This window comes from Muntiacus reevesi, chromosome 2 (genome assembly GCF_963930625.1).
Source record: "Muntiacus reevesi chromosome 2, mMunRee1.1, whole genome shotgun sequence".
Lineage (NCBI taxonomy): Eukaryota > Metazoa > Chordata > Mammalia > Artiodactyla > Cervidae > Muntiacus > Muntiacus reevesi.
In genome coordinates this window covers 105,621,582-105,674,524 of record NC_089250.1, presented here as the reverse complement: position 1 = coordinate 105,674,524, position 52,943 = coordinate 105,621,582, and the positions used below count along the sequence as shown (strand labels likewise).

The following is a 52,943-nucleotide window of genomic DNA, read 5'->3' as shown; positions in this document are numbered from 1 at the left end:
GGGTTGAGGGTAAGTGTATAGTTTTACTATGCAAGAAACTGCCAAAGTGTTTTTCAAAGTTGCTGTGCCATTTTGCATTCCCATCAGCAATGTACAAGCTTTCTAGTTGTTCTTGCCAACACTGAGTAGTATCAGTGTTTAGAAAATTTTCCTGAATACTAGGGATGCTGGGCATCTTTCTGTATACTTATTAGTCATTCTTACATCTCTTATTTACAGTGTTTTCAAATCTATCTTTAAAAATATGATTATGTTGAAATGTAATTATACAATATGATTATATCATAGAGACTTTAGTACAAAAACTTGCCCTGAATCTAAGAGGAATTTACTACTAATAAAAGATTTTAAAATCTATCAAGAATGGGTCTAAAGCAAGATTTGTTGTTGTTCAGTCGCTAAGTTGTGTCCAACTCTTTGTGACCCCATGGACAGCAGCACACCAGGTTTCCCTGTCCCTCACCACCTCCTGGAGTTTGCTCAAATTCATGTCCATTGTGTCAGTGACGCTATCTAACCATCTCATCCTCTAAAACAAGACAGACCCTTTGAAGGGATCCTCTGGATAGAAAGTGTTTAGGGGTGGAGGGCTATTTTAATAGGTTATTGGGAATGGCCTCTCTAAGGATTGAGATTTGAATATAGACATGAACCAAGTGAGAGACAGAGCCATGGGAATGGCTGAGGAAAGAACGACCCAACCAGAGAATATCATCTGCAAAGGCCCTGAGGTAGAAGAGGAGCCAGTAGGGAAGGAGCTAATGCATATCAAAATGGTACTGAAGTTTCAAGAATTACATTTCTGGTCAACTCAACCGTTTACTGAGGTCCTGTTAAAAACCAGGCGCTGTACTGAATGCTTTGTGACTGTTATTTATCTAGAACAACAGTGCATAAGCTCCATGGAGACAGGAGGTATTGTCTATTTCACTCATTTTTGTGGACTCAGATCTAGGATACTGCCTGGGACATAGGAGCACTCAGTAAATGTCTGTTGAATTATTGAAATAATTACATAAACAGGTATTTTTTAAATTAGCCCCATAATATAGATGGAAAAAGCAAGTCTCAAAGAAGTTGAGTAACTTAATGAAGGTCACATAACTAGATGGTGGTGAAGCTGAGACTCAAATCTTGGTGCATCTGACCAGGAAGCCCAGATTTTTGCCACTCTCTCAAGCCGCTGTGAATTCTCCTTCCTATATTTGGGAAACAGGTTCAAAATGAAAGAAAGAGGCTTGATGGAAGTCCCCTTTAATCCTAAAAAATAAAACCAGCCAGGTTCCAGACTGCTGTTTTGGCCAGAACACCATATTTTCATCACATTCAGTGGCTTCCACAGATTTGAGATGGAAGAAATACCAGCAGTTTAAGCAAATGATGTACATTTAGTCTGATTCAGTGCCGTGTCAAGCCTTCATGGCAGCCATGGGCTGAAAGAAATTATCCTCTCGACCCCTCTGCCCTGGGGTCATTGATCAGATGAAAGCTGCTGGACTGGCTGTCAGTCCCATCTTGAGTTATTTGTGTTCTCTTGCTAGATGCAATCCCCAGGCCTTTGAATCCCAACACCAACAAATGCTGCTATTGTCATGTGTAAGCAACCAAATAAATGTGGGTGGAAAAACCCAAGCTTGGTGATTTGAGCAAATTAGTTTATCTGTCACATAGCCAGTGGTGGTGTTAAATCATTCTCTGTTTGAGGAGTAATTAATCCCCACTGCCCCCTGTCTTGCTCTATTCAGGGAAGGTAGAACATGTTGTAACATGAGTTAGGATTTCATTCCTTTTTCAGGCTATTTGTCTATTTTAGCCAAGATGTTTTGACTTCAAGCAACAGAAATCCCCAATTTAGCAGGTTTAAACTCTAAGAAGTTTATCATCTAATGCAGTAAGAGATTCAGAGGCAATCTAACTCCAGACTTAGTTAAGTCAGTAACTCAACGACATCTTAAGAACTCAAGTTCTTTCCATCATTTGATTTGCTAATCTCTGCATGTCAGCTTGGTTCTCAGGCAAACTCTGTTGATGTTTGATGCCTCATAAGAGGGCTACAGCAGTTTGAGTTATCTGTATTGGTCAGTTTTGGCTAGGTTGTGATGCTATGCGTGTAGGCATGGTATTCAGTTGCTCAGTCATGTGCGACTCTTTGCCACCCAATGGACTCTAGCCCATCAGGTTCATCTGTCCAAGGAATTTTCCAGGCAAGAATACTGGAGTGGATTGCCATTTCTTCCTCCAGGGGATCTTCCCAGTCCAGGGATCAGACCTTTGTCTCCTGCATTGGCAGGTTGATTCTTTATCACTGAGCCACAGGAAGCCCAGATTATGATGTTACAACAACTTTTAAAATTTCTGTGACTTCAAACAACAAGTATTCAGAAGTATACTCTTCTTTTAAGATAAAACCTTTCCTGGAAAAACTCTGGGAAGCCTTCCCTATATCCCATTGGGAAGAATTGTATCACACTTACATGCCTAAAACAAATACTGACACCCTTGATTGTCTTAGCTTATTTAAAATGCATTTCTTTATCGTTTCTCGGCCTTTTGGCTAAGATCAAGTGTAAAATGCATTTCTTTGTGGGCATAGGGAAAGAAGGATAAATTAGGAGTTTGGGATTAACATATACACATTACTATGTATAAAAAATAGATAAGCAACTAGATTTACTGTATAGCCAGGGAATTATACTCAATATTTTGCAATAATCTATAAGGAGAAAGTTCTTTCCTGGTGGCTCAGTGGTAAAGAAACTGCCTGCAATGCAGGAGACTCAGATTTGATCCCTGGGTCAGGAAGATCCCCTGGAGGAGGGCATGGCAACCCGCTCTGGTATTCTTGCCTGGAGAATCCATGGACAGAGGAGCCTGGTGGGCGACAGTCCATAGGGTCACAAAGACTCGGTCATGACTGAAGTAACTGACCACGCAGGCACGCGTAAGGGGAAAGAATCTGAAAAAGAATGGATAGATATATGTGTATGACTGAATCACTTCGCTGTACACCTGAAACTAATACTACGCGTAAATCAACCATACTTCAAAAAAAAAGATAATAAAATGCGTTCCTTGAAGACAGTGGAGGGGCTGCCTGCCCTGAAGCAAAGGTATGCATAAAGGAATAGATTCCTGAACAAACTTAGGATTCTTTTAGAAAGGAGAAGGTGATATCAACTAGCAGTGTTTCCTATAATATTTGAAAAAGAGAGCTGACTCATTTGAAAAGACCCTGATGCTGGTCTTTTCAAGATTGATGGCAGGAGGAGAAGGGGATGACAGAGGATGAGATGGTTGGATGGCATCACCGACACAATGGACATGGGTTTGGGTGGACTCCGGGAGTTGGTGATGGACAGGGAGGCCTGGTATGCTGTAGTTCATGGGGTCGCAAGGAGTAGGACATGACTGAGTGACTGAACTGAACTGAACTGAAAGTCATCATTTTTCTTACCCTCCATCCTAACCAAACTATCTCAGTAAATGACACACCGTTTAACCAGTTGTTGTAGCCAGAAACCTAGAAATCACTCTCAAATCCATCTTGCTCATCTTCCACTCTGTTCAGCCAGTGATCAATTACATTGAATCTACGTTGAACACAGTTCTGTAATCACTCTTTTGCCACCCAAGTCCAGGTCACCACCATCTTTTACCTGGGTCACTGCAACAGACTTCTCATGGTTCTCTCTGCCTGTTCTTGCTAAACTTGGATCCAGGTTTCAAGTTGCTAACAGAGCCACTTAAAAATATATATATATATATATTTTTGTGTTTTATTTATTTATTTGGCTGTGTTGGGTCTTAGTTGTGGCATGTGGGATCTTTGCTGTGTCATATAGATCTTTCACTGAGGCGCACAGACTCTGTAGTTGTGGTGCTTGGGCTTAGTTGCTCCACAGTATGTAGTTCCCCAACCAGGGATGGAACCAGAATCCCCTGCATTGCAAGGAGGATTCTTAACCACTGGACCACTAGGGAAGTCCCCAGAGCCACTTTTAAAAGCAATTCTGATCATGTCACTTTCCTGCTAAAAACACGTACAAGTTTTTCATTGCTCCTTCAGAAAAAGTTCAATCCTTGTATCATGCCTTCCAAGGACCTGCATCACTTAACTTTGACCTCTTCTCTGGTTTCATCTCTTAATACACTCTTTCTGGAGACACATGTACCCCAAAGTTCATTGCAGCACTGTTTATAATAGCCAGGACATGGAAGCAACCTAGATGTCCACCAGCAGATGAATGGATAAGAAAGCTATGGTACATATATGCAGTGGAATATTACTCAGCCATTAAAAGAATATGTTTGAATCAGTTCTAATGAGGTGGATGAAACTGGAGCTTATTATACAGAGTGAAGTAAACCAGAAAGAAAAACACCAATACAGTATACTAACGTGTATATATGAAATTTAGAAAGATGGTAGCAATAACCCTGTATGCAAGACAGCAAAAAAGACACAGATGTATTGAACAGTCTTTTGGACTCTGTGGGAGAGGGTGAGGGTGGGATGATATGGGAGAATGGCATTGAAACATGTAAATTATCATATGTGAAACGAATCGCCAGTCCAGGTTCAATGCATGAGACAGGATGCTCAGGGCTGGTGCACTGGGATGACCCAGAAGGATGGGATGGGGCTGGAGGTGGGATGAGGGGTTCAGGATGGGGAACACATGTACACCCGTGGTGGATTCAAGTCAATGTATGGCAAAACCAATACAATACTTTTTTAGGTTTATTTTTTTCATTTATTTTTATTAGTTGGAGGCTAATTACTTTACAGTATTGTAGTGGTTTTTGTCGTACATTGACATGAATCAGCAATGGATTTACATGTATTCCCCATCCCGATCCCCCCTCCCACCTCCCTCTCCACCAGATTCCTCTGGGTCCTCCCAGTGCACCAGGCCCGAGCACTTGTCTCATGTATCCAACCTGGACTGGTGATCTGTTTCACCATAGATAATATACATGTTTTGATGCTGTTCCCTCGAAACATCCCACCCTCGCCTTCTCCCACAGAGTCCAAAAGTCTGTTCTGTACATCTCTGTCTCTTTTTCTGTCTTGCATATAGGGTTATCATTACCATCTTTCTAAATTCCATATATATATGTTAATATACTGTAATGGACTTTATCTTTCTGGCTTACTTCACTCTGTATAATGGGCTCCAGTTTCATCCATCTCATTAGAACTGATTCAAATGAATTCTTTTTAATGGCTGAGTAATATTCCATGGTGTATATGTGCCACAGCTTCCTTATCCATTCATCTGCTGATGGGCATCTAGGTTGCTTCCATGTCCTGGCTATTATAAACAGTGCTGTGATGAACATTGGGGTGTACGTGTCTCTTTCAGATCTGGTTTCCTCGGTGTGTATGCCCAGAAGTGGGATTGCTGGGTCATATGGCGGCTCTACAACCATGTCTTTCAAAGTACTACATCCCTACCACCTAGCAGCAATAATAGTCATGAGTGTTAAATAAAGCGTAGTTATAAATTTGAAAGTTTTCCTGTTATAGGACCTATAGGTGGTAGTTGACACCAAACATATTCATGAGATAACCTAGGAAGAGGGTATCTCTAGAGAAAAAGAACATGAGAGGTTAGAAAAATAGTGATGATCCAGAGGAAGAGATGTCTAAAGGGGAGAATGAGAAAAGAGTGGTTGGAGAAGTAGGAGGGGTGTTAGAAGAAAATGCAGTCATAAAGCCAAGGAATTCCGAGAGAGGGTATCAGGAAGTTGGAAGTGCCTAACAGGGCTAACAGGATATGGACTAAAAAGTACCATTGAATTCAGTTACAGAGCAAGAGAGACAACATTTGAGAACAGCTGGGTTCATCCTTTGTCAAACTATTATACTTAAAGAAGGTATTTTTGCTCTCCGTTTCATCAGTTCCTCTACCTATTGGTCTGGAAAAGAGTCATTAAACACCTACTCTAGGCCAGTACTGTACTTGGCTCCAGAGAGATACGAGAAAGAGAACAAGGTCCAGAGTGTCCATGGGGCTCACCGCACCTGCCTGCAGGGGAAAGTTACACAGCACTGACTTTGCTCCAGCAAAGGCAGGATTTGGCTTTTTACTGGGGTTGGTACTGATTGGCTCTCCCAGGACATTCAATAAAACAAGAGCTAGTGTGCAAGTCCAGAGGTCAGCAAGACTTTATTTTCTCACTCTTAGTAGCAGGAAGCAAAAGGGAAAGTGCATGTGGCACACTATTGCATCATTTCTAGCTGTTCACAAGTCAGTTACATGAGATTCTGGGGTTTTTCTAAGAAAACTAGCTCCATCTGCTCAAAGGTGGAAAACTGACAGCGCAGTTCAATTTCTGCACCATTTTAAGAAACTCTCGGGAGGTGAGCCTCCTTAGTGTTCACTTCGCAGAGATACCTTTAGCTTTCAGTAATGTGTTGCATTACCTACTGCTCTACTATTTTCTTTTTCCTGCCCTTGTGTTCCAAGTACGGTCAAGCTGTGTGGTGTAGTGTTTAAAAGGTCAGTGAGTCACGGCCTTCTGAAGATTAATGAGAGTTTGGATGGAGACAAGGGAAGGATACTCCCACTAACTGGAAAATTATCTTACTAGGTTTTCATTTAATACAGGGAACATCTCATTTTACATATTAGACATTGTTTTTTGGGAAAAAAGAGTTTAAATCAAAGTATCTTTGAGGCACATTATATTTAATGTCCTAGAAAATCAAGATTATTTAAAGAGGCCCAACTCATCAAAATTTTAAATAAAACTAGGCATTCTCTGAAATAATTTCGTAATCAAATTAGTAAATAATTATTGCTTAGTTTAAGGATTTTGAAACTTACATTAAAAACCCAACATACAGAACTGGGGATGTAAGTGATGTAAATTATCTGCCCATAACCTCAATCAGACTTTAGTTTTGGGGGGCTGGTCTAACACCATGAAACACTGGTATAAAAACAAGCTTCAAAGAGCTTGTGCCTGGGAGAAATGTTCTCAAGGGACTCTTGAGTTCAGGCCTGGACTTTTCCAATGTTTCCATTTGAAGTCCTAAGGGCATGGGGAGTGTTACACAAGCAGAGGGTGCAGACTGAATCCTCTGCAGATAAGGATGGGAATAACAAGTTACACTTCCCGAGTGCTTACAAGCCAGCTCTTCCTTTCTTTTCCTCATTTGCAATATTTTTGGCCACACCACGTGGCACGTGGGATTGAATCCGCGCCCCCTTCAGTAGAAGGGCAGAGCCTTAACCACTGGACATCTAGGGATGTTCCTCCTCCGGATCTTCACGTCCATCAACTTGGTTTATCATCCCTACAACCTTTGAAATCTTTACTCTGACCAGCTCCATTTCCCATGTGAGAAACTGAGTGAGAGGTTAACAGCAATTTGCTTGATGTCACACGCTAGAAAGTGATGGAACTGCTACCTAGCTGGGAGCCATTACAGCTTGGTGTCAGTAATATGCCTTGAAAGAAACTGAAAGTGAAGTCGCTCAGTCGTGTCCGACTCTCTGCGACCCCGTGGACTGTAGCCTACCAGGCTCCTCCGTCCATGGGATTCTTCAGGCAAGAATACAGGAGTGGGTTGCCATTTCCTTCTCCAGGGGATCTTCCCGACCCAGGGATCGAACCCAGCTCTCCCGCATTGCAGGCAGACGCTTTAACCTCCGAGATGCCTTAACTTTGCTTAAACGGATCAGAAAACTGCTCCCGCCTGGCACAGATCGTCAGGTAAAGCAGCTGACTCCTATTAAACTTCTTTTGAGATAAGGAATTACAGTGCGGAGAAGGGTGTGTGAGTCAAAGGTGAGCTCCCAGTGTGCGCGAGATGTCGACAGTCAATTCTTAGGTGGTCCAAGCTGAGAACCGGTCACCCTCCTGGGTCAAAGGCATAAAGCCCGCCAGGTCAGAAGGATCACTGCCAAAGCCGGCCGCCAGCCACGTGGCCCAGCCTGCTAGCTGAGCGGCGGTCTGCGGAGGCGCGGCCCGAGGGGGTGGAGCTAGGGCGCCGGGACTCGCCAGCTCTACGAAGTGCGCCTGCGCACGGGGTGGGCCCGAGCGCGCCAGCGGCGTTAAAGGCGGCTCCCCGCCCTGCTAGCCGCGCCAGTCTCCGCAGTGCGCAGGCCCGGAGCTCACTTCTTGTCATTCGGCGCCGCGTGCGGGCTTGTGGCTCCGTAGCAGTAGCGGCGGCGGCGGCGGCGGCTGGTCTCCGGCAAGATGAGCGGTTTCAGCAGCGAGGAGCGCGCGGCGCCCTTCACCCTCGAGTACCGAGTCTTTCTCAGTGAGTGTCGGAGGCCCACGGCCCTTCCCTGCCAACCTGCCCATTCATTCCCGGGCCTCGCTTCGGCTCCCGCTCCAGCAGCTGCGGCCCGCGCTCGGCTCGTTGTCCCGGGCGCCGACCGGCCTCCTCCTCCGGTCCCGGGGACTTGGGCGGCGGATCTGGGAAGGCCTGGCCCTCATTTCACACGTCCCGCTCGCGCGTCGGACGGCGTGAATAGGCGTTCCCGTTTCACACGCCCAATTGGACCTGAACCTGCGCCAGGCTAATTTTGCAGGTGTCCGGCTTAGGCAGTGTCTGATGGAAAAAGGAAACCACTGAGCCACCCTAAATAAGGTGTCTTGGGGTAAGCTAATCCCCGTAAGAGGATTATTCAATTCGGAGGAACGGCGTGGGGGAGAGGAGGTGATGGTGGTGACATCCTAAGACCTTAATTCCTCCTCTGTAGCTCAGGTTGTGGGGACCTGGAGGGGTCAAGTCCAGGCTCACGTCCTACAGACGGGGAAACTGAGGCCCGGATCAGGAGCGGTCAGTAGAGGACTGGACCGGTCCCTCTGAGGTCCCAGTGCCGCTTCTGTCTCCCTGACGCTTGGTTTCCCGTAGCCCTGATGCTTGAAAGATGCCTTATGAAACAGAAAGCTGTTCTCCTCCCGTCAAACAGGTGACGTCAGTCGGGCAAGCATGAGTAAGAAAGTGCCAGATTTTGGCCCCTGGGCCGGGGGATCGCGTCTGAGGGGTACCCACCCAAAGTCTGCATTTAAAGGCTGCAGGCTCCGCTTTCCTTTAGCCTTCTAGGTGGGGGAAAGCTATCTCTTGTTTATCTTTATCTTCTTACCATCCGCCCCCCCACCCTTCCAAGATTATTAGAGAGAGCGGAGGCGTTTCTGTTTGAACTGCTTCACTATTTTGTTCCAAAGGAAATGGGCAGGTGCCTTGAGTTCTATGAGTTCCTGGTGTGAAGAGCAGTGAAGAGACGGGAAGAGGGGATACATGGCTAATAATGAAAGAACAGAGCTCCTAGCCTAAAGTAGCCTGGTGTTAGGGGAAAAGGAAAGTGAGCTGTTCAGTTACACAACTAGTCGAAGTTTAGACTGCCATTTAAAATCCAAAAAAGTGTGGGACCTCCCACACCCATTTTATGAATTTTGGGAATCAGAAACCTTTGACAAGTAATTCACTGAGCAGTTTTTCTGCAGTTAGTGTTGGCTCCAGAATTTCTCTGCAGGAGGGACTTAAAGAAGTGACTCTAGTTTGAAGGTTCGGGGATGATTAGGGTAATTGTTTTCAAGTTACAGTTTACAGAAGAAAAACAATTTTTATTCAGATTATGCATAGTGAGTACTATATAATTTTAATTTTAAAAAATTATAGACTTCTTAGCATCCTTCTTTAATAGGAGAAGTTTTTACCTCTATAATGTTAATTTGCCAATCTTTTTAAAACTGATAGTGGGTTGGATCACAAGTCACTGTTGACTCTGAAGGGTCATTGGGGGTGGTCACTGCTCAATTTTTCCTATTCCACCTTGATTTTTAATCATGAAGGAATGCAATGTGGACTAAGCCTTAGGTTTCCTAAAGAATAGTGAGGAAGTTTTAGAAGTACTTTTTTGATATGGTAGCTAGCTCTCTAGAATACAAAAATTGCCTGTTAAAGTGTTGTTACAACTAGATTATCCTTAAGAAAAATTATAATCTCAGATGGCTCTGTCTCCCTGGAAGCACCAGTTAAAGCAACATGGTTTATAATTTGACAAATTGGTCCCCTCCCTTCTCCCTGAACCCACGTGTGTCATTAGCTGTGTTAACTGATGAAAGATCAAACAATTTGGTTGCCTTTTGTATACCAGACACTGCAGACAGGCTCTGGGGTACCCAGGTTTGTAAAGCTGTCCCCACCCTCAAGTAGAATGAAAACCTAACCTGGTCTTGGAGCAGTCAAGTATAAAACCAGTTTCTCTGGGGTGGGAATAAAATCTGGTGAGTGGTGTTGATTATGGGGAGGAGAGGGTATGTGGGATATCTCTGTACCTTTTTTTCAATTTTATTGTAAATCTAAACATTCTCTTAAAGTCTTGAAAAATGTGTACTTCATGCATCTGGAAATGTAGTTAACCAATAAAAGTAATAATATTTTCTAATTGATTTTGCAGAAAATGAAAAAGGACAATATATCTCTCCATTTCATGATATTCCAATTTATGCAGATAAGGTAAGACCTCATTCTCTGACCATAGTCTCTTTGCTCAGCTCAGTTAGTTTGACATGGGGATTTTCTTGTATGTCTTAACAAGTGCTTAAAATGCCTCATTGTGCTATGAGTTAAAGGTGCATTGACTAAAAAGGAGACTGTCTTTGATCCCGATTTTTTTGGTTAGAAGAAGCAGCTATAATTTGGAGAAGGAGTAGAGGAACAGAAACAAATGTATTAAACCTGCCTGGGTTTTTAAAAAAAAAAAACCACCAGAATTGCTGGTAACTCTTTTAGTTTTTATTTTCATTTTTGCCTTTTTCTATTTCCTAATCTTTTTGCAAAGAGCGTGTATTATTTGTGCAAATTTAAATAGTTTTTTTTTTTTTTAAAGCCATTGCTTGTTTTATGCTCCCTCCCAATAGGAAAGGTTTATCCTATACATATTTAGGAACTGACACAAGGACAAATATCTGATTCTTTTTATACCTTTAAGGTTTTTTTTTTTATTCAGCCAGGAAATTTGACCCATAGTGAGTGCAAATCGTTTAGATGTTAATACGTAATACCTGTGAATATCACATTCCAGTGTTTGTCTAGAATAATAAAGATGAAATCTTATCCTTATGTGTGCTGAGTCTTGCTTTTTTTCTATGCTGGACTATCAGAAATAGATAAGTTCATTGTACTTCTATCAGGAAGATTGCTACAGTTCTGTCCTGACACTTGGACGCTGGCAGAAAATCTAATCTTGTGTGTTGCTTCTGAGTAGCCTGCCTGAGCTGGGCTCTAACTGGAGGCATTGGAGCAAACAGCTCAAGGCCAATTATGTGGTATAGTTACAGGAGAGACCTCTAATTGGCATGTGTTCTCCGGTGGGATTCTCCAAGCTGTACTTATTTAGAACCTTTTAATTTGTTACATCTGATTTCCTGGGAGTTGATATGAACTGCAGAATCCTTCTTTCCTCTTGAATTGGCATTGTTTGGTTGACTTGGCATCATTTGGTTGGCTTGAATTGTCTTGTATAATTAGTAATCAAAGTACTTTGCAGTTACATTTCAGACCATTTTGAATAATCAAGAGGTATAAAATGATGACCCTAAGTTTATTGATACCTTGGCATACAGATGTAGTAAGTAAGGAAACCATTTTCTTGACATATAGCTGGGGGTTTTTTTGTGTGTGTGTATGTTCATAGCATCTTAGCCTGTTTGGGTTGCTGTAACAAAATACCTAGACTGGGTAGCTTATAAAGAGCAGAAATTTGTTGCTTGCAGTTCTGAAGGCTGGGAGGCTGAGATCAGGGTGCCAGTATGGCTGGTCAAGGGCCCTTTTCTGGTCACAGAGTTCTAGCTGTTTATGTGGTGGAAGGAGCTGGGGGTCTCCCTGGAGCCTCTTTTATAAGGCACTGATCCCATTCACGAGGATTCCACCCTTATGTCTTAAGCATTTCCCAAAGGTCACACCTACTGTACCATCACTTTTGAGGGTTAAAATTCCAACATACGAGTTTTGGAGGGACAGAAACATTTAGCCCATAGCTGTAAGTTGTTGGACAATATTCTAGCCAAGGACCAGAAAAATCATAGCAGTTATGGTGCCTAATCTTGTTGCTGCTACAAGTTATCCCAAAATAGGAACTGAGATTACCTTTTGATGTTGTGTAAAACATCTTCACTCTGGTTACCCTGCAACTCGTTGATGTCTTACACAGGACTGGTTGTATGTATAATCTGGGATTATGCAAGTGAAGAGTCCGCCTTTGTGCCATCCTGGTGGTGGTGGTGGTGTAGTTGCTAAATCATGTCTGACTCTTGCAACCCTGTGGGCTGTATATAGCCCACCAGGCTCCCCTGTCCATGGGATTTCCCAGGCAGGAATACTGGAGTGGTTTGGTATTTCCTTCTCCAAGGGATCTTCCCCACCCAGAGATTGAGCCTCATCTCCTGCATTGCAGGCGGTCTCCTGCAGTGCAGGGGATTCTTTACCTTGAGCCAGCAGGGAAGCCCCATTTGTACGATCCTGGGCTGGCTCAAAAGCACAAGTTCTTGCAATGACAATGGATTTCACCACTGGTCCAGACCTCAGTGAACTCAAGACTCCTGCCTTAGAGGCAGGAAAGAGTCGGGTTTTTTTGTTTGTTTTTAAGGGAAGTTTTAGTCTATACAAAACATGGGTGTGGTACACAGAACTTATTTTGGATTCTAGCCTAAATAAAAGATCTGATTAATTCCATTGGTTACAGAAGAGTGTGATTTTGGGGGGGGTGGAATTCAGTATGATTAAGTTTATGTAAATACATTTCTGTGTGGGTACACTTAGACTTTATCCCTAATGTGCCCTGCAGTTTGAGGGATGGTAATGAGGTAATGTGCCTGTAACACAACTCAGCTCTATAAGGAAAAAATGCCCAAAGGCTTGTATTCTGCTCCACATCAGGACCTTTCAATGTAGATAGAATTTGGGAATTCTGGGGTGGTCCAGTGCTTAAGACTCCTGCCTCGGCTATGGGAGGCATGGGTTTGATCCCTGGTTGGGGAAGTAAGATTCTGCATGCTATATGGCAAGGCCAAAAAAAAAAAAAATGCGGACAGTAAGTATTTGATTTCTTATTATGTGTCATTAGATAATTGATCCAGCCAGTTCTGGAAATCTTTGTGACTCGGATACCCTACTTGGTTATTTCCAAATCCACTGGGTGAAAGTGAAAGAGGGACTCACTGGATATTTAATTGTAGGGATATCCTTTGCTCTGGGTCTATTTTGTGATCAAATATAAAAGCGTCTGTAGCTCAAAGTGTATTCTGACTTAAAACTTCTGAGATAACAGAAAATTTAAGAATCCAGAACATAATCAGGATATACAGTGTGAAGCACTGGGTAGATTAAAAAGCTTTATCAAAATCAAGCTTTAAAGTGCTCAAGTATCATGAGTTGATGTTCTAATTTTAGACATTTGGTATCTTCTATTCCATATCTTAAACTTCTATGTTAAATACCAGTTATAACCATATAGGCTTCTGTAATGTTTTTCAGGTGACTGTTGGGAGAATATGTAAATATGGAACTTTTCACCTTTAAAAAAAAAGCCAAGCTTCTAGTCAAATGGGTGGTTGCTCTAGAAATTGAACAGGATATTTTCTGCAGTTGTGTACCATTCTTAACTTTTTAAAGATACTATCTTACTATACCTGAAATTTCTAGAGGAGATATGCCACCCAAGTGGATGCTTTTTAGATTATTGTTGACCCTTGAGCAACGTGGGGGTGAGGCCCCTACTGGCTTATGACTTAGAGTTGGCCCCCTGTATTCCTCCCTATCTGGGGATTCAGTTGACAGATCATGTAGTTCTGTAGTAGTTACTATTGAAAAACATCCACATATAAGTGAACCTACACAGTTCAAACCCAAAGTGTTGTTCCAAGGGTCAGTGGTACTCACTTCCTTACAGGGTCTGCTTTGTTTTGAATTTTCTGTTTGTTTTTATGTTCAGTTTTATAAGTGAAACTTCAAAGAATGTCACTAAATTAATAATTTAAATACTGTTCCTCTTCTCCAACATTATATCTATATAGACTGGTTGGAGTCTTGTTTTGTTTCCCAAACCAAAGTTTGAACTGGGAACATAGATGAGAAGTGATAACAATTAAAACTTAATTGGCATGTCGTAACTGAGAATAAATTTCCTATTTTTTCCCCCTCAGATGAGCTTTAAGATGGCTAAATTTTAAAAACAGATACCCTGACCATAATCTCTGGTTTATCAATTTTGTCAAAAAGGTAGAGTTGTAAAACAAACTTGAAACAGACTCATATAAAGAGAACAAACTCGTGGTTGCCTGAACAGGGATGAGGGAAATAGTTATGGGAGATTGAGGTACAATCTTCCAGTTATAAAATAAGTTATGGGGATGTAGTACAGCATGGGGAATATAATCAATAATATTGTGATCACTTTTATATGGTGACAGATGGCAACTAGTCTTATCATGGTGATGATTTTATAATGTATATAAATATAAAATCACCATGCAGTACTCCTGAAACTCATATATTTTAAGTCCATTATATGTCAATCAAAAAAAATAAGTAAAAAGACAAAATTTTTTGGATGGTTTTGACTTTAAAAAAAAAGTTGTGATGATTAAATATGCATGTAATGTGCATTCATAATGCCTGGCTTATACGGTCTCAGTATACAATAACAAAAAAACACACAAAAAACCCCCACTGTAGGATGATGATGTTAACCACAACGACTGGTTCTGTCTGAAGCCTTTCAGAGCTCTGTTGTAGAAAGATCACTGAACTGGGAGTAAGAAACCTTGGTTTTAGTCGTGGTTTTGCCACTAACTAGCTTGGTCATATTGAGCAAGTTGCTTCACCTCTGAGCACTGTTGGTCTTAGCGGGTGTTTTAGATTACATTTAGCACCATGCTAAAGCCCTTATGTGGATTATCTCCTTTAGCTGACATTCCAATCTCCAAGCTGGGTTCTTTCATTAACTTAGTTGTCCAGGATTACCAACCAGCATTCATAAGCATCAGTGGCAGGATGCAAACCCAGGTATTAGAACCTGTCGTGTTAACCATTGAGCCACACTGGCTCAAGTGAGAATGGGTGGTGGATTTTCCTCTGTGTTTTTTGGTATTTTCCAGATTTTCTACAGTTGATATCTCTTTGATATTTATAAAGTAAAAGGGGGGGGGGGGCAGGAAAAAAAAAAAGGTTTGCTTAATTTTTTTTTTTTAACTTAGAATTCAAAAGCAATGAGTAAGAACTTTTTTCATTTGGGAAGGCTATAAAGTCTTCTAGTTTGGGGATTCTTAGTGGCCTTGAGATCCTGGAATACTCATTGATGGGTTTCTGAGGTTCTGAGATCTTTCTGAAATTACAGTTTGGTGTAAGTGTGCATTTTTCTTGAAAAAGGTTCTATGGTCAAAATTCTTAGTCATTGCAAATCATAGGAAAGGTTGACAGCTCGATATGCAGACTCCTGCTTGATTTTATAAAGATAAGAAAGTAAACATACGGCTATCTATTTCCAAAATTTAGTCATCTTAAAGCTCATCTGAAGGGAAAAAATAAGAGCTTGTTATGTCAATTAAATTTTATTACTTTGTATGTGTGTGGTATATGGCAGTGTGCATTACCAAATACAGGAGTTTTTTGAAACTGCTATGAGTAAAAATTTGTGTGATTGGAAAACAAATGAGCATTACTGAAACGTATTTGTTTTTAAACTTTAATGGGTTAACTATCTCCCCTGGACACTTAATTTGTTGAGCAAATTTTTTTTTGGTTGATGTAAATCATGTTTTCCTTTGTGAAATTCTAATTTAAATGAATAAGGGGCCCACAAGTGAACTTTGGTAATCACATTTCTTTTGTGTCAGCTTCTCCAATAGACTTGTTACTTGTCATTGAAAGAATTCAGGAGGCCATTTTTAAAAAATTTATTTTTCAGCTCTATTAAGATATAATTGTCAAACAGTCATTGTATTTAGGTGTTCAGGGGGATGTTTTGGTATATGTAAACATTGTGAAATGATCCCCTTAATCGTATTAATTAACCTCTCCATCCACCTCTTTTATCTTGGATGTGTGTGGTAAGATATACTATCTTAGCAGAATTCATAGAACCATGCTATACATTAGGTGTCCTGAACTTATCATTCTTAGAACTGAAAGTCTGTACCTTTTGATCAACACTCCCCCCATTTCTCCTACCCCTCTAGCCCCTGGCAACTATCATTCTACTTTCTGTTTCTATGAGCTCAACTTTTTTAGATTCCACATACAAGTGAGATTATGTAGTATTTGTTTTTCTCTGACTTAATTCACTTAGCATAGTATCGTTCACATTCATCCATATTATCATAAATGGCAGGGTTTCCTTTTTTTTTTTTTAAGGCTGAATAGTCCATGTGTCTGTGTGCACGTTTATCACATCTTTATCCACTCATCCATTGATGGACACTTAGATTGTTTCTGTATCTTTATTTTGAGTAATGCTGCAGTGAGCAACGCAGTGAAGATCTCTCTTTAGGATTCTGATTTCCTTTCTTCTGGACAAACACCCAGAAGTGCACTTGCTGGATCACATATGATCATTTTTTGTGTGTTCTGAGGCTCTGCCATGTGTGTTCCATGATGGTGGACCAACTTACAACCCCATCAACCGTGCACGGGAGGAGCTCATCTACTTTTAACAACTACGGTGTATCATAAGTCACGGAACTGGCTCTGAAGTCAAAACTTAAAATCAGGTTTTACTTAGTGAGTACTTAATAGGATAAAAATATTGTTAGAATGATATCTGCTGTACCTTTACAAAGGCACGTTTATGGGAGTAGAGCATTTCCTTACTAAATACATGGGCTTTTCTGATAGGAATTTTATATTTCAAAAATACTCTAGAGGTTAGAAAAAAAAATTAGGCAAGCTGCCTTTTTTTTTTTTAGCCTCTTCCTCCATATCTGCCCTTGATAAATTTAGAAGAAAATTCTGTCACCACTTTTTTTTTTTCCAAATTTTATTGCAAAACAGAAAAATAAAAGGATGGTGGAATCAGGATGAGTTTGTCTTTCTTCCTAAGTCTGGTATCTACTTGATTTCTGAAGTTATTTAGAGAAACACATGAAGAATCAACATGGAAATGCTAATTTAAGCCACTTATGCAATTTTGCAGTACAGCATGTCATGTTCACTAGACTTCAGATCCAGTGTTGGGAAAAGATCATAAGTCATGAGGTATTCATAAGTCTCCCAATAAAGACACATTTAACGTTACTACTAAGATTCATGGATGGGATGTAATTAAGAATACGTTCTCTATATATGTACTTAATGATGTTAGTAATAACAGCTTACCTAATAGTCATAGCCTATTCATTAACCTGTCGGACTACTGACTTGATTGACAAGAAAATTCACCAGTTTGGAAATGAGACCTATGCTCACTGTAATCGCCTGTTTAATCAATGAAGTTAGAAACCTGATCGAGATATAGGTTGATTTCTTCTATTTCTAAAGCAATTTTTTTTTTAAATCTTTTTGATTAATGGAATGCTATGATTTAGAATTTCTGATCTCCTTAGAATCTGGACAGCTATAGCATTAACATTCTTGTCTTACTGATGAAATGATTATAAATCTGGGCAGTCAGACTGATGGCTATGTTTCAGACTTTGGAAGCTGTGGTTTGTCTTTCCCCTGCTTCCTACAGCCTGTCAAGGTCACCCTACTAGGAGTACTAACCTTTTCTTTCTCTGAAACTGTGAACAGGGAGCTGAAAGCTTGATGCCAGAGCAGGGATTTAGAATCCAAAACACAGTAGAAGTGGAGAACAGTTCTGAGAAGCCTTAACAATGGGAATTACAAGACAATAAATCCAGGATTGAGCTAAGTAATAGCTGAAACCAGTTAGGATTAAAGAAAGAAAGCATGTATTTTTAGGTAGTACTAAATTTCCTAAAATCTTGTCATTGTTTTAAATGCCATAAACATTGGAAATATTAGAATGCATTTTTCCAATTTTTTAATTTGTAAAATACACGTAACATAAAGTCTATCCAGCTCAGAGGTATTAAGTACATTCATCTTGTTTTGCAGCCATCACCACTCTAATCTCCAGAACTCTTTTCATCTCGAAAAACTTACATTCTATATACCCATTAAACAATAATTTCCCATTCTCCCCCATCCCCAACACCCTGGAAACTACCATTCAGCTTTCTGTCTCTATGAATTCAACTCCTCTAGATACCTCATCTGTGTGGAATCATAGAGTAATTTGTCTTTTTGTGACTGGCTTATTTCACTTAGCATAACGTCCTCAGGGCTCATCCCTGTTGTGGCATGTGTCAGCATTTCTTTCCTTTTTAAGGCTGAATGGTATTCTGTTGTATGTACATACCACATTTTGCCTATCCATTCTTCCCTTGACGGACACTTGGATGCTTCTGCATTTTGGCTAATGTGGACGATGCTGCCACGAACACGGGTGTACAGTTCTCTTCAAGACCTGCTTTCAGTTCTGGGGGTGTGGCGGTATATACCCAGAAGTGGAATTGCTGAATCATATGGTAATTCTATTTTTAATTTTTTGAGGAGCCACCATATTGTTTTCCACAGTGGCTATACCATTTTACATTCCTATCAACAGTGCATAAGAGTTCCAAATACAATGCATAATGTTTTAACAGAAAAAGTGTTGTTTTTTCCCTCCAGTAGCAGTGGAGTGATTGGTTGAATTTCTCATCTCTGTTGCCCTGAAAATCCTGAGTATCATCGTGTACCTCGTGGCAGCTCCCTGAACTGAAGACATGGTGTCTAGGAGAAACGAACTGTTCTTTACTAGTAGTTCCTTCTAAAGAATAAGAACATCCCCCCTTTTTAAATATCAAGATAATTGAAAAACACCCTCTTTTGATAATAATCAATGGGGAAAGTAGTGACTGAAAGTTATTACGCATTCATTGCTTTAAAAAAAGATACAGTAATCACTACAGTAGCTACCTACACTTGGAAATACGCTAAACATTCATTTTACATCGTCCCTCACCTAGATGTGTGCACTTCAGTCTGTAGCCTAAGGCCTGTAAGCTAAGCGATATGTTCAGAAATCCGAACTCTTAGGGAGTTGAAAAACCTTGAAATCTGTTCACTGTTTGTATCTGGCACAAAACGGTGGTGCTCAATACATATCTGTTGATGAAAAATGAATGAATAGTCTCTGAGGCTTCTTGCAGGATACTCCTTGCTATTTTTGACTCAGCTAATTTCTAAGAAGTACCAAACCTTCAGGCTTTGAGAGTTCTTCTGTTTTCAGTATTTTTTTCCTGAAAGATGTTTTGTTTCCTGTAATGTTTCTCTTTCTCTTCTTCTACATTCTTAATAGTTTATGTAGGTTTGTAATGTAACATAATTAGGTTTTTGAGGATCTCTATGTATTTATCATTTAGTAAAGCATTCAATGTATTTTCCAAACTTTGAATCAGTGATTTTTTATTCACTCCTTTTTTTTTTTAACTTGAGGCATTTTATTCATTTGTTGATTTTTTTTTTTTTTTTTTTTTTTTTTTTTTTTAAAAAGACTAGCCAGTATCCCAGACTTAGGACAAACTTCTGGTCTCCAGGAAGTAAGAATGAGGGGAGGAGATAGTTAGGGAGTTTGGGATCGACATGTACACACTGCTATATTTAAAATGGATAACCAACAAGGTCATCATGTATAGCATAGGGAACTCTGCTCAATGTTAGGTGGCAGCCTGGATGGGAGGGCAGTTTGGAGGAAAATGGATAAATTTATACGTATGGCTGAGTCTCTCTGCTGTCCACCTGAAGCTATCACAATATTGTCAATCAGCTATACTTTAATATAAAATAAAGTTTAAAAAAAAAAGCCAGTTTCCTTGGTGTTCTGGTCTCAGGTGATCTTTTCATGTAGTAACAGCTCCATCTTGCGGATCTTAAGGGTATTACTACTGTACGCTTTTAAGTTCTGACTTGTTTGCGGATGTGCAGATCTTTCATTTTGACACCTGAGGTGTAGACATGGTGCTAGCTACTAGATGCTTCCAATGAGTACAATGACATGTAATCACATATTGAATCTGAGGTTTCCTACCCATGAATAATGTGTTACTTTTTCTAAACCACACAGTTATGACTTCAGGGATAGAGCAGTTTTCTGAGTCCTAGATTTAAATAATGTCTCCATTTTGGCGGCTTCCGTGGTAACTCAGCTGGTAAAAAAAAATCAGCTTGCAATGCAGGAGACCCTGGTTCGATCCCTGGGTTGGGAAGATCCCCTGGAGGAGGGCATGGAGACCCACTCCAGTATTATGGCCTGGACAATCCCCATGGACAGAGGAGCCAGGCGGGCTGCAGTCCGTGGCTTTGCAAAGAGTTGGATGTGAGTGAGCGAGTACACACAGCATGGCACCATTCTTTCTCTGGGTTTTTTATGTTGTATAGAGTAGGTGTCGGAAGGCTTGGAGCAGAAACTGAGGAACACTTGGTCAAACACCTTAGTTTGACCAAGAACTTAAATAAGTGACAGAAGTTTTAGCCTCTTAAATCTGTGTAGCTTTCTGCTTAGCCAAAGTAACAGTAAGGTAATTACTGTCTGGAACTCTTTGGCTTATTTCACGTACTGATTGTATCAGTCCCTGTTTTTTGATGCAAAGTAGCAAAGAAGTAATTCTAATAAGTATGTCACTAAGTGATTTTCATTTTAAATCATTGTTTAAAATATGCATTTTTTAAAAGTAATGGCAGATTTGGCATCATGTGTGCCCTTTTATAGAAGTTTTAAACTGCAAAACTGCATTTAAAATTTTATTCCTTGGTAAAAAATAATTTTATGATTATTTAAAGCATAGTTTTATTTAGAGACTCTATTTCAAGGTGATACTTGACTCTGGTGTACAAAGGAGGTAACAAAATGTGATTTTTCTTTAATTGGGCTTTTAGACAGTAAGCATGTGAGATTTTTTTTTAATGTATCATTCAATTTCAAATAGTCAATTTAAGGCTGTAAACTGATTACAGTAGAACTGTCATTGGTTAAAACATTTTTGGAGCATAGTATTTTATATACAAAATACTATAAAATACTTCATAGTATTTTATATACAGAATATACATAATATTATATACCAAATATACATAGTATTTTATATACAGAATACAATAATAGTTCATAATATTTTATATACAGAAGAGCCATATAAAAAAGATCTTCATGACCCAGATAACCACAATGGTGTGATCAGTTACCTAAAGCCAGACATCCTGGAATGCAAAGTCAAGTGGGCCTTAGGAAGCATCACTACAAACAAAGCTAGTGGAGGTGATAGAATTCCAGTTGAGTTATTTAAAATCCTAAAAGATAAAATAAAAAAAATAAAAATAAAATAAAAATAAAATCCTAAAAGATGGTGCTGTTAATGGGCTGTACTGAGTATATACCAGCAAATTTGGAAAACTCAGCAGTGGCCACAGGACTGGAAAAGGTCAGTTTTCATTCCAATCTCAAAGAAAGGCAATGCCAAAGAATGCTCAAACTACTGCACAATTGCACTCATCTCACACACTAGCAAGCTCCAAGACAGGCTTCAACAGTACGTTAACTGTAATTTCCAGATGTTCAAGCTGCTTTTAGAAAAGGCAGAGGAACCAGAGATCAAATTGCCAACATCTGTCGGATCATCAAGAAAGCAAGAGAGTTCCAGAAAAACATCTACTTCTGCTTTTTTGACTATGCCTAATCCTTTGACTGTGGATCACAACAAACTGGAAAGTTCTGAAAGAGATGGGAATACTAGACCACCTGACCTGCCTCCTGAGAAATCTGTATGCAGGTCAAGAAGCAACAGTTAGAACTGGACATGGAACAACTGACTGGTTCAGAATTGGGAAAGGAGTATGTCAAGGCTGTATATTGTCACTCTGCTTATTTAACTTATATATAGAGTATATCATACTAAATGCCAGGCTGAGTGAATCACAAGCTGGAATCAAGATTGCCAGGAGAAATATCAATAACCTCAGATAGGCAGATGACAACACCCTTATGGCAGAAAGCAAAGAACTAAAGAGCCTCTTGATGAAAGTGAAAGAGGAGAGTGAAAAAGTTGGCTTAAAGCTCAACATTCAGAAAACTAAGGTCATGGCATCTGGTCCCATCACTTTATGGCAAATAGATGGGGAAACAGATTTTATTTTTGGGGGCTCCAAAATCACTGCAGATGGTGACTGCAGCCCTAAAATTAAAAGATGCTTGCTCCTTGGAAGAAAAGCTATGACTAACCTAGATAGCTTATTAAAAAGCAGAGACATTACTTTGCCAACAAAGGTCAAAGCTATGGTTTTTCCAGTAGTCATGTATGGATGTGAGAGTTGGCCTGTAAAGAAAGCTGAGCACTGAAGAATTGATGCTTTTGAACTGTGGTGTTGGAGAAAACCCTTGAGAGTCCCTTGGACTGCAAGGAGATCCAACCAGTCCATCCTAAAGGAGATTAGTCCTGGGTGTTCATTGGAAGGATTGGTGCTGAAGCTGAAACTCCAATACTTTGGCCACTTGATGCAAAGAACTGACTCATTGGAAAAGACCCTGATGCCGGGAAAGATTGAAGGTAGGAAGAGAAGGGGATGACAGAGGATGAGGTGATTGGATGGCATCATCAACTCGATGGACATGAGTTTGAGCAAGCTCCCGGATTTGGTGATGGACAGGGAAGCCTGGAGTGCTGCAGTCCGTGGGATCTGAAAGAGTTGGACACAACTGAACAACTGCACTGAACTGATTTTATCTTCAGTGTCCAGCTTCTTGTCTTTTTGAGGAGTACCTGATTTTTTAAAAAGAGCTTCCCTTGTGGCTCAGCTGGTAAAGAATCTGCCTTTAGTGTGGGAGTCCTAGGTTTGATCCCTGGGTTGGGAAGATCCCCTGGAGAAGGGAAAGGCTAACCACTCCAGTTCTGGCCTGGGGGATTCCATGGACAGTACAGTAGATGGGATCGCAAAGAGTTGGACATGACTGAGCGACTTTCAGTGATTTTTAAAAAAAGACAAGAAGTTTGACACTGAAAGTAAAATAACTGTGTTCCAAAAATATTTTAACCATACCTGATTTTTATTTAAAAAATTTTTTTATACCTGATTTTTAAAAGGGCTTCTCTCTCTGGTGGCTCAGATGGTGAAGAATCTGCCTGCCATGCAGGAGACCTGAGTTCGATCCCTGGGTTGGGAAAATCCCCTGGGCAAGGGAATGGCAACATGCTCTAGTATTCTTGCCTGGAGAATCCCGTGGACAGAGCATCCTGACGAGCTACAGTCCATGGGGTCACAAAGAGTTGGACGTGACTGAGCAACTAACATTTCACTTTGTATTTTATCTCCAGTGCCAAACTTCTTGTCTTTTGAGGAGTACCTGATTTTTAAAATCAGCCAAATTGGGGCTTCCCTGGTGGCTCAGTGGTAAAGAATCTGCCTGCCAATGCAGGAGACATGGGTTTGATTCGTGACCCAGGAAGATCCCACATGCTGTGGAGCAGCTAAGCCCATGCACCACAGCTTCTGAGCCTGTACTCCAGAGCCCGGGAGCCACCATTACTGAGCCCATGTGCCTAGAGCCCGTGCTCTGCAAAAGGAGAAGCCGGAGCACCACAGCTAGAGGGTAGCTCCCCCTCACTGCAACTAGAGAAAAAGCCCTTCCAGCAATGCAGACCCAGCACAGCCAAAAATAAATAAAATTATTTTTTAAAACATAAAAACAGCAGAATTGGGAGAATAATGTGGGTAATCAAGCTGATTGACTTTGTCTGTTCTGATTTGGGGTTTGTCTTATAAACCGCCTGTTAAGATAGAAGCTCCAAAAGCATTTTGAGTAATTGCACTGTCGCTGGAGGAAATGCGTAGCTTTTGGAGATGGTTGCTTTGAAGATGGCCCTCCTCAGAGATACAAGTTCTGCTGTGTTTAAAACTGTGTTCTTTATAGGAGCATTCTTTCCACTGAAGTAAGAGGACAGATGAGCCTCAGTGACCCTCTGCCCTTTTCTGTGTTTCAGGAAGTGTTTCACATGGTGGTTGAAGTGCCACGCTGGTCGAATGCAAAAATGGAGGTATGTTTCACCTTTGCTCGTCAGATAGAGGATATCAGTTTTGATCTGGTCACACCGATTTGCTCAAGGGTTAAACAGCTAAAGTCCAAGGTTTTGGTCTTTCTAGTCCCAATTGGTTTTCCATTTGTATCTCCCCTTGCCTGCCTGTCTTCCTTCTGTGCCCCAGCTAAACTCAACCATTTACTGTGTGCAAATATGCTACACTTTTTCCTTTCCCACGCCTTTGCTTCTGGCACTCCCCAAACCGAGAATCACCTTTTTCTCTTCTGTCTTCTTCTCTTTAATTCCTTTGTTAACTCCTTCATGTAGTCAGCAGGCTTGCTTCAGTCAGCCCAGCCATAGAAATAATTTTATTGGAATTTCTGTCACATTGTATTAATTTATTCTGATGACACCTAATAAATTTGGCTTTTTGTTGTGGATATCCATAATTGCTATCACCTCAGCTTTTTGACAGTAATAAAACTTCACATGTATTAGACAAATATTTGAGTAATTCTAAATGCTTTAAAGGAAAGCTGAAGTTAGATGTTTTCTCAAATGTTAGGATTTATTCTAGCTGATATTTTACTTTTTGCTTTCTGGAATTCAGAAAAAAGTAATGTTCTTTTTCCCATCTTGTTCATTCCTGTGTACCTCAAATAAATTTTCCACTTACAGGCTGATTATGATGAAACTTTTATTTTAAATTATGAAAGTGTTCAGGGTAAAAATACGTCATGAAAGTGGAACTAGGGGATGCCTATTTCATAATTCCTTAAATCCCTATTTGAATAGTATTTCACATATAAATATACAATGATTTGAAATTCTTTGTTTCAGATTGCTACAAAGGACCCTTTAAACCCAATTAAGCAAGATGTGAAGAAAGGAAAACTCCGTTATGTTGCAAATCTGTTCCCTTATAAAGGATATATCTGGAACTACGGTGCCATCCCTCAGGTCTGTCTCTGTGCAGTTGTGAGAAATGTATTAGCTTACAAAAATTTAACCTACTACTTAAAGAAAAGACTTAAATACCTACAAAAAGTTTTTCCTATAGTAGATTATAAATTATAGGGGGTAATTAACTCATTTTAATACTTCCTTAAATAACTTATTTTCAAGATAAACTAAAAGGTAATTATTTCACATTTGAAAGTTTGTTCTTCTCTGAAATATCTATTTTTTTTTTTTAACATGGACTGGTTATAAACTACACAAATTCTTTCATTACAGGTTGAGTAGCAGATCTATTGAGAAACTAGAGCTTAAAAGCACTGATTTTTTTTTTGCACCACCTAGAAGAGGGTACAAATCCTAAGTCTGCCACTTTCTAGATTTTCTAACTTCCTTCTGCCTCTTCCTTCCTGAGATGGTAATATTCCCCCTTGAAATATTCCTAGTGCATAGCTCATGTGGCTGTTTGAGGAATCAAGCACTTAGAACGTGGCACGTGTAAGTTCTCACAGCTGTTGACTTTTATCTCTATCATCCAGATTTTTCCTTCTTTGTGGTAAAGTAATAATGGAGTTCTGTTTTCCTAAACAGTCACCCCTTTGAGGTGAGGGGATATCTGCATTGTTCACCAATTTATCCCTAGCACAATAGCAGTGTGTATAGGCTCTTATTTCATATTTAAAAAAAGAATCACTAGAATTCAGTATACATTACTGAATGTATACTGAATTCTGGTTTGATTAAACCAACGCTGTGACACTTAAGATTTCTAAGTATTCAGTTTATTTTCTTCCTGCTGATAAGTTTGTTTTTATTAACCATTAAGTCTACTAAGTGGAATCTACTGTGAAACAACCTGTAAGTTGCTAAAACATAGGGCAAACCCATCTAGCTTGTGAAGTGAAAGTTGCTCAGTCGTGTCCGACTCCTGGCGACCCCGTGGACTATACAGTCCATGGAATTCTCCAGGCCAGAATCCTGGAGTGGGTAGCTTGTTCCCTTCTCCAGAGGACCTTCCCAACCGAGGGATTGAACGCAGGTCTCCCGCATTACAGGCGGATTCTTTACCAGCTGAGCCACAAGGGAAGCCCCGTCTAGCTTGTGAGGAATCACCAAGTCTAAGCAGCGCACTCCACCCTGTGCTTCAGTTGATTTACTGTTCAGCCTTGAAGCGTCGTCCCGCTGGGAAAACATTGCTGAAATACTTGATTCTTCTGTAGGTTGAATTTGGTTTTGTTGGGTCTGGTCTTTTTTTCCCCATCACTTTTATCTCCCTGCCCTTACTCCAGCTGAGTAAGCAAACAAATCCGAGAAATATGTTCTGGGTTGGGAGGGCAAAGAACCAAAGCAGCAGCTGCACTTCAGACTGAACTTCCTGACAAGCGCAGCCCATCCTTTCCCCCGCGCCGTGCTCCGAGAGGACTCTGTCTCACGGTTTAGCAGGAAAGAAGCCCAGCGATTTAAGTTTTCAGCAAATCCTGATTAAACTTCTCATTCTTGATCCTGGCCAGTGATGACATTTTTGCTGTCGGCACATGTCATTTCCATCTTGATATTACCACCTACCTAGCTCTGCTTGGAGACATCTGTTAAGAAAGTCTAGTTAATAGAATAAGTACAAAGAGTTCACCAAAGCAGTTTTCTTTGAATACATTTTTTTAAGTGAACATCTGGGTCTACATTTGTGTTTGCATATTGTCTGTTATTAGATAGTTGGGTTTTTTCTGTTTAAAATAGGATCATTATCCATTTTAAAGTTTATATTTAGTTTAGCATTATGTGCTTAACAGGAGCCCAGCATTTAATTAAGATTATTGTGGTAGTTAAGGTATGAATAAAGAATTCATTTTAATGAGAAATAAATAGCTGAAGATTCCTATCTTTGCAGAAAGATCATGGCTCTTTTAGTGCCAACATAATCCGCTTTTGTCTTAATGACATATAGGAATATAGGAATATAGGAATAATACAATCTTAAGTTTTATTTTTATTTTTTTTAGACTTGGGAAGACCCAGGACACAATGACAAACACACTGGCTGTTGTGGTGACAATGACCCAATTGATGTGTGTGAAATTGGAAGCAAGGTAATAGAATCTGAAATATTTTTCTTTAATGTTGAGATGAGAGCAATGAAATCTACAAAGTTCTTACTTTAAAAAACATTGTAAATAAAATATATGAATATCAGTGAAGTAATGATGTCTCTTTGGGTGATAAAAGCTTCCATTCCATTCTAAGCATTTGTACAATATAATTTGTAATTTAAACCTAGCCTAGGAAGAAGTGTATATTATATGCATGTGTGTGGAAGAACTGGACATGTTCTGCATTGCTTTAAAAGGCAGATGAGGAGTCAGTGGATAAAGGGTACCAGGAGGCAACAAGGCAAAACCTGCCTCAGGATTTGGAGTGACTAGTAAATTGGACCCATAGGGGTTAAATAACCCCACATGTTAGGGGTTTATGGTAGGGATTCCTCTATCAAGTAGAGTTGCTCTAAGGTTCTAACTATGGTTATTTTCCTTTTTTTTCCCAATGGTTATTTTCTTTATGATCTTTCCCAGCCTCAAGAAAAGAGTAAGCAACTGAAAAGAAAGTTGTCATTCAGTTGCTTAAGTCATAAAGTTCAGGCTTATTGTATGACCTTCCTAACTCAGTGACTTCTATAAAATAGAAGGTAAAGAGGGTGCATTAAAATAGGTGTTTGAAACAAACTCTGGAGCATTTATTCTTCAGCACAAGCAATGACAGTTTAAAAAACATGAATCACCCTCAACTCTGATAGGATTAGTGGACATTTACATGTTTAGCTTTTTAAAAGTTGCTTACAGGAACCATCTTAAGTTTGTAGAAATTTGGGCATCTTCCTCATTTCCTATTATCCACCTAGTAAAACTGTTCTTCCAAAGTTTGATTCTGTAGTTTTGACCTAGCTGTGGTTTTTGACTCTCAGGTGTGTGCACGAGGGGAAATTATCAGAGTGAAAGTTCTGGGCATTCTGGCTATGATTGACGAAGGGGAAACTGACTGGAAGGTCATTGCCATTAATGTGGAAGATCCTGATGCAGCCAATTATAATGGTAAGAAAATATGTAGGGTCTGAACCTTACCCAGCACCAGACGTAACCTGCAATGACAGAGTCATTAAGCCCATGCCTTCAAACTATTAAAGGATGGAGGAGCAAAACATTTGACAGAGCATTGTGATTTCTGCTACTGAACTTCTGTGGTTACTAAGTAAGCTTTCTCCTTCATTCCAGGAAAGAAGAAATCTGGTAGTTTGTCTCTCCTGTTTTCTTCTTTCCTTTCCCACATGCTAGCACTTACTTGCTGTATTTTTAAAAAAATAAAAAAATTGAGATATACTTGCCACATGTCATAAAATTCACCATTTTAAAGTTTCCAATTCCATGGGTTTGATACATGCACTAGGCTGTTAACTGCCACCACTGTCTGATTCTAGATCATTTTTACCATTCCAACAGAAAATCCCACGTGCGTTAACAGTCACTCCGTATCCCCGCTTCCCTCAGGCGCTGGCAACCACCTACGTATTGCCTGTCTTTATGGATCTGCTTGATGTGAACATTTCACATAAGTGGGATCACATGATACCTGACTTCCTTCACTTAGCATACTGTTTTCAGGGTTCATCTACATTGTAATGTGTATCAGTACTTTATCCCCCCCTTTTTTTGGTGGTAAAATTAACATAAAATTCACTGTCTTGACTATTTTTAGGGTAGAATTCAGTGGCATTTAGTACATTCACAATGTTGTGCAACCATCACCACTTATCTCATTTCAGAACATTCTCATCACCCTGAAGGGAATCTCTGTACCTTTAAGTACTTAGTCACCCCCTGTTCCCTCCTCCACCTGTTTATGTCTGTGAATTTGCCTGTTCTGGATATTTCACATACATGGAATTGTAAAATATATGGTCTTCTGTGTCTGGTTTCTTTTTACTTAGGTTTTCTTTTAAACTTAGGTTTATCCGTGTTGTAGCATGTATCAGTACTTATTTTTTTTTAATGGCTGAGTTATATTCTGTAGTGTGGATATATATCACATTTTATTTATCCATTCATTTGTTGATGGACATTTGGGTTCTTTTTGGCTATAGGAATAACGTTGCTGCTATTGAACATTCCTGTGTAAGTTTTTGTGTGGACATGTATTTTTAATCCTCTTGGGTGAGCAAGCTCTGGGAGTTGGTGGTGGACAGGGAAGCCTGGCGTGCTGCAGTCCATGGAGTCGCAGAGTCAAACACAACTGAGTGACTGAACTGACTGACTGGCTGTATATAGCTAGGAGTGGAGTTTCTGAGTGAAATGGTAACTCTTAATGTTTAGCCCCTTGATGGTGATTTAGTTGCTAAGTCGAGTCCAGCTCTTGCAACCCCATGGACTGTAGCCCACCAGGCATCTCTGTCCATGGAAATCTCCTGGCAAGAATTCCAGGGTGGGCTCCATTTCCTTCTTCTGGATCTTCCTGACCCAGGGATTAAACTGGGGTCTCCTGCATTGTGGGCGCATTGTTTATCAACTGAGCTACCAGAGAAGTCACATGTTTAGCCCCTTGAGGAACTGCCAAATTTTTTCCAAAGCAGCTGCACCATCTTACAGTCCTGAGAGGGTTCCAATTTTTCTACTTCCTTGCCAGCATTAGTTATTTATCTTTGTAAAGTATAGCCATTCTAATGGGGTGTATCATCATATTTTTGAGCTATAAGAGTACTTATATGTTTTGGATACTAGACCTTTATCAGCTATATATGATTTGTCTGTATTTTCTTCCATTTTGTGGATTTGTACTTTTGTTTTCTTAATGGTGCCCTTTGAAGTACTCAGTTTCATTTTGATGTAGTCTATTTTTCTTTTATTGCTTGTGCTTTCGGTATCATATTTAAGAAACCATTGCCTAATCCAAGGTCACAAAGTTGTTTCCTTCTAAGAATTTTATAAATTTAGCTCTTAAATTATTCCTTTCTGCTGTTATTTTTACCTTTCAGAGTACCACTTCATATATGTTTAAATATGTGCATATTTGCATATATATATATAAACTCATTTAAAAAAGACTCAACACCAACATTTAATAGTGCAGTGGGAAAAAAAGATGGGAGACTGACTTTTTCCTTCAGATAGTTCTGTATTATTTAAGTTGTATACATTGAGAGTGCATTCCTTCATTTAGTCCTGAACCTGTTGATCACTGTGTCCATTTTCACACGTGCTATTTACATAAGAGTTCAGTTCAGTCGTTCAGTCGTGTCTGACTCTTTGTAACTCCACCCCAGCACACCAGGCCTCCTTGCCCATCACCAACACCTGGAGTTTACTCAAACTCGTGCCCATTGAGTTGGTGATGGCATCCAACCATCTTATCCTCAGTCATCCCCTTCTCCTCCTGCTTTCAATCTTTCCCAGCATCAGGGTCTTTTCAAATGAGTCAGCTCCATGCATCAGATGGACAAAGTACTGGAATTTCAGCTTCAGCATCAGTCTTTCCAATTAATCTTCAGGACTGATTTCCTTTAGGATGGACTGGTTGGATCTCCTTGCAGTCCAAGGGATTCTCAAGAGTCTTCTCCAACACCACAGTTTAAAAGCATCAATTCTTTGGCGCTCAGCTTTCTTTTTAGTCCAACTCTCACATCCATACATGACCACTGGAAAAACCATAGCCTTGACTAGATGGACTTTTGTTGACAAAGTAATGTCTCTGCTTTTTAATATGCTGTCTAGGTTGGTCATAGCTTTTCTTCCAAGGAGTAAGTATCTTTTAATTTCATGGCTGCAATCACCATCTGCAATGATTATGGAGCCCCCCAAAATAAAGTCTGCTACTGTTTTCACTGTTTCTCCATCAATTTGCCATGAAGTAATGGGACCAGATGCCATGATCTTAGTTTTCTGAATGTTGAGCTTTAAGCCAACTTTTTCACTGTCCTCTTTCACTTTCATCAAGAGGCTCTTTAGTTCTTCTTCACTTTCTGCCATAAGGGTGTTGTCATCTGCATATCCGAGGTTATTGATATTTCTCCTGGCAATCTTGATTCAAGCTTGTGCTTCTTCCAGCCCAGTGTTTCTCATGATGTACTCTGCATATAAGTTAAATAAGCAGGGTGACAATATACAGCCTTGACATGCTCCTTTTCCTATTTGGAACCAATCTGTTGTTCCATGTCCAGTTGTAGCTGTTGCTTCCTGACCTGTATACATAGTTGACAGGAGGCAGGTCAGGCGGTCTTGTATTCCCATCTCTTTCAGAGTTCTCCACAGTTTATTGTGATCCATACAGTCAAAGACTTTGGCATAGTCAATAAAGCAGAAATAGATGTTTTCCTGGAACTCTCTTGCTTTTTCGATGATCCAGCGGATGTTGGCAATTTGATCTCTGGTTCCTCTGCCTTTCTAGAACCAGCTTGAACATCTGGAAGTTAGGGTTCACATATTGTTGAAACCTATCTTGGAGAATTTTGAGCATTACTTTACTCAATTGTGTGATGAGTGCAATTGTGCTGTAGTTTGAGCATTCTTTGGCATTGCCTTTCTTTGGGATTGGAATGAAAACTGACCTTTTCCAGTCCTGTGACCACTGCTGAGTTTTCCAAATTTGCTGGCATATTGAGTGCAGCCGGTTAACAGCATCATCTTTTAGGATTTGAAATAGCTCAACTGGAATTTATCAACTCCACTAGCTTTGTTTGTAGTGATGCTTTCTAAGGCCCACTTGACTTTGCATTCCAGGATGTCTGGCTCTAGGTGAGTGATCACACCACCGTTATTATCTGGTTGTGAAGATCTTTTTTGTACAGTTCTTCTGTGTGTTCTTGCCATGTCTTCTTAACATTTTCTGCTTCTGTTAGGTCTCTACGATTTCTGCCCTTTATTGAGCCCATCTTTGCATGAAATGTTCCCTTGGTATCTCTAATTTTCTTGAAGAGCTCTCTAGTCTTTCCCATTTACTGTTTTCCTCTGTTTCTTTGCATTGATCACTGAGGAAGGCTTTCTTATGTCTCCCTGCTATTCTTTGGAACTCTGCATTCAAATGGGTATATCTTTGCTTTTCTCCTTTGCTTTTTGCTTCTCTTCTTTTCACAGCTATTTGTAAGGCCTCCTCAGACAGCCATTTTGCTTTTTTGCATGTCTTGTTCTTGGGGATGGTCTTGATTCCTGTCTTCTGTACAATGTCATGATCCTTCATCCATAGTTCATCAGGCACTCTGTCCATCAGATCTAGTCCCTTAAATCTATTTCTCACTGCCACTGTATAATCGTTAGGGATTTGATTTAGGTCATACCTGAATTGTTTAGTGGTTTTCCCCACTTTTTTCAATTTCAGTCTGAATTTTGCAGTAAGGAGTTCACGATCTGAGTCACAGTCAGCTCCCAGTCTTGTTTTTGCTGACTGTATAGAGCTTCTCCATCTTTGGCTGCAAAGAATATAATCAGTTTGATTTTGGTGTTGACCATCTGGTGATGTCCATGTGTAGAGTCATCTCTTGTGTTGTTGGAAGAGGGTGCTTGCTATGACCAGTGTGTTCTCTTGGCAAAACTATTAGCCTTTGCCCTGCTTCATTCTGTACCTCAAGGCCAAATTTGCCTGTTATCCCAGGTGTTTCTTGACTTCCTACTTTTGCATTCCAGTCCCCTATAATGAAAAGGACATAGTTTTTCGGGTGTTAGTTCTGGAAGGTCTTATAGGTCTTCATAAACTGTTCAACTTCAGCTTCTTCAGCATTACTGCTCGGGGCATAGACTTGGATTACTGTGATATTGAATGGTTTGCCTTGGAAACAAACAGTGATCATTCTGTCGTTTTTGAGATTGCATCCAAGTACTGCATTTTGGACTCTCTTGTTGACTATGATGGCTCCTCCATTTCTTCTAAGGGATTCTTGCCCATAGTAGTAGATATAATGGTCATGTGAGTTAAATTCACCCATTCCAGTCCATTTTAGTTCACTGATTCCTAAAATGTTGACGTTCACTGTTGCCATCTCCTATTTGACCGCTTACAATTTGCCTTGATTCATGAACCTAGCATTCCAGGTTCTTATGCAATATTGCTCTTTAGAGTGTCAGACTTTACGTCCATTACCAGTCACATCCACAACTGGGTGTTGTTTTTGCTTTGGCTCCATCCCTTCATTCTTTCCGGTGTTATTTCTCCACTGATCTCCAGTAGCATATTGGGCACCTACTGACCTGGGGAGTTCATCTTTCAGTATCCTGTCTTTTTGCCTTTTCATACTGTTCATGGGGTTCTCAAGGCAAGAATACTGAAGTGGTTTGCCATTGCCTTCTCCAGTGGACCACATTCTATCAGACCTCTCCTCCCTGACCCATCTGTCTTGGGTGGCCCCACACGGCATGGCTTAGTTTCATTGTGTTAGACAAGGTGTCTTGCTGGGACTTCTCCTTTGCTCTTGGACGTGGGGTATCTCCTCACAGCCGCTTCAGTGCCTACTGCCTTACTTGGGTTTCTCTGACCTTGGACGTGGGGTATCTCTACGTGGGTATCTCTGGGTGGCTGGCCCCGTGGTGCAAGCAATATGTAGCTTTCCTTAAATGTCAGTGTAAGGCAGTGTCCGTCATCTGTTATAACTGGGAGAGAATTAAGTAGCGAGAGCACTTGACAAGCCACCACTTTGGGAGGAATATAGAGCCAAGAGGAGGATGGCCTACCCACTAAGGCGACCAGGTTGGCCATGTTGATCCTCTTTGACGTTGTGGGGCCCACGATGGCCAGCCACCCGCCTGCTGCAGTTGTGGGCGTCAGGAAAGTGAGCATTTCTTGCTGCTTATGGTTGTGGGCTGATTAGAGACTGAACCCAAGGAACAGCACAGAATTGATACATAAAGTACAACATGAGGAACAAAATTGAGGTTTTTCCTATTTTTTTTTCCCCCTGAGTCTAGTGTCCAGGGTTCCCTAGTCTGGGTCCAGCATACCTTTCAATATCTGGTTTAAGAAAAGTCAAACTGTTCATCAGTTCTTACATTTTATTCCTTACTATGATAGAATAAGAAATATGTTAGATCTTTGTCTCTAGTTTTTGGCAAAGAATGAAATCCCTTGGAATTTCCTGAGTGATGAGTGTGTCTTTTATTCACAGTGAGCCCCTTTCATTACGCCTGAGTTTGTGCTAATAAGGTGACTTAAGGTGGGGCCCCTAGCTAGCCTCAGACAGGCTCAGTCAACAGAAAAACTGAATGATTAAAGGGTGGGAACTTTTAGCCCCAACCACTGACCCCTGGGACTGGGAGGGGAGGCTCCATGAGAAGTCTGGAATCATGAGATGTGGAGCACTTCTGAGATGGTGAGCACACTTCAGTGCTGGGAGAGTGGCATGCCTCCCTCCGCCCCGCAGAGGACATGGGAACTACACCCCACATCCCCCCATCCTGGGTCCTATGCATCTCTTCCATTGGACTGTTCCTGAGTTGTATCCTTTTTACTAAACCAGTAAACATAAGCTCAGTGTTTTCTTGAGTTTTATGAGTCTTTCTGGCAAATTATCAAACCCAAGGACAGAGTTATAGGAAACTGATTTATAGCAAGTGGTCATGGCTTGGAATTTGCCACCAACATCTGACGTGGGATCACTCTTGTGGAACTGAGCCCTCTAACTGTGCGACCTGACTCCATTAGTCAGTGTCTTTATTGAACTGAATTGTCAAACTTGCATTTGGTGCCTAAAGAATTGGATGGGAAATTGGTTGGAAGACAACATACACTTGCATTTTGGATTTCTGGATTTTCAAACTATTTCTGTATCAAATGATACCTTTTATGTGAATTATAAGTTCCTTGAAGTTTATCAGTGTTTAAACATTTCCCAGTCCACTTTGTAAACTTTCCCTACTTTAAGTGGTACTCTGATAATAAAATGCATGATTTTCTTTAACTATATACATTATAAATTGGGCTTAAGCCAAGTTTATATTACAGAAATATAAATAAGCTGTTGTTGAACGTATTCCTCCTTCCAATTACAATTTTCCTGATGGATTTTTTTTGTACTTGTATCTTCTATTGTTTGCATGGAAAAACAGTTTGGTCATTTAAACTTGAGTTTGATGGCATTGAGGCTCAGCATTGATAATGACTATACAGAAACTTAGTATCTTTTATCCTTCTCTTTGGAGAAGGGAATGGTAACTCACTCCAGTATCCTTGCCTGGAGAATCCCATGGACAGAGGAGCCTGGAGGGTTACAGTCCATAGAGTTGCAGAGTTGGACATGACTGAACAGATGAAACACACATCCTTCTCTTAGGGCTTCCTAGGTGATTCAGTGGTAAAGAATCTGCTTGCATTGCAGGAGATGCAGGTTTGAGCCCTGGGAAGTTACACACGCTTGCCAAATTGTTCTCTCATGGAACCCCCAGTTATTTCTCCCTCCTCTTATTTAATAGGAATTATTGTGGTACTGATTGTTCTCTTAGTACTTAATGTCAGAGCTATTCTAAGACACTAGATGATTTTCTTTTAATGTATATATATGTTCTCTTCTCAAAAAGATATTAGTTCTAACATTATTTGAACTTTTTTGACAATCCATCCTATAGCTCTTCAAAGTACTTGGTGTTTTTATTGAATGCATAAATAATTACATATACATCTTGCAATCTGAGAAGAGAATCTTATTCTCTTCTTAGATATTAATGATGTCAAGCGGCTGAAACCTGGCTACCTGGAAGCTACTGTGGATTGGTTTAGGAGGTACAAGGTTCCAGATGGAAAACCTGAGAATGAGTTTGCTTTCAATGCAGAATTTAAAGATAAGGTAAGGTGTCGCTCAGAACTGTAGCTTTAGGCCTATCTGTATTGAGACATAATTTAACCATATTTTTACCATCTAAAGACTATATGACCATAAAATAGATGTTTAAAGACACAAGACAGGCTTTATGTTGATTTGTTCATTTAAATGGTTTTCTTCCATTTTTGATACAAGGAAATGATTCAAAAGAGAAGAAGCTATCATGCTTTGGTAAAATGTTGATAATAAGAAAAGAACAGGGATGTTCCCTGGTGGTCCAGTGGTTAAGATTCTGTGTTCACTGCAAGTACCATGGGTTCTAGCCCTGGTTGGGGAACTAATTCCACATGCCATGCACCATGCCCAAAATTAGAAAAGGAAAGAACTTGTTTTTGTTATTCTAATGAATATCTCTTTAAATTTTAGAACTTTGCAATTGACATTATTGAAAGCACTCATGACTACTGGAGAGCATTAGTGACTAAGAAAACTGATGGAAAAGGAATCAGCTGGTAAGCATTAACTCTTTTCTCCATGTTTAACACACAAAGCAGACTAGCTTACTCCAGATACATTAATAACCTTAACATATTGTACCGTTACCTTCACTTAGGAAAGAGATAACTGGTTTTATCAGTACTTAAGTCAATAGGAAGTGTAGACTGAAAGAAAAATCACACAACGTAAAGGTTGTGAGTTACAATTTATTTGAGGACTATAGCCCAGGAGACAGCCTCTCAGATAGCCCTAAAGAACTACTGCAGAAATGTAAGTGAGAAGCCAAGAGAGAGACAAACTTTTTTTTTTTTAAGCTGGGAAAACATGTAATCAAGCATAAAAAGATGACTGCTAATCATAAAGAAGAGACATCTCAAGTTAATGATTTCAGTGATTTTCTATATATGAGAAGAGGCAAGAATCTGGGATCATTTGAAATTTTTTCTTAAAAATTCATGTTAACTATCTAGGGGCCAGTATACGCAAATCTTTCCTGTTCTTTTCCATCCTGAATTCCCCTCAGGGCACACTGTCAGCAGGTAACTATAGTGGCTAATGACTTGATCCTTGTAGAACTGGAATATAGCAGGCAACATTTTTTTCTTTGCAGAAAGTAAAAAAAAAAAAAAAAGCTACAAAGATACTCTGAATAAGTGCAAACTAAAATTATAAAGGGGAGTGAGATCAGAGCTTTGTAAGGGTAACTGGGGAAAACTGCCTAGCATCAGGGTGCTCAGAATGGGCTGAGGGCAAGGGTTGGTATGCTCTGATGTAAATACGTAGAATCATCACAACTGAACCAGGATCTACCACGCACACTGAATTAACTACTACTTCTACTGCTAATAACAATAACTGATACTGATTGAGCTGTTAATATTTGCCAAGCATGCAACAGAGATACTGGGAGATTAAACTTAACCAAGGTCATACCACAGTAAGTGTTTTGGAGTGAGGACTCGCATCTAAGTCTGTGTGGCCCCAGCTTATTTTTAGTGTAATATACTCCCTCCTTTAAAAGATTATAAGAGAATGGCCACCATTACCACTTAACTAGTGTTGTTCTGAAAATACTAGCTGATGAAGTAAATAGGAGAAAGAAATAAGATGCAGGAATACTGGAAAAGGGGGAAGCAAATTGTTGCAGATGATGTGACTGTGTACCCAGAAAACCCTAGAAGAAAGAATTCCATAAGGTAGATGATTACAAAATGAGTATATATGCACATTGCTAGCTTTGTATATGAACATAACAGAAACTATAATGGAGGAAAAGATCCCATTAGAATAGTATTTAAGAAAAAAAAAGTATAAATAAGAAATATGAAGGACCCAGAAGAAGAAAACTTTAAAACTCTATAGAGGCTCTCTGACTCGCACCACTGTGTTGGTTGCGGGCACGGAGTCCTGGCTCGAGTCAGTAATAAACTTCCCTTCCTGCGAGTTGCATTGTCTTGGAAGCCTTGTCTCTTCCCGCTCGGGGATTCAGACATCGGGCATAACATTTGGGGGCTCGTCCGGGATCCCTTTACCGGGGGAAGAGAACACTTCCAGGACATTAAAAAAAAAAGAAAAAAAAAAAACTCTATAGAGAAATATAAAAGATGTTAAATATAAATGTATCATATATTCATGAATAACATTCAGTGTCATCTCGGAAAAATAACTGCATGTCAGAATAGTGAGAGAAATCCTGAAAAAAACAAGGGGAGTGGTGGTGAGGTTTGCACCAACTGCCTGTTTAAGAAGAAAATGAGGATAGATCTCTATCTTGCCCTTTACATTCCTTTCTTCCTCCAGATATGCACACTGGCAACCACCCTTATGCTGTGGCTGTTTTTCATTTCTGAGAGGTGCTGTAACAGGCAGGTGCTCCGCAAGTGCCCTGTACAGATAGCCCAGCACCAACCAGTGTCCTTAACCCCCGCTACTTGACACCCACGTGTTCGTTGGCGCTGGCTGCCAGCATGAGTTTGCAGCTCTTACGTCAGTGTTTAATTCCAGACAGATAAATTGTAATGTGAGAAAATTCTAGAAAAAGACTCAGTGAATTTAATTCATTAGCTTGTAGTAGGGAAGACCTTTCTAAACAGAAGACAGACTCACAATCCAGAAAAGGAAGATTTACTTACGATTTTTTTATGTATCAGGAGGCAGTTCTTCCCAGTTTTTTTTTTAACACCTGACAAAGGACTAAATTTCTTAATTTATAAATAAATTACTCAAACTGATAAGAAGAAGAAATACTATGTAGTTTACATGTAAGAAGATGTGCAGCCTCACTTTATAATTTAAAATGCAGCTCAGAAAGATAGGGTTATCCTTCAATAGATCTGCAGAATTTTAAAAAATTAAATGATAGCCTGGAGTGGCAACATTTATATGTAGTCGTGAGAGCTTGGATGGGTACAGCCTTTGTGAGGGCAGTTTGACAGTAGTCAGTTCCTAGTTTTTTGTGTGTCTTTTTTTTTTTTAATTGGAGGATAATTGCTTTACAATGTTGTGTTAGTTTCTGCTATATAACATGTAAATCAGCCATTAATCTCAAAATTTTAAATTCTTGTATTTCTTTGTAGCACTAATACTAGGAATATATCCTATAGAGATAGTCCTGAAAGATGTATGTACAAGGATGTTCATTGCAGTGTCATTTATAATATCAAAAAAGTTAGAAACAACCAAATTTTAATGATTAAGCAATTCATAGAACAGTATATGGGCACATTATTCTCTATATGTTAATATGGAATGATGTCCAAAATATATTAAAATGAGAAAAGCAAAGTCCATAGCAGTATACTTATTATAGTGTGATCCCATTTATGCAAGGTAAGATATACATACACACCCCAGCATCTGTTTATATTTTAAATTTCTTTTCTGGAGGGAGAAAAGAACTATAGGAAATTCCCAGGAATCTTCTGTAAGTCGGGATAATGTCTTGTAAAATAAAAACATCTGTCTCTCCACACACATAAGAAAAACTGAGCACACACACCTTTGTATGAAAATGTACAATCATGAGACTTTGCTTTTAATAACTTCTCTATTTCGTGGTATCCTGTTATTTCTATGGAAATGGCCTTAGTGCATGTTAAGTAACAGGTAGCTGAATATTTTTTCTTTTTCATAGAATATTTTTGATCATAACCACATAATAGTATACAATAATTCAATTCAATATGAAGGAAATTTTGCATCACAGTTAACCAAAAAAAGTTTTTAAAAAATCACTTTAATCTCAGTTTTTCCATAGATACTCTTAGTAACATGCAGAGTTTTCTCTTTTTACAGTCCTTTTTAAGTATATTTTCAAAAATAATCATATTGTATGTATAATATATGGGCTTCCCAGGTGGCACAGTGGTAAAGAATCCATCCACCTGCTAATGTAGGAGACACAGGAGATGTAGGTTCGATCCCTGGGTTGGGAAGATCCCCTGGAGTAGGAAACGGCAGCCCACTCCCGTATTCTTGCAGGGATAATCCCATGGACAGAGGAGCTTGGTGGGCTATAGTCCATGGGGTCCTAAAGAGTAAGACAGAACTGAGTGACTAAGCATATGCACATATATAATATATACATTTTGTTTTGTGGTTTAGAAAAGTTAACACTACAAGCATTTGTTATGCCATTATATATATATAATATTTTATAAATATTCCATCTGTATATTGTTCTGTCTGATGGATAAATCATTTTTAATCATCTCTGTTGTTGGACATTTTGGTTACTTCCAGTTTTTCAATCTTATCAATAGTGAAATGTATGTTGAACATCTTTGTACATAATTATTTAAATTTGAGTTTGGAGAGGTGGAATTTGTCTATCAAAGTGTATGTACTTTTTAAAAGGTTTTGGACACATTTTTTTTTTTGGTGATAGTTTTTTAATTTTTTTTCTTTTTTTATTTTGTTGTGGACATTTTACCAGATTATGGTTCAGGAATATTGAACCAGGTGTTGCTCCTGCCAGGTGTCAACACTGATAGAAACCAAATTTTGTTTTTTTTCATTTTATCTAGTTAGAAAAAACAGGCTTCTCATTTTAATTTGCATTTCTTAGCTCTTTCTAAGAATTAGAAAGCACTCAATCACAGATTTTAAAATCTGAACTTGTTAAAGTATTTGAGTAAAATCTACCTTAAGAATAGCTGTATCTTGCCAAAATAATCAGAATGTTTAGTATAGGTGAGAAATCTTTCAACGACGCCAAATTTGAATCTCACCTGACCCACCAGCTTCAACTTGTTATTTTAAACACCAGTTTTAATGAGAGAAGTTTGTTAGTGTGACACTTTCCCTTTGTGTAACAGCATGAACACCACGGTGTCTGAGAGCCCCTTCCAGTGTGATCCTGATGCTGCCAAAGCCATTGTGGATGCTGTAAGTAAAGGCTTCCTGGAAAGAAAACACATGCGGCGGCCAAAAGATATGGTGTTGAATGGGGAGGGAAAGTACGTTCAATAAATATTTGAGGGTGTCCTGTACATCTGTTATGGTGTGAGGTCTTGAAATTACAAACCATAAACTCAAGTAGACGTTGGACTGAGGGAAACCTGAGGAGAATCCTAGTCAACCCTAACCTGGGCAGACAGCAAGGTAGGACAGTTTGTAAGACTCAAAATGACTCTAGAATGTTCTAAATAACCCAAGTGCCTGGGTACTTATCATAAGCCATTTTTCACAAGAGTACCAATGGGAACTTACTTGGCTTGGTCATAGCAAAGATGGAGAAAGTCATCAGATTTCAGGTTCCATTCCAAGAGTGGTTTGTAGTCCTAGAGAGCCTTTCATGTGAGGTAATAAATCATCCATCAAAGAAATAATCTGATTTTGATTAACCTAAAGACTGAAGCTTGTTTAAAATTATTCTCATTTATAATATTAGACAAGAAAAACAAAAGAAAATGAGGTCTGACTTTACTGACTTGTAAACAAGGTAGTACCAGGGAAAAAGACAATTTAATGATGAAGCCAGTACCTTTAGATTTATTTTTATTTGTGTATAAATTTTGACAAAGTTGAGATAAATTAGAAAGGAAAAGCCATTGGTTAACAACCATTACTTTTCAATAAGAATATTCTGCCTACATTTTATATATATGTATGTATATATAAAGTCTATATATACATATGTTTTTTAATTATTTTAAAAAAACATTTTTATTAATTATTCTCCTGTGTGTCATTAAAAGCCAAGAGGTTTTGAATTTGTTAGCATTTCTTAGCAGTAGAGCAAGCTTTGCATTGTTCCCATCTGGTGTAAATTATTTTTAGAACTTAAAATTTGAGATAGTTGTCTTTTGTTCACATTCCTTTTGATCTTTCTGTCAATATACTTTTTTTAGCTTATTCTTTTTCTGGAATTAGGCTAATATATTTCAATACTGTATTTTAGTTACCACCACCATGTGAATCTGCCTGCACAATACCAACAGATGGTAAGATCTATATTCTAGTAAAATTACATTAAACATTATGCATTTGTGTGGGAAAGTATATGTATATCTATAGATACATCTTACATATCATATACATACAGAGAAAGAGGAGAACGGGGAGAAGCAGCATGCTCAGTGTTTTGAGGCATATGTGGGAAAAAGATGGCTGTACGTACCACCGTTAGTGCCGCCCCCAGTGACAGCAGTTTCCGAGTCATGACCCACTGTTCTCTGAGTTCCTGGTAGATGCCTCGTGGAGGCTGGAGCAGGCTGGGCTCTGCATCCCTGTCTGGCCATAGGCTGATTCACCCAGAAAACAGTTCTTTCCATCTTTAGATATTAGAATTCTCTGTAAGGTTCTTCTGGTGAGAATTGCCTGTAGGATCACCCATCAAGAGTAAGGATGTTTAGTTGCTCAGTCATAGCCGACCCTGCGACCCCATGGACTGTAGCCCACCAGGCTCCTCTGTCCATGGGATTTCCCAAGCAAGAATACTGGAGTGGATTGCCATTTCCTTCCCCACAAGGAAGCCCCAAACAAAACACTCATAAATTACCTGTTTTGATAATTTAGTGAAGCTGTGCATGTATGTAGATTTATTTTAATGTAATCCATAGCAGGATGTATTAAAGCAAGTATATTATTCACTGTTATATGTTGGGTGTAATTATGATTCTTAACAGGGATTCTAATTTGTTTATCTTTTTCCTGACTACAGTGGATAAGTGGTTCCATCACCAGAAAAACTAAGGAAATTTCTCTGGAATACAAGCTGATACTGCTGCATCCTGCTTGTCGGAAAGTGTTAGATGTCAAAGTAGTAGCTTTTCCAAGCTTTAAATTTATAGAACTAATCAGTCAGATTCTGCTGTCACCAATCCAATATATTCATATGTTATCCATCTAAGAGCATTTGTCATGTCAACTAAAGTAACTTTTAGTTCCTGCTTAAATATCAAGGCGGTTGTAGTTTGGAAGTCATCTGTGACTGAGTATGCAAGATAAGTACATATTGGATGTATATGTTTGCCATGGGTTAGGAAATAAAAATTATTTTGTTTCAACTTGGTTTATGATATTTTTATTTTAATCTGAAGCCTAACACTACCAAGCAAGCTTGGGTGCTGTTTGCTATTTGCTTTTTATGACTGATCATATAATTCAGTTTTATTAGACTAAAAACTGACTTTATTTTTTTAGGCACCTGAAAATGAAATCGCTTATATTTACAGTAGTTCTTGATACTCTCCTCTTACCTAATTCCTGTCATCCCATTGTGAACCATCAGTCAAAATAGTTCTGTGATTAAATTTGTGACTTCTGAGCTCTGCAGACCTGACTTTTTAATCCTACATCATCTACTTACTTAGCTCTGTAATCTTAGGTTAGGTACCAAACACCCAACTCCAGCTCCCTCATTTGTAAAAGAGATGCAGTTTGTGTAAAGGCATTATTAAGCATTCAGATTGTTTTAATTGAAATTTTTTTTTGAGATCATTATAAATTCACATGCAGTTGTTAAGAAATAATACAGAGAGACTTTCTCTATACCTTTCCCCCCAAAGGTAAGAGTTTGTAAAGCTACAATCTAATAATACAACCAGGATATGGCCCTGATAGTCTACCCATCCTCAGATTTCTCAGTCTTGCTTGTACTCATCTGTATGGTGTGTTTTTCTGTATAATAACCTGTGTAGGCTCCTGTGTCCTACAAGATACTTAACACTTCGAATATCACAAAGACCCCTGGTTTTATCTTTTTATAACCACACCCATCTCTCATGTCCTCCCCACTTCCCATTCTTAATCCCTGACAACTACTAATTCTTCATTTCTACAATTTTGTCATTTCAAGAATGTTATATAAGTGGTATCATACAGTATCATACAATACTTCAGGGGATCGACTTTTTTCCACTCAGCATAACTCCCTGGAGATTCATCTAGATTGTCACATGTATCCATAGTTCATTCTTTTTATTCATTCCTTTTTATTGCTGAGTAGTACGGTATGTATGCCAGAGGCTGTTCACCTTGGAGACCTGCATATATGGGTGTGGCCTAGCATGAGATTTACACCCTCTCCCCCAGATGTATGTACTATTTTATGGTATGTATAAACTGTTTCACCCATGAAGGACATCTAAGCTCATTCCAGTTTGACTATTAAAGCTGCAAGGACTTACGTGGTAGTCCAATGGCTAAGACTCCACACTCAGGGCAGGGGGCCCAGGTTTGTTCACTGGTTACAGAACTAGATCCCACATGCTAAAGCTCAGGAGTTTGCATGGCACAATCAAGATCCCACCTGCCACAACTAAGACCCAGTACAGCAAATAAATAAATATAAAAAATAAAGCTGCTGTAAATATTCATGTACATATTTTTGTGTCAATATAACTTTTCACTGTAATTGCTAAGTCATCTTATAGATGCATAGATTTTGTTTTATAAAATGCTGCCAAACTTTTCTTGAGCAGCTATACTATTCTACACTTCCTATAGCAATGTATGAGTGATTCATTTTCTCTATGTCCTTGCCAGAGTTTGGTTTATCACTATTTTTATTTTAGCCGTTCTGTTAGGTATGTAGTGATATCTTTTTGCGGTTTTTATTTGCATTTCTCTAATTGCTAGTTACGTGAAACATCTTTTCCTGTGTTTATTTGCCATCTGTATATCTTCTTTGGTTAAATATTTGTTCCTACCTTTTATGCATTTTCTGATTAGATTTTTTTTTTTTTTTTTTAACCGTTAACGGTTGAAAGTCCTTTGTCAGATATGTAGTTGCAAACATTTTCTCCCATTCTGTGACTTTTCATTCTCTTTACATGGACTTTTACAGAACAGATTTTTAAATTTGATAAAGTCTACTGTATCAAATTTTCCTTTTATGAATTATGCTTTTGGTATCAAGTTTAAGAATTCTTTACCTGGATCCCAAAGAGTGTCTCCAAATGTTTTATAGCTTTACATTTAAGTCTATGATCCCTTTTGAGTTTATTTTTGTATAAGGTATGAGGTTTAGGGCAAGGTTCTTTCATTCTTACTACAGATGTCCAGCTGCTCCAGCACCATCTGTTGAAAGGTTATTCTTCCTTCAGTGTACTGGTTTTGTGCTTCTGTCAAATATCAGTTGAGTGTATTTGTGTGGGTCGATTTCTGGGTGCTCAGTCTATTGCACTGATCTATGAGTCTAACCTGTCAGAACCATACTCCCTTGGTTACTCTAGCTATATGGTAAGTCTTACTACCAAATAGAGTACTTCCTTCCACTTTATTCTTTAGTCCAGGGCGTGTGCCTTTTCATATAAATTTTAAAATACATTTGGACTATGCCTGTTGTCTATGCCTAGGGGAAAAACCTTACTGGGATTTTGATAGGCATTGCATTAAACCTACAGAGCAGTTTTAACCATGTGTTTAGACTCCTAATGTGTTTATGTCAGTGATTTCTAGTTTGCTTCCATATGCTCAGAAAACAGAGTTCATATGATTTCAATTCTCTTTAATTTGCGGAGGTGGTTTTATGGCCCAGGATGTGGTCTGTCTTGGGGAATGTTCCATAGTTGCTTTAAAAAAAAAAATGTGGATTTTGGTGTTGAGTGGAATATTCTGTTTAACTAAATCCTGTTGATGGTAGTATTTTTCAGATCTTCTGTATCCTTGCTGGTTTTCTTCTAGTTTTATCAGTTGTTGAAAGGGAGGTGCTGAAGTCTTCAGTTACAACTGTGGATTTGTCTGTTTTACCTTTCATCTCTATCAGCTTTTTCATGTATTTTGAGGCTCTGTTGTTTGGTGTGTACACATTTAGAGTCTTTGTCTTGCTGGTGGGTTAATCCTTCTATCATTGTGTAATGTTCCTCTTTGTCTGTAGTAATTTTCTTTGCTCCATAATCTACTTTATCAGACACTGATAATAGTCACTCCTTATTTTTGATTGTTTGCATGTTATATCTTTTTCTATTTTTTTACTCTCAACCTATACATGTTCAATTTGAAGTGAGTTTCTTATAAGTAACACACCGTTGAGTTGCATTTTTATCCAATCTTTGTCTCTTAATTGATATAGTTAGACCATTTAGATTTAAGCTAATTTCTGCTATGGTAATGCTTTATCCTGTTTGGGATTTGGCCTGGAAGTTTCTGTCTTTTACCAAATTTGGGGATTTTCCAACTATATTTCTTCAAATATTCTTTCAGCCCAAGCCACACTCGCCTCTCTTTCTGAGACTGATAATATGAACAGTGGATCTAATTGGCAATCTAGTCGCAGCTTTAAGATGACTGCTTGAAAATCTTTGTCAAGATTCATCTCAGTATTGGCATCCATTGACTGTTTTCTCATTCAACTTGTGATTTTCCTGGTTGTTGGTATGATGTGTGACTGTTAATACCCTAGGCATCTTGTCTGTTAGGAGATGCTAGGACCCATTTAAATCTTTTATTTTTAGCAAGCATCACCCTATTTAGAGTTAGCACATGGGTCTTGGCCTACTTTTGTGAACTGTGGTTTCGATGGCAGTTTAATTTTCAGCAGCTTTGCAGTGTTACTTTGGTCAGCTTGGTTTATCTGCGGCCAGTGGGGTTTCTGTTGGTTCCTGCTGGTGCTGCCTGAGGAGGCTGAGTATCTACTGGTGAAGGAGGAGAGTCTTAGGCTACAGGGATAAAGAAGCTTCCTGAACTGGTATACCTATTACGACTGGATTTCTCCCTCTGGCTCAGTCTACCCACCTACCTTGGTAACTCTTGGTGGAAAAGGGGAGTCTCAGGCCTTGCGGGGAAGGAGAGTGCCTCCCTGGTTGTTTATTTCCACCTGGGTTCCCGGTGACCCCTTTGCCAGGGGGTGTCATGCCCACCAGGCAGACCCCCGTTCTCTGTGGGTGGGGGCGGGTGTGTGAGCCTGTCTGGGCTGCCCTCTGTTGCTAGGTCGGGGTTTGAGGACGACTCTCCTCTCCCGTTGGGCGGTAGGTCTGTATGTGCCCTGTCACTGCTGTTCTCCGGTCCTGGGGTCCCAAACCAGCGAGCCTTCTTAGTACCTTCCAGAGTTCTTTGGTTGTGTCTTGCTATCTCCAGGGTTGTTAGCTGTGCTTAGCAGGAGAAGCAGGGAAAAACAGGTCTATGTCTTCTTGTCTGGACCAGAATCAGAAACATCAGCATTCAGACTTTATTTATTTATTTATTTATTTATTTATTTTTTAAGCATTCAGACTTTAGTAGTATTTCTCTTATTCTTTTATAAGTTCTGTTTCTAAATGCTGCCTCAGTCATGTGGTTTCTGAAGTGATTTGTTAAGATAAAAATTGTTTTCTAGTGAAAGACTATACAAAGTAGCAGTCTTCGCAAGTATTGGTCTAATAAATAGGAAATCACCCACCCCGATTTCATGGGAAGGAAGGGACACAACACTAGTCAGAAGAAATGTCAACAATAGTTGTTATGAGCGCCTCTGTAGATAGCTTTCACTCCTCTGTTCAAGTAAGGAAATGTAAAATACTCTTGTACTTGCTTACTGGGGCTGCAATAACCAAGTACCACAAACTGGATGGGCTAAACGATGGAAATGTTTTCCTTCACTGTCCTGGAAGCTGGAAGTCTGAGATCCGGGTATCAGCAGGCCCATGCTCCCTGGGCAGGAGTTATTCCAGGGCTCTCCCTGCTTTTGGTAGCTCCCGGCCTGTGGCAGCATAACCCTAATCTTCACAAGGCATTCTCCCTGTCTGCTTGTTTCCAATTTCCCCTTCTATAAGAACATCAGGGGACTTCGCTGGTGGGCCAGTGGTTAGGATTTGGCGCTTTTGATGCCATGGGCCCAGGTTCAATCCCTGCTTGGGGAACTAAGATCCTGAAAGCTGCATGGCACACCAAAAACATCAGTCATATCCAGGTTAGGTGCCCACTCGACTCCAGTATGACCACATCTGAACTAATTACACCTATCATGATCCTGTTTCCAAAATAGGTCACATTCTGAGGACTGGGTGTTAAGAATTCAAAATATGAATTTTTGTGGGACAGAATAACCCATAACAACTTCAGGCATCTGTAAAGTTCTTCATCACTGGTGCTGGATAAGGGTTATCTGCATACTAAAACCTCAAAGAAAGCCTAACCCTTGGGACAACAGTCATTCTACAAACATTTCTTGAGATTTGGCTTTGTGCCAGGCACTTTTTCAGATCCTGTGGGGAGAGTGGTAATAAGCAGACTGGTGAGGTTACTCGCATCATCTGGATAGGCCTCCTGTGTTTGGCTATAACCAAATCTCAGTGGCTTAAGAAAACAACAGTTCATTCCTCACTCCTCACAGAGTCGTCTCTGCCTCTGGGCAGCTGTCCACCCTGTGACTGCTCGGCCTTGGCCCACCTTGTTGACGTTTGCTTTCTCCTGATGATCTCCATCACACAGACGGAGAGAGGACTGGAGCCTCACACTGCTGATTAAATGCTCTGAAGTGAGTGACACACATCATAGATGTTCTTGATCATTGGCTAATGGAGGCCTCATGGCCATGCCTGACCATGGAATAAAGTGTTACTATTTACATACAGTGGGAATGCAAATACTTTGAAACCTTATCTTATACACAGAGAAGTAATCTTTTTTTTTTTTTTTTTTTGAGAAAAAAAAGAGACTCAGAGAACCTAAGTAACTCACGCAAGTTCACTCAGATGGTATGTGATGACTTAATCCAGTTACCTGACTTTGAGATCAGGGGTTTTCCCACTATTTTACACTATTCCTTGGTTTTCACCGTTATTATGTATACCTATGGCTGATTCATGCTGAGGACTGACAGAATACAATACAATTCTCTAAAGCAATTATCCTTCAATTAAAAAATAAAAAAAATGTGTACTTACTAATCCAGAAACTGATTATTTCCTTAATCATTTCTCTTTTGTTAAACTTTGTTGTTTAGACCTTTGTTATCAGTATCTTTAGGTATAAGTTTTTTCCTTTGGGATTATTTTCTAAGGATAAATTTCCAGGGGTAGATTGTAAGATCATGGAACACAGACATCTTTGTTCCTCTTATTTTGTTTTCTGCAAGGCTTTTGCCAGTTTTCAATGCGGCATATAGTTACATTTTTTCCCCCATGGGCCTGGAAGTCAAAAGGAGTGACTATATTGCCATGGCTAAATGATTTAGTTTATTTGTGTTAGTATTCCCATCTCTAAAATGGTGATATCACCATCATCACAGGGTAGCAGGAGATAGGTGGAGGACCTAGCCCAGTGCCAGGGTCATAGTGGGAGCTTAGTGAAGACTGGTTGTTCATAACTGTACTCTAGAGAAGAGGGTGTGGAGAAAAGGGTATCCTCCTACACTACTGGTGGGAGTGTTTTTAAACTGGTACAACCACTATGGAAAACAGCATGGAGGTTTCTATAAAAACTAAAAATAGAACTAACATATGACCCACCAATCTCATTCTTGGGGATAAATCTGGAGAAAACCATAATTCAAAAAGATAACATGCACTCCAATGTTCTCTGCAGCACTATTTACAATAGTCAAGACATGGAAGCAATCTGGACATCCTCTGACAGAGGAATGGGAAAAGAAGACGTGGTACTTCTTTTTCCACATACAGATATACAATGGAATATTCAGTTCAGTTCAGTTGCTCAGTCGTGTCAGACTCTGCAACCCCATGGACTGCAGCACGCCAGGCCTCCTGGTCCATCACCAACTCCTGAAGTTTACTTAAACACATGTCCATTGTTTCAGTGATGCCATCCAACCATCTCATCCTCTGTCATCCCCTTCTCCTCCTGCCTTCAATCATTCCCAGCATCAGGGTCTTTTCAAATGAGTCAGCTCTTGGCATCAGGTGGCCAAAGTATTGGAGCTTCAGCTTCAGCATCAGTCCTTCCAATGAATATTCAGGACTGATTTCCTTTAGGATGGACTGGTTGGATCTCCTTGCAGTCCAAGGGACTCTCAAGAGTCTTCTCCAACACCACAGTTCAAAAGAATCAATTCTTTGACACTCGGCTTTCTTTATAGTCCAACTCTCACATCCATACATGACTATTGGAAAAAACAGCTATGATGGACCTTTGTTGGCAAAGTATTGTTTCTGCTTTTTAATATGCTGTCTAGGTAGGTCAATAGCTTTTCTTCCAAGGAGCAAGTCTTTTAATTCCATGGCTGCAGTCACCATCTACAGTGATTTTGAAGCCCCCAAAATATAGTCTCTCACTGTTTCCATTGTTTCCCCATCTATTTGCTATGAAGTGATGGGACTGGATGCCATGATCTTAGTTTTCTGAATGTTGAGTTTTAAGTCAACTTTTTCACTCTTCTTTCACTTTCATCAAGAGGCTCTTACTCAACCCTAAAAAAGAAGGAAATAATGCCAGCTGTAGCAGCGTAGATGGACCTAGAGATGATCATCTTAGTGAAGTAAATCAGACAAACACAAATATCATATGATATCACTTATATGTGGAATCTTAAAAAATGATACAAATGAACTCATTTTAAACAGAAATAGACTCTCAGAAAACAAGCCTGTGGTTACCTAAGGGGGAAGGTGAAGAGGAGGGATAAATTAGGAGACTGGGATTGTCATATATCCACTTCGTGTGTGCTTAGTCACTCAGTCGTTCCCACTCTTTGTGCCCCTTTGGACTGTAACCTGCTAGGCTCCTCAGTCCATGGGATTCCCCAGGCAAGAATACTGGAGTGGACTGCCACGCCTCCTGCAGGGGATCTTCCCAACCCAGGGATCGAGCCCACATCGCTGTGTCTCCTGCATTGCTGGTGGATTCTTTACCCACCTATCCATTGGGGAAGCCCATATACCCACTACTGTATATAAAATTGATAAAACAGATTATATATATATATATATATATAAAACACAGATTATCAGTAAGAACCTACTATATAGCACAGGGAACTCTCAATATTCTGTAATAACCTATATGGGAAAATAATCTGAAAAAGAATGGATACATGTTTAACTGAATCGCTTTGCTGTACATCTGAAACATACAACATTGTAAATCAACTGTACTCCAGTATAAAATAAAAATTTTTTAAATATTGTACCCTCAGCAACACTGCATTATCAATGCATTTTTTTTTTTCAGGTAAGGTAATCTGAAGCATTGGCCCAGTTATATAAAGGGCCCAAATGAGACCTCTGATTGGAAATTCAAAATTCATTTTCACCATCCCTGAGCCCAGGCCTGCACATGCTGCACCTGTAATGGCAATTAAGTCCTATCTAATCAGTATATTTGCTATGCACGGGCTTATATTGTGCTTTTGCACAGAGTGTTCTTTGCATTGAGAACAGCTGCCCTCACTGCTTTTGGGCCAAAGGAAATTTGCCTTTACACTGACAAGGTGAAGGTGAAGTGAAGTTGCTCAGTCGTGTCCGACTCTGCGACCCCATGGACTGTAGCCCACCAGGCTCCCCAGAATTCTCCAGGCAAGAGTACCGAATTTCCTTCTCCATATACTGACAAGAAAGCTGTGCAAATTGCTTCATGATGGCAAGTATTTATTGAAGAGTTATTAAGTCGAGTCAACTGCCAGAGTTTATTGCTCCCTTTGTCTCTGGGATCTTTCCTCTAGTTATTACAAAACTGTTAAGTTAAGAGAAAATATTCACCAGGAATAAGATTAAGCAATAAAAATCACAAAGGTATGTGGCAATCTGAATTTTTCTTAAAAAGTCTGAAAACAATTTGGCAATCTATCAAAATTTTAAATTTGTCTTTACCCTTTGAGTCACCAGTTCTGCTATAAGAATTCATGCTAGTTGACTAAGAATAGCCAACCAGGCATATAGCCTATGGCAGCTTTATTTATGATAACGAAACCTGGAAAACATCCAGCAGTCCAGTTGAGGAATGGCTAAATATTCACGCCATGTAGCAGTCAACGACATCACTGCATGTGCTGATATGGAAAAGATGTTCAAAAAAATCCAAGTGAAAGGAGAAAGTTGTAGTACTCAACAGCTGCCAGCTATGGCCTGGGGCCCAAATCCAGCCTGCTGGAGGTTTGGTAAAAACATTTTACTGGAAGACAAGCAAACCCGTTCACTTATGAATTGCTGTGACTGACTTCTAGCTACAATGGAGAGAGAGTTTAATAGTTAGGATAGAGACCATATGACCTGCAAAGTCAAAAATATTTACTGCTTGACCCTTTACCAAAAACTTTTGCCAATTTTTGCTCTATCCTGTGATCCTCTTTGTGTGTGTGTGTGTTTGTTTTTTTTTTTTTACAAAGTAAGTATTGAGGGGGTGGTGAAAGAGATACGTTAATGGATCTGCTTGTATGGGTATAGACGCTTTCTGGGGACAAACAGACAAAAATTAACCACAGCCAACAACCATTATCTCAGGGAGTAGGAATGAGTTCTGTACGGAAGAAGTCAGGCCCAGGGAGTTTCCTTCCACTTTGTAAGCTTCTAGGCTCTTTGGAATGCAAAGAGGCAAAATGGTTGTCTGAGGAGATCTTATAAACAGCTATGAAAAAAAGAGAAACAAAAGGCAAAGGAGAAAAGAAAAGATATACCCATTTGAATGCAGAGTTCCAAAGAATAGCAAGGAGACATAAGAAAGCCTTCCTCAGCAATCAATGCAAAGAAATAGAGGAAAACAATTGAATGGGAAAGACTAGAGATCTCTTCAAGAAAATTAGAGATACCAAGGGAACTTTTCATGCAAAGATGGGCACAATAAAGGACAGAAATGGTGTGGACCTAACAGACGCAAAAGGTATTAAGAAGAGGTGGCAAGAATACACAGAACTATACAAAAAAGATCTTCATGACCCAGATAATCACAAAGGTGTGATCACTCACCTAGAGCCAGACATCCTGGAATGTGAAGTCAAGTGGGCCTTAGAAAGCATCACTACGAACAAAGCTAGTGGAGGTGATGGAATTCCAGTTGAGCTATTTCAAATCCTAAAAGATGATGCTGTGACAGTGCTGCACTCAATATGCCAGCAAATTTGGAAAACTCAGCAGTGGCCACAGGACTGGAAAAAGTCAGTTTTCATTCCAATCTCAAAGAAAGGCAATGCCAAAGAATGCTCAAACTACTGCACAATTGCACTCATCTCACATGCTAGCAAAGTAATGCTCAAAATTCTCCAAGACAGGCTTCAACAGTATGTGAACTGTGAACTTCCAGATGTTCAAGCTGCATTTAG

General features: G+C 39.6%; 1 protein-coding gene across 1 annotated transcript; it reads left to right on the top strand.

Moving 5' to 3' along the window:
* The first annotated feature begins 8,085 nt into the window (after nt 1–8,085).
* Nucleotides 8,086–42,819, top strand: PPA1 (inorganic pyrophosphatase 1). The gene is made up of 11 exons (XM_065922503.1): nt 8,086–8,275; nt 10,425–10,483; nt 24,040–24,093; nt 24,916–25,035; nt 27,033–27,119; nt 27,989–28,115; nt 35,709–35,836; nt 36,239–36,324; nt 40,627–40,696; nt 41,712–41,754; nt 42,474–42,819. Exons 1-11 carry the CDS (start codon nt 8,212–8,214, stop codon nt 42,503–42,505), a joined length of 870 nt encoding a protein of 289 aa, XP_065778575.1. The 5' UTR covers nt 8,086–8,211; the 3' UTR covers nt 42,506–42,819.
* The last annotated feature ends 10,124 nt before the right edge of the window (nt 42,820–52,943 follow it).

Coding starts and splice junctions, on each gene's coding strand:
- PPA1 (XM_065922503.1), top strand. CDS start 8,212: ATGAGCGGTTTCAGCAGCGAGGAGCGCGCGGCGCCCTTCACCCTCGAG. Junction 10,484..24,039: donor TTCCAATTTATGCAGATAAG/GTAAGACCTCAT, acceptor TCTGTGTTTCAG/GAAGTGTTTCACATGGTGGT. Junction 24,094..24,915: donor GGTCGAATGCAAAAATGGAG/GTATGTTTCACC, acceptor TCTTTGTTTCAG/ATTGCTACAAAGGACCCTTT.